The sequence below is a fragment of the Indicator indicator genome, chromosome Z (assembly GCF_027791375.1).
Source record: "Indicator indicator isolate 239-I01 chromosome Z, UM_Iind_1.1, whole genome shotgun sequence".
NCBI lineage: Eukaryota > Metazoa > Chordata > Aves > Piciformes > Indicatoridae > Indicator > Indicator indicator.
This window is the reverse complement of record NC_072053.1, coordinates 47,792,295-47,864,383: the sequence shown is the minus strand read 5'-3', so window position 1 is coordinate 47,864,383 and position 72,089 is coordinate 47,792,295. Positions and strand designations below refer to the sequence as shown.

The 72,089-nt window shown below is 40.9% G+C and overlaps 1 protein-coding gene across 1 annotated transcript; it reads left to right on the top strand.

The window, feature by feature from the left end:
• Nucleotides 1-14,734: 14,734 nt before the first annotated feature.
• On the top strand, nt 14,735-43,798 carry GDA (guanine deaminase). The gene is made up of 14 exons (XM_054397677.1): nt 14,735-14,872; nt 20,439-20,527; nt 22,974-23,145; nt 25,600-25,687; nt 26,912-27,017; nt 29,616-29,643; nt 30,943-31,050; nt 32,069-32,176; nt 34,300-34,397; nt 35,161-35,228; nt 35,691-35,837; nt 41,479-41,597; nt 42,650-42,677; nt 43,728-43,798. The coding sequence occupies exons 1-14, from the start codon at nt 14,750-14,752 to the stop codon at nt 43,796-43,798; spliced, it is 1,353 nt and encodes a 450-aa protein (XP_054253652.1). The 5' UTR covers nt 14,735-14,749.
• The last annotated feature ends 28,291 nt before the right edge of the window (nt 43,799-72,089 follow it).

Here is a 72,089-nt window from a genome sequence, read left to right as displayed (position 1 = left end):
TAGAAGCCTAATGCTGGAGGAAGTGAAAGGGGAAGTGCATGAAGAAAACCCTGTTGGCTTTTAAACACATTGCACTACCCAGATACTCGATGGGTTGTCATTCCATCTGTCTCATTGTGATGGCTTGACAGGTGGCTTCATAGATTTTTTTAACTGATACTGGAAGCATTTCAGATCTGACATTCACTGTTGTGCACCAGCTGATGTACAGAGATGTTTTGGAGTGGAGATCTCATAAGTAGTGAAAGAAGTGATGAAAGAAACCCACAGAAAGCAATCACTCCAGTGTTTTGTATTTTATTTTCTGATTTTTTTTTTTTTGTGGTTTATGTTCTGTTTTCAAAACAGTGAAAATTCAGAATTTTTTTTCATATTGAATGTTTAGTAAATCTATTTTATCAGATAGAACACAAGATAGAATACTATACACAGTATGCTGTTGACCACCTCATCACATGTTATGAGAAAGCAGATGGATTTCTAGGCACACTAACAAAGTACATTATGGTGTGTTTCTAGAATTGTGTAGATACCTCTGCTTGGCTCTACAGCCATTTGGAAGAAAATGCAAAATTATCAATAGGGACATTTGAAAAAACATGGAAGTAGGGAGAGTAGTAAATAATAGAGTGTTCAGTTCTGTGAACAGCTTAATTGCCTTGTTTCAAACAAATAGTATGTATTTCAACACAAAACAAATATAAGGTGTATGCTTACGAATAAAGAATGTAGAGTGTATTTCTTCAGCAGCTTGTTGTGCTATAGGATTGGCTATAATCAATAATCAAGCTAATATAACTTCTCTGTGCAGAAGCACAAGCAAACTGGCAAATACGATGGTTTTAGATGTATAAATAGGGATGTTACATAACCTATGCATTTGGGATTAGCTTGACTGTTTCTGACATATCGTTTCCAATTTTCATGTCCATGGAAGACACTGAAAATAGACAGAATCTAGAAATCAGCCATAAAGAATAATTAAAGCTGGCAAAAGATGCTGTGCTTGGAAAGATAAAAATCACAACTTATTTTGCTTGTCAAAGTGAGACTGAAGAGATCAGCTTGCTCTTGACAAAAGCACAGCATTCATAAGAGGATTTCTGCTCAAAAAAGTATTTGGTAATCCAAGGAAAACTAATTAAAATTATAAATAATGTGCCTATCTCCTTTTCACCTTCTTCCCCCCACAGCCAGGGAAGAGAATTATCAATAAAAATAATTTGACATGTCTTATGTAAAAGTCATAATGTATTTTCCATTGCTAGCAATTTATGCATCAAGATCATCGTAGAGAGATACCCAAACATGCATAACCTGAGGTTTTGACAATAGTGTTTATTGCACAGATGATCAGAATACAGATAACAATTGGTGAAGGGAGTGGTCATGGAACACTCCACAGTTTAACAAATGGCTTCAGTTTAAAATCTGAAATAAAAAGAAACTCTCTTCGTATCACTATTTGAAAAAATTAGAAGTACGTTAAAAAAAAAAACACCAAATCCAAAACAAACAAACAAAAAAGAAAAACCAAAACAAAAAGAAAACCCAACCAACCAACCTGGAAATCTGCACTATCCTTAGGCATAACAAGGACAAGATGGTCATTAGGAGCAGACAACATGGTTTTGCTAAGGGGAAGTTATGTTTGACCAACCTGATAGCCTTTTACGAGCAGTGGATGTGATTTATCTTGGTTTCAGTAAAGTTTTTGACGCTGTTTCCAACAGCATCCTTGCCGCTGAACTGAGGAAGTGTGGTCTGGATGATCAGGTAGTGAGGTGGATTGAGAACTGGTTGAAGGAAAGAAGTCAGAGAGTTTGTGGTCAATAGGATGGAATCTAGTTGGAGGCCTGCATCTAGTGGAGTCCCTCAGGTTTCAGTACTAGGACCAGTACTACTCAATACACTTATCAATGACCTGGATGAGGGAATACAGAGCACTGTCAGCAAGTTTGCTGATGACACAAAACTGGGTGGAGTGGCTGAGACACCAGAGGGTTGTGCTGCCATTCAGTGGGGCTTGGACAGGCTTGAGAGTTGGACAGGGAGAAATTTAATGAAATTCAACAAGGCCAAGTGTAGAGTCTTGCACCTGGGAAAGAACAGCCCCAGATATCAGTATAGATTGGAGACTGACCTGTTGGAGAGCAGTGAAGGGGAAAAGGACCTGAGGGTCCTAGTGGATGGAAGGTTGACCATGAGCCAGCAATGTGCTTTTGTGGCAAGAAGGCCAATGCCATTCTGGGGTGTATTAGAAGGGGTGTGACCAGTAGGTCGAGAGAGGTTCTCCTCCCTCTCTACTCTGCCCTGGTGAGGCCACATTTGGAATATTGTGCCCACTTCTGGGGCCCTCAGTTCAAGAAGGACAGGGAACTGCTTGAAAGAGTCCAGTGCAGAGCCACAAAAATTATTAAGGGAGTGGCACATCTTTCTCACAAGGAGAGACTGAGGAAGCTTGGAGGACACTAAGGGGTGACCTCATTAATGTTTAAAAATATGTAAAGGGTGAATGCTCTTCTCAGTGATGCCTAATGACAGGACAATGGACAATGAGTGGAAGTTGAAGCATAGGAAGCTCCATGGAAACATGAGGAAAAATATTTTCACTGTGAGGGTCATGGAACACTGGAACAGACTTCCCAGGGGGTTGTGGAGTCTCCCTGTCTGGAGATATTCAAAACCTTCCTGGATGTATTCCTGTGTGATCTGGTAAAGGTGATCCTGCTCTGGCTAGGGGTGTTGGACTAGATGATCTTTCTGTAATTCTGTGATTCAAGCTTCAAGGATGTCTGGGGACAACATTGTACAAACCATAGCAACCCCCAAATACTGCAAGATGAGAAACACATCTGAAAATTAATCTGAAGCTGATTGCACTCGTAAGCAGCAGAAAGACTGCAGCATAAGTGGAATCACATAAAAACAGAACTGAAAAAGAGCTGTTAGTTAGAATACTAGTTAATAAACTGAGAAGAAGAAATGAAGAATGACAAGCATGATGAAACCAATACTCCTGGGCAACACTTAGCTGAAAAGAATAACCAATTCAATGACTAATATGTGGCCTCTGCAATGTCACCATGTCATGCTGTTCTGCTTTGTGGCAGCACATTCTCTGTGTGTATGCCTACATAATGTTCCAGTCAGTATGGTTTCTTCACAACCTTTTCAGTGCATTTCCAGCAGGACAATTTTGCCTTTACATTGGTTTTGGAAGAAGCCCTGTGATGCTTTTGTGATTTCTGTCAAGATTTCCTTCTGGAAGTGTTAACAACAGCATGGGTTGTACGACTATGTTTTCCAGATATCAGCTAGAGATTCAATACAAATATCACACTATAAAATTGGGAATGTTGTTAGCTTTGAAAGTAAAGAGACTGGTGTCTTCAACTGCAGATAGATACATAGAACCACAGAATGGGCTTTTTTGACCTTTAAAGATCATCTAGTCAAAACCCCCTGACACAGACTGGGACATCTTACTCTAGATCAGGTTACCCTAAGCCACCTCAATCTGACCTTAGATACTCCTATAGATGTATCATCCACAGATTCTCTAGCGTATCCTCACTCTTACAGTAAAAAATGCCTTTCTTGTGTCCAATTTCAATACACCCTCCTTCAGTTTAAAACTTGTCCTATCACTTAAGGCCCTGTGTCGTGGTGATTAGGTATGGAGGATGATGGTTATTAATTATTAATTATGAAAAGTTAATTATGAAAATTATTATTTATTAATTATTAAAATTATGAATAACGATTAATCACCTTATATATATTGATTTGAATGCACGGTTGTAAAAATATAGTCCATAACTGGTTCAGTATATACATTTGGTCCAATTAGAATATTTACAGAATCCATATCTAATTAAGGGAATGACAGGTACAGTTCCACTGCTTGTCCTCTAGATGGAGACTTGACAAGACGCTGGCGGCTGTAACTATGTACAGAGATAGTTATAATGTTATCACGAGGCAAATTAATCTGGAATATCATGAGGCTACGCGTGGGTGCTTTGAATAGACCCTTACTGAATGTTGCACACATGGAAAGATACATTATGTCTGTCTTTGTAGCGAGGCAAGTTGCTGGGTTACGCTGGCTACTCACTGCTTGTCTGTCTGGGGCTGGTCCCATGCAGGTGGCGACTTTCTTTCTCCTCCCGCCTCTGTGGGTGGGGGCAAGGCTTTCTTTCTCCTCCCATGGCTGCGGAGGGACGAGGCTTTCCTCTGATCGGCGGTTTCCCTTAGCAGGGTTGGAGTGGCTCCCTGAACGCAGGCTTGGCCCAGCAGGACCAGTCTGGAGGAGTGGTCTTATGCGACGACGTGATGGTTCCCGGTGAGTGGGGTCAGCAGCCTCTGAACCCGGAGATGGGTTTCGGGGCAGGGGTGTGGTGAAGCAGCGCTTCCCCCTTGGCTCAGGGTGAGCTGACTATGCCTAATCTCTGGGTGACTTCTTTCCATTAAGGTTACAATGCAGTCCTTGATGTGATCTCAGTGGAGAGGATATTTTTTCTCTCTCTTTCTCTCAGGAAATCCTGGGTGCTTTGCCCTGATGACGCAGGGCTGTGGAGCGGCAACAGTAGGCGACTCCTTTTCTCTCCCGCAGATGGCGGGGGTCATGCAGAATGTGTTTCTGCTTATGGCTGCTTATGATTGCAGCAGATCTGGAGTGCCAGGCTTGGGGCTAGTCCCTCCCTGTCTGGGCTAGAGCTTACCCTCGGGGCTTTTCGTCAGTCCTCTCGACTGGTCTTACGACACCGGCTTCCTGTAGCTTGGGCGAAGCGATCATCCTTTGCTGGTTCCTCGAGCAGCTCGGGGAGATGGCTTCTTTCCGTATCACAGAGGCTTCTAGTATGCTTGCATGTGGGAATGAGAAGACTTAGGGGCTGCGAGCTTCCATAGCTTGGCCAAAGCGAGAGAAAGCAAAAGGAGAGAGCAAGCTGGTAAACAAATGTAGAATACTTATAGATTTCTCAAGGCTGGATCTGGGCAATGGGCACACTTGTCAACAACCTGCTTTAACCTATAGACACGGTGAGGCTAGAATCATGCCTTTAGATGGAAAGAGCATGAGCATGCCAGGCAATGGGTGCATGTAATTGTTTACCCCTTAGGAAACAGGTTGGGACCTGTGCCTTTGTCCTTCTCTCCTGAAAAGAGGGTGGAAAAGGGGGGGCCTTACCAGAACATGTTAGGACAAGTTTGCTGGTATTTGGGGCATAATTCTGGGCATATGGTGCCTTCACCACGCCCTGGTAAGAGTCTTTGACTTTCTTCTATGAAATAAATGTATAAAATTATTGTCGAACGCGAGGGAGATGAGCGGTAATCAATATGATTTGCTGGTGAACGCGAGGAAAGACGAGCAGTAATCAATATGATTGATAAGCAAGCTTCAACTTTATTGTTCAAATACACAGCTTATATAACATCTTCAGCTAAATATGCACAAATGTCATTATTCTATTGGTGCAACTCAGGTAAATATGCACGTGTCATCATTCGATAGGTTTTTGATTAAAAGCTACATTATAATATCCAGCCCAATTGCGGTTAAGTCTACGTGCCATTTCACAAGCTTCTATCTAACTCGTTCTTTGTTTGTTTCATCCTGTAAGCTAACAACACAGCTGCAAGCACAGCCACAAGGGCATGGTGACCTTGCCGTATCAGCATAAAAGCTATCTACAAACGGTAAGCAACAGAATGGAATACGGCCTGCACATTTTGCTCAAATAGTTGTTCCACAGAACCATGTCCCTGGGATTCAAGCCATTCTCCGACATAAAATATACATACAAGAAAGAATATATATTGAAAGACCACAATAAAGCCTACACTAGAGTCTCCTCTAGGCAGAGCAATTCTCCCACTTTCATTCTTTCTTCATAGTAGAGCTGTTTCTGTCCTTTGATGATGTTTGTGGCCCTCCTCTGGATGTGCTTGAACATGTCCATGTCTTTCTTGCACTGATTTAATTTTTCAACATTCAGTACCCCCAAATTCTTCTCTGAAGGGTTGTTTTCAATTCCCTTATCATCCACTTCTCAATGCACTCATCATCCAGCCTTTAGTGATGAAGGTAATTGCCCCAATATAAATGCAGAACCTTGCACTTAGTTTTGTTGCACTTCACAAGGTTCATACTGGATGACATCTTTTCCCTCTGGCATATCAACTACACCACTGAGCTTGGTGTCCTCTGCAAACCTGTTGAGGATGCACTCAACCCCGCTGTTCATGCCATTAATAAAGATATTCAGCAGTACTGGTCCCACCAGTGACCTCTGAGTGAAGCCACTTGGTATTGATCTTCATTTGGACATTGAGACCCTGATTGCAACTCTAGGTAGTCATTCAGCCGAGTTCCTTAACCATATAATATTCCATCCATCAAATGTATTATTTCTCTGTTTTCCTGACAAGGATGTTGTATGGGACTGTGTCCCTAACAGCTTAATGATCCCGTCTTATTTATTGATGTCATTCAAAGGGATACAAGTTTTATTTGATTCTATCTGCTCTGTTTCTGTCAACCAATCATGGAAATAAATTCATTGCCAATTCCAGAGCCAATTCCAGGATAATCCATAAACCTATGTACCTGTGAATAAATAAATTAGTGAATTCTGTTTAAACATATAACTAATATCATTGTAATTCAGTCAGTAAGTGCTTTTTTTTTTAAAAAAAGGAAACTTAATTAAAATAAGACTTGCAAGACTTCTTTTTTTTTTTTTTTCTTTTTAACGGTTTATGAGGATGCCATGATTAGAAATCAACTGATCTCATTCTATTACGTGTGTTGCATTCACTATAAACATAGTTTTCTCAGTGAAAAGACTCAGGTGACTACACCAAATCCCAATTTAATTTGTTTCCTATAAACTTTTGTTAAAAACAGCAGACGCTCCAGTTCTGCTCTGTTCTGATCTCTTAACACGATCAGAGCTAAAGTCTAGCAAATGCACTGATTCATCCTGTGTGTTTTCTGGAAACCGAAAACAAGTTTGCCAAGAAAATCTTGGAAGTTTCACCCATTCATGCTTGTACTTCTAGTGAGAGATAAGTTTAACTGATATTTATGTAGTATGTCCTGGATTAAGAATTTTGGGTTATTTACTACAATTCCAGTTAGGAACAAACCTTGGCAGTAAAACAAAAAATCTGTATCGGTTTTAAAACTAACTTTAGCCAATCGGCACTTCAGGTACTTATGTATCACTGAACTAGTACCATGTATTAACTTCAAATGAGATATTTCATGCCAGTATTGGTATCTATTGGAGGTGGACAGCAACAAAAGGTAGCACTAAGTTTCCTTGTAGGTGTCTGAGCCTTGCATTCATAAGCATTTGTGGACCTGAGAATAGAAGACTGAACACTCTGTCCAGGACCTGCTGAGTAAATATCCATAGTGGTAAATGAAATCGTGATTGTATTAATTCTTACTCTTTTTGGGTGGTGTAGTTTTTAGTTTTAAATGGAGTTGGGGAAAAAAAATGTACTGTAAACAGATATTGATGATACAATTATTTCGGGGAAAATGAAGTGCTTGAGGTGACCTTTGCTGGATTAACGGCAGTGAGTGCTCGAGCCTGGCACTTAATATGGAGGATGTCAGGAAAAACACCTGTGTTAGGTGTGAGCAGATCAAGTATCTGATGAACATGGTGGCCGAACTAAAAGAAGAGGTGGAAAGACTAAGAACTGTAAGAGACTGTGTAAGGGAAATTGACTATTTCCATAATCTCCACTTCTGGTCTTTCAGGTGGGTAGTGATGATGTATCAATGAGAGGATCATAATCAATTAAAAGAGATTTCAGAACCTTAGGGCAACTGCTAAAGAGATCAGGAGCACAAGTTGTGTTCTCCTCTATCACCGTAATGTCAGTGATGGACAAGGGAATATATAGGAAGAGCCAAGAGGGCAGTTCATGGCTTTGGGTTCTACAATCACAGCTCCATTTACAAGGCACCAGAGCTGCAAACAACTAATGGGATGCACTTGTCCCAGAGGGGGAAAAGGATCCTGGGGCAGGAATTGGCAGGGCTCATTGACAGGGCTTTAAACTAGATTTGAAGGGGGAAGAGGTTAATAGTCTCCTGCTGGCCAGTAACAAACAGAGGGGCAGCTCACCAGAGGCAGAGGGATGGAGAGCTAGTGAGGGCTCTCAACTTGCTGCCCTGAGGCAAGCCACAAATGATGCACAGGACATTCTGTGGAAATCAAGGGGAGCTGGCACAAGAGGAGGACAGGGCCAGCCCAGCTGAAGTGCCTCTAGGCAAATGTACACAGCTTGGGCAACAAAGAGGATGAATTAAGGGCCACTGTGCTGCTGGGATGTCATGACATAGTGGCTATTACTGAAACTTGGTGGGATGATACCCATGACTGGAATGTAGAGATAGATGAGTACAAGCTCTTTAGGAAGGATAGGCAGGGAAGGAGAGGAGGAGGTGTTGCCCTCTATGTCAGTGACCAGCTGCAATCAGTGGAACTCCAGCTGGGGAAGGATGAAAAGTTGGTTGAGAGTGTATGGGTTAAAATTAAAGGCAAAACAGGGGAAGGAGATGTTACTGTAGGGGTCTGCTACAGGCCACCTGACCAGCAGAACCAAGCAGATGAGGCCCTCCACAGGCAAATAGAAGCAGCTTCCAGGTCACAAGCCCTGGTCCTCATGGGGGATTTCAACCACCCTGACATCTGCTGGAAGGACAACACAGCAAGGCACCAGCAATCCAGGATGTTCCTGGATTGCATAGATGACAACTTCCTCCTCCAAATGGTAGAGGAACCAACAAGAAAAGGTGCTATGCTGGACCTTGTTCTCACCAACAGGGAAGGGCTGGTAACCAATGTGAGGCTCAGAGACAGCCTTGGCTGCAGTGACCATGAAGCAGTTGAATTTAAGATCCTCAGGGCAGCCAGGAGGATGTATTCTAAGCTTACAACCCTAGACTTTAGGCATGCAGATTTTGATCACTTCAGGGATCTGCTGGCCAAAGTGTTGTGGGACAAAGCCCTAGAGGGAAGAGGGGCCCAGGACAGCTGGTCAGTATTCAAGGACCACCTCCTCTGTGTCCAGGAGCAATGTATAGCAACAAAGAGGAAAGCAGGGAAGAATGCTAGGAGGCCTGCCTGGACGAGCAAGGAGCTGCTGGACACACTGTCACTTAAAAGGAAACTACAAGGAGTGGAGGAAAGGACAGCTGGAATGGGGGTATATAAGGAAGCTGCCCAAGCAGCAAGAGACCTGGTTAGGAAAGCCAAAGCACAGTTTGAATTGAATCTAGCCAGGGAGGTTAAAGGGAACACTAAGAATTTCTATGGGTATATTAATGGTAAAAAGAAGACTAGGGAAGGTGTGGGCCCCCTCAGAAAGGAAACAGGTGAAATGGTCACAAGTGACCTGGAAAAGGCTGAGGTTCTCAATGTCTTCTTTACCTCAGTCTTCACTGCAAGGGCCTCCAGCCACACTCCTGGAATAGTCATGGGAGCTAATGGCAAGAACCAAAAGGAAGAACTGCCCATCATAAGTGAAGATCAGGTTCGTGATCACCTGAAGAACCTGATAGTGTTCAAGTCCATGGGACCCAATGGGATACACCCACAGGTACTGAGAGAACTGGCAGATGAGGTTGCTAAACCCTTCTCTATTATATTCCAAAAGTCCTGGCAGTCTGGGGAAGTCCCCACTGACTGGAAAAGGGGAAACATTACTCCCATTTTCAAAAAGGGCAAGAAGGAAGAACCAGGGAACTACAGGCCAGTCAGTCTCACCTCTCTGCCCGATAAGATCATGGAGCAGATCTTCCTGGAGGCACTACTGAGACAGAAGAATAGTGAAGAGGTGATTGGGTACAGTCAGCATGGCTTCACCAAGAGCAAATCCTGCCTGACAAACCTGGTGGCCTTCTGTGACAAGGTCACAACATTAATAGATGAGGGGAGAGCAACTGATGTCATTTACCTGGACCTGAGCAAAGCCTTTGACACTGTCCCACACCACATCCTGGTCTCCAAACTGGTGACACAGGAGTTTGATGGGTGGACCACGAGATGGATAAAGAACTGGCTTGATGGCCACACCCAAAGAGTGGCTGTCAATGGCTCCATGTCCCTGTGGAGGCCAGGGACAAGTGGAGTCCCTCAGGGGTCAGTCCTGGGACCAGTCTTGTTCAACATCTTTGTCTGTGACATGGACAGTGGCATTGAGTGCACCCTCAGCAAGTTTGCTGATGACACCAAGCTGTGTGGTGCAGCAGACATGCTGGAGGGAAGGGATGGCATCCAGAGGGACCTTGACAGGCTGGAGAGGTGGGCACAAGCCAACCTCATGAGGTTCAGCAACACCAAGTGCAGGGTCCTGCATCTGGGTCAAGGCAATCCCAAGCACACATCCAGGCTGGGCAATGACTGGCTGGAGAGCAGCCCTGAGGAGAGGGACTTGGGGGTGCTGGTGGATGAGAAGCTCAACATGAGCTGTCAATGTGCACTTGCAGCCCAGAAAGCCAACCAGATCCTGGTCTGCATCTGGAGAAGTGTGGCCAGCAGGTCAAGGGAGGTGATTCTCCCCCTCTAGTCTGCTCTGGTGAGACCCCACATGGAGTACTGCATCCAGTTCTGGAGCCCCTATTACAAGAGGGATATGGACATGCTGGAACGTGTCCAGAGAAGGCCACCAGGATGATCAGAGGGCTGGAGCACCTCTCCTATGAGGACAGACTGAAAGAGCTGGGGTTGTTCAGTCTGGAGAAAAGAAGGCTCTGAGGTGACCTTATTGTGGCCTTCCAGTATCTGAAGGGGGCCTACAAGAAAGCTGGGGAGGGACTTTTTAGGCTATCAGGTAGTGACAGGACTAGGGGGAATGGACTAAAGCTGGAAGTGGGGAGATTCAGGCTGGACATGAGGAAGAAGTTCTTCCCCATGAGAGTGGTGAGAGCCTGGAATGGGTTGTCCAGGGAGGTGGTTGAGGCCCCATGCCTGGAGGTGTTTAAGGCCAGGCTGGATGAGGCTCTGGCCAGCCTGATCTAGTGTGAGGTGTCCCTGCCCATGGCAGGGGGGTTGGAACTAGATGATCCTTGTGGTCTCTTCCAACCCTGACTGATTCTATGATTCTATGATTCTAACTCCAGCTCCCAACTTAATTTCACACTTGAGAGTAGGTAAGTATGATGCTTCACTTTCTTTTTCTAGATAATCCCAAGTATTTGCTGCATAAACTGCACTTTCTTTTACAGCAAAAATCATTCAATGGCAGAGATAAATGAGTGATATTTTTCTTTCCATTTACTTAGTTGTTATGCTACAAATAAAATATAAGGTACAATTTTACCATAAAATCTAGTAAGAACATTCATTTACCTCAGCAGAGTCCTGATGATAGGAGCCTTTGTTTCGTGTCATGTGCCCCATCAGCCTTTTTTTGAAAGTGTGGGGAGAGAAACAAGTTAGTTTTTTTCCTATGTTTCTCAGAAGCTGCAGGATCAGCTTAAGTGCCCTAACACTTTGAAAGAAGGCATTGACTTCTTGCTTTGTATAGTATACCAAGTGGAAAAATGTTCATAAAGGCAAAGTAATGAGAGTGAAGACACTCTAATCCTGTTGAAATCTGTCCCTGTTCTCATAGAAGTACATTGACTGATTATTCTTCTACTCCTGAAGCTGTTTGGCTTCAGGACAGCCTGAAGACTCACTCTTGTAACTGACTAGAAGACAATGATTTAGAAGACAAAGAGAGTTTGAAGAGTTACAGAATGCTGAGACAGACTTTCTTTTTAGCAGCAGTAAACCAAAGTACAGTGATTATGTACTTTAATGTAAAGTTGTTAATCCATGTATGAAGACTTCAAGGAGTTTTTCACATTCTGATTTACTTTAAAACGCTATTCAAACAAAAGATTTTGTAATTTGTAAGTTTCTCACTCCAGATCCTCGGTCATTTTGCCAAAAAAAAAAAAAAAAAAAATGTGAACCAGTCACAACAGTAAGTGAATTGCCTAGCCCATTGTATCCTAGTAAAACTAAACATATCTTGATGTAACCCTGCTACAGTATTTTGGAAGAATGACTGATTTTTTTCACAGTTGGCCAGTGCCTCATCTTGAGCCATGTTGTGTATGTGCAACATAACCAAAAAGTGTCTGGGAGAAGGGAATGGGTGTCAACTGTTCTTCCACAAGTCCTCTTCTGGGTCTCCCATGCTCTCCCATATGACAACTAGAAAAAGCAGAAGACAACTCTAGTTATTTTAACAGTGAAATTATACAACCTCAGAGTGCTTGGAACCCATTTATGGCAATTTATTTTACTTACGGTGTTTATCATTAAGACTGCATGTTACTGACATCACTTCCTAAATGGGCTAAATGGAGAAACTCAGTGGTTTTGGTTTTCTTGTGAAGTATAAATACTGACTGGATTAATTATTACCTCCTATGGAAAGGTAACTGGAGAAAATCCCTGAAATGTTTAACTGATAACCAGGGTTTAAGCAACAGATGCCCACATCCCCACCAAATCCAACCAAGGGGTTTCTCAGAAATTACTGCACAGCTCTGCTAAGTATTACTTGGCACAGCAGTGTATGTGTATCTGGGTAGCAGCCAGTAAAAAATTTCAGAATTTGAAGTCAAAAGCTATGTAGCCTGATTTAAATAATGCCACAGATACCTAGGCCAGTATACTGGTGAGGGAAGCATACAGTGGAAAATTCAGGTAGCTGCTGCCAGGAGCGCAGAGACAAGTGTTGTAGCTATGACTGGGGGAAGTGAGTTTCACTCCTCTGTTCACAGGAGTAAGAGAGCTTACCTCTGCAGGGCTTGGTCTCTCAGTTTCTCAGTTCTACTCCCTCATCCCTTAACCTTCATACAGTAGAAGAAAGATTTCCTGACCTGAGGTCACAGCTTGGAATACAGCTCATTTCAACTGCAGTCCTAGTAAGCACAGTAGTACCCTGAGAAACACCTTTATGAGAATCACCTTTATAAGAAAACTATTGCAAGTACTGATCTAAAAGACTTCCAACACTATTTAAAAATACTTTTAACACTCCAGTTCAAGAAAGTCAGAAGTGTTACACAGTTGTAAGCAAACTGAACTTCATGAAAGATCTTCATGCCAGTTTCTTCTCCCAACTTCATTAATCTGCGAGACCATTTTACTTTTTTTGGTTTTTTTTTTTTTTTTCTTTTGCTAGCCTCTCATATCAAAGATGTTAGAAATACAGTAAAAACTTTCAATGTGTCTTTAAAAAAGCCATTTTATCTCATTGAAAGTATTCTTAAACTACACAAACATCTCACAAGAAACTGCATATATCAGCATTTAAGAGTCACTTTCACATATTGATTTTATTTTGGACACTATGACTTAACCTGATAGCAAAATTCAGTTAAGATAATTCAGTTGGCAGCAGAAAGTCCACTAGTTTTTAAACATCCTTCACAGCAAGCTGAAGCATTCTTATGCAAAGCAGGCAGGATAAAGGCTGGTGACCTGCCTATCAGGCTAAAATGAAATTAATTCTGTGCTTTTCCACCATATCTTTCTCTCCTCTCAACACTGGAGTGTTTGTGGGTAAGATAATCTGCTACACATTTTTATAGTATCAGCACAGTGAGAAGTACAAAGGTCTTTTAAAGGTAAACTATGAAATGACAAATTTTGCAATCCAGCTTTGAGAATGACTGTGTCAGTGCTCTTGGTGCCAAGTTCATTCATCACGTGGCAACTCTGACAAAGAAAGGCGTCTTCAATTGGAAAGTCAGAAGACACTCCTGGTGTTATCCTTGATGGACATCATTCTGGCCCCATGAAGTCCTATCCCAGTATCTCACTAGTAATCCTCTTAGTACGTGACTTAGGTTGTTGGAGCAGAATATAGTCCTGGAAGTGCAGTTCTCTGGGTCAGCAAAATTAATTTTTTCTCTCCCCTTCATTTTCTGATGCTGTTGTAGCTTTTGCCATCCCACTGAATGAGGCATTTGGCTTCTTTCTTCTGGTAGATCTAGTACTTTGGCTGGCATCTATTTTCTCTTCCTATACACTATTAATTTTCAGTACAAAGGCTGGGGATTGAGGAGACGGCACAGGCAATTCATCTTGGAGCACTGAGTACCACAGAAAAGGGGGAATGAAGCAGTAACTGCCATCTTAAAATTAAAGCTTATAATATTTCAAAATCAGATCTATTCCTCTGAAAACGTCCAGTAAGTTTCCTAGCGCTCCAGGCACAGAGCTTACAAACTCAGCCTGTAAATTAAACTTTGTAAGTGGTTACAACCTGCACGCTGGGTGCAAAAGTTATTTGCCAGATCTCTCACCGCTTACCAGACAGTTAACTGGGTCCTCAAAACCCATCGGCCTTTGTTCCAGGCTGTTACACCTCTAAGACAGCGGAAAACCCATCCCTGAATGGGTAGAGAGGGTCCAGGTTGTGGGGGAGGCTGAGGTTTGGGACAGAGGGGTACCCCGCGCACCTCAGTTACGTCCGGGCCGCCCGCGGACACTTACCGCTCTGTGGCGTCGGGGGAGGGGGCAGCCCAGCCTTCGTCGAAACCACTCCCCGAAGACAAATGACCAGGGGGTGGAGAAATGGTGACAGCTCCAGGAAGCCGCCTCCGGCAGCGGGAGACACCGAGGGGCGGCAGCCCGCAGGGTGACAGCGCCCAGCCACCTCCATCGCGGCAAAGCGAGCACCGTCGGCGGCCGCCAGCCCGCCCGCCGCCGCCATGGGCTCCCCACAGCGCCCGCCGCTCGCCTACGTCTTCAGGGGAACCTTCGTACACTCCAGCTCCTCCGCGCCCATGGAGGTCCTCCACGGACACCTGCTGGGGGTGGACGACAGCGGGGTGGTGAGCATGGGGGGCGAGGGAAGGGCTGTTGCAGGGGCGGCTGGTTCGGACTGTTGGGGAAGTGTGTGAGGGAGGCGCGGGGAGTGCCCGAGCTACCGTCCCGAGCCGCTCCCCTCTTGCCACAGGCACGGTGGTCTACAGGTGTCCGGCTCGCCCCCAGTGCACCCCTGGCTCAGGGCGAAAATGATTCTTTTCGGTCCCGATCTCCGACCGGCAGTGGCAAGGGGCAGAGCCGTCCTCGGGGGTCTCTAAGGAAGAAATTGGAAAATTTTCTGACTCGAAGTACACGGTGTCTGTCGACAAAAGGAAGGAGCCTAGGAGAAGGGATTTCATGCTTGCAGGATAATGGCGATAACTGGGATGGCTCTGGAGATAATGATTGACACGAGTGGACAGGGGACCCTAAATCTGTTCTTGAAGCGTGCTAAATGTTTCCAAACAAGCAGCGCACGGGGACCAGCCATGCTTTCAGTTTCCTTTCAGTTTCGCAAACCGGTTTTTAATTCTCTGTGTATCAAAATAATGATTGTGAGAAATTGCAGTACTCAATCACAGCCTTCTGAGTGCAGCATTTTTATCTCGTGTCACAAGAGAAAACATGGCATATATCCATACAGAGTTAGAAAGGTGATGGTGTTGGCATATTAGTGGTACAAGCCAAGCTCAAAATGAGCATGGCACTTAACCAATAGTGCAGGACCAGTTCTGGCAAGGAAGCTGAATCATTCCCTTAGTATTGCAGCTGAAACTCTGTTTCACAGTGCATGTTATGTAAGTAGAGTGGCAATTTCTTACAGTCTCAATAACATACATAGATACCCTGTATATAATTTTAAAACGTAGTTCTCTTGCTGCTGAACAACTGGCTTCAGTGTGAGGGGTCTGGAGCACTGTGATGGTTTGAAACTGTCTTTTTAATTTTTCCTTGCAAAGTTCAGAACAGAGAAAGTGAAAGAATGTAAATAAGTCACTATTGGGTGTAAGAAAGCAAAATAACGATTGTTCTAAACACTTCCATTGGAGAGATAGAAATGTTTAAGAACTATTACCCAAAACAAAGTGGGCACTCTGCACATTCTGCGTTCGGCAGTGGGGGCAGTTGCTGGGCTGTCTGGCTGCTGTTTCTTCTTCTTCTCTTCTGGCTGAAGATAACACGTACTGACGTTGGCAGCTAAGTTAACAGCTTTCTGCTCTAACTAACTCTGCTTCTCTGTCCAGGGGGGTCTGGGGGAGAAGCTTCTGGGAGATGGAGGCCCCTTTGGGAGGGTCCCCTTGGGGGGAAGCAAAGGGAGATCGTTTGTGCTTTTTTGTTGATTGTATTTATTTGTAAATGTTGTGAATTTTATATATTTGTACATATTCATTGCATTTCTCTGCTTATAAATACAGCCTTCATTTGCTTCCAGACTGGGCTAGCCTGGTTATTGTCGGTTGGGGGGGGGGGGGGGGCGGAATTTCAGCTCACACCGACACAAGCACAAGCCCTATGGGGAGCAGTTGAGGGAGCTGGGGTTGTTTAGCCTGGAGAAGAGGAGCCTCAGGGATGACCTTGTTGCTTTCTACAACTACCTGAAGGATGGTTGTAGCCAGGTGTGGGTTGGTCTCTTCTCCCAGGCAACCAGTGACGAGAGGACACAGATTCAAGCTGCACCAGGGGAGGTTAGGCTGGCTGTTAGGAAGAAATCTTCACAGAAAGAGTGATTGGCCATTGGAATGGGCTGCCCAGGGAGGTGGTGAAGTCACCGAAGTCACCGTCCCTGGCAGTGTTAAAATAAGGCTGGATGAGGCACTTAGTGCCATGGTTTAGTTGATTAGATGGTGTGGGGTGATAGGTTGGACTTGATGATCTCAAAGGTCTTTTCCAACCTGGTTCATTCTGTGATTTTGTATCAGATTTCAGTAGCATTTGAAATCTGCAAAGCATGCTCTGAGCTACTTGCAGTGTTTATTTTCTCTGTTCCTATACGTCCATGAGGGTCTGTTTCAAGCCCTCTTACAGCTCTTGAGTCTGGTGCAAGGCATGGCAAAGTCAACAAGAAATTGTATTGTGGTGTATGAACTTACACAACTGTGTACTGGTTGGTGTCAACTGAAAAACAATGAAGCCAAACAAAAAAAGAGTTTTGTTTATGTAACTCAGGTGCAGGAGGCTGAAACTCATATCCCATTCCAATTTCTTGTGGCAGGTTCTGGATCATCAGCATCCCGACCTTTCTTGAAGAATAGGTATCTTATTAAACTATTTGTAAGGATGTGTGCTTTTGTGATGGGTTGAAAATCCGCCCCCCCACCCCTTCCCCCCCCAACATTAACTTTACCAGACTAGCTCATTTTGGAAGCAAATGAAGCTGTATTTACGAGCAAAACTACAATCTACAATGGAATGCAATGAATATGTACAACTATACAGTATTTACAATATTTACAGGTATTTACAATTAATAAAACAGCACACGGAACCCTCCCTGGCCAAAAGACCAGGGAAGCTACCTCCCTGCCTTCCCCTTACCCCCCCTGTACAAAAGGGAAAACAGAGAAGCAGAGAAAGTTAATACTAGACAAAATGATGAAGTCAAGGTCAGCAAAGCCTGTTAGTATCTCCTCCGTCTTGCGAAGAAGCAAGAAGAGAAGAGAAAATCATTTTGGGAACCAAATCTTATGGGAGATATCCCTCCAATGGAAATTTTTAGAATAATAATTATTTTCCTTTTTACACCCAATAGTGTTATTTACATTTTTACTAATTTCTGCTCAAAATCTTTGAAAAATTTTAAAGGCATAGTCTAAAACTACGACATCTTTCAGTCACTCTCTTCCCTTCTCCTAGTGCCAATGATTCACTGGATATTGTTTTCCTTGCACATATTGGCACAACCCCATTAACTTGTTTTTTAAAAAGTATATTTTCAAGTAAAATACTGTCATCCAAAAATAAAATCTCCACCAGATTATAGTAACAAGGACTTGACTTTTTTTCTCTTTTTTATACAAATTCCCAGTATTTTTATATTCTAGGGTTTGATACAGTTAGTTTTGGTAACATTTAGCCTATTACTTGCAATTTAACCTCACACAGAACTTCCACTAGAGTCATGGAAGACTTGAATTTTCAAAAAGGACATGGTAGTTAGAAAACTGCTCACCTTTATTGTCTCAGTTTATATCCAAACTGTTTGAATATTATCCCAAAGAATTAAGTTTGAGTAAATAGATATCTTTCTCTTTCCTAATGTTACTGCCTCCGTAATGGGGAAATCTTGTTTGGTCTCTGACAAGGTGAACACATCGGCTTTTGTGAATAGCTAGGTCCTGTTCTCCAGTGTGAGTCCATGCTGGGTCCATGTTCTCCAATGGATAGGAGGAGCATGCAACCTACATTGCAGAAACACTCCCCAGAGCCCCACTGAATATCTCAGTACTTGGCTGGTAAAAGCCACTGGTAGAATGTCAACGCTGTTCTTTGCCTGTAGATGAAAAGGAAGCTTTAGCAAGGAAAATGCTGCTGTCATGTGTGAAGACCCAACCAGTGCACCAGATTGGTTACTTTGACTGTACAAGCAAATACTCAAGCAAATGTCCAAGCATGGCACCTTGAAGACCTTAGAGCATTCAGCGTTAGAAAGATGGCCAGAGCAAATGTATCCTAAAGCAACAGGGAACACCTCTTGGATGACCAAGGAGTTCTGTTGAAAATTTTGTTTGAGAAGGATATAGATGTCTTGCTGATTCATCCACAGCTGCATTGGACAATAATAGACCAGGTTAATGTTTAAGCTTGATTTCCTGTGTCTAGGTCCCTTGAAACATATTTTCTTAATTCTTCTGTAATAGAAGTGTTTTATTTGTCTGCACCCTAAGAGTATATAATAGCCACTTCTTTTCCATGGCAACGCCTGTTTCCAGAATTTACCATCTGGTGTTGCATAATGTTTCTCTCTCTTTCCTTTTTTTTTTTCCCCTCCAGCAGTTCTAACATTACTCATTCTGCATCCATTTTGACTTCAGCATTTGAGAGACATTTTGTTTATTGCTCATGAGAAATTTCAGTAGTTTTCTATTCTAAGCCCTCTGCAGATATATATAGAGCTAATTAGGCTGGCTATATTTGTCTTTAAAAAGAGAGAGATACTTCATGTGAAGTATTAATGGACTCCAGTATTCTTGCAGGTTTTGCTGGTGTGGTTTTTATTTATATAGTATGATTTTAGAAGGCTTCTTCATGACTAAAATTTGTAAACATCTGCTCTCTAGACATTGTAAATCATATAAGCCATATCTACTTTTAAACGAATAGGCAGCCACAAACATCTTGTCTACAATTTAGCTGCCTTGGCTTATTTTAGTCTGTATAAATTAGAAAATGCCAAAGGTAACGTCATACACATGCTCTTTTAGTCCTCTTGATCTTCCCTTTAACTTCCTTCCTATTGCTTTTTTTATAAGTCTGATCCTACCTTTACATATTTTTAAATTGCTGCGTTAGAAACCGCTGTCTTGAGGTTGATACAGACCCTCAATGTGTGAATCTTCATGTGAGTAGAAGGATGCTGAAAGCAGTAAAATTACTTCCTTAAACTTAGAGGAGTGAGCTCTTATACCAAGGAAATTAGAAGACCATGGCCTGGCTTTCGGCAGAAACTGTGTTTTGGAAAGAATTCCCGAAAGCCCAAGATAGGTAGTCCTTAGCCTGGGAAGGTGGCACTTTTTCATGTCTTGCAGAAACCTAGATTCCACCTGGAACCTGTGGCAGGCATCACAGTTTCAATATTCCCCACTCTGTTTGTTGCCGAGTTATTGTGCCTGTAATTGCCAGATTGGAGAATTAAAGAGTTGAGAATTCAGCTACCAAGAGTAAAACTGGAGAATAAAATACGATGGAATATAAAGATAAAAAAGTGTGCTGAAACTCTGACTTGACAACAGAAATTCAGCAGTGGTAAAGTCAGTGTCCTCAGTCAGATAGGACTGAGTTAGGCTCCAGGTTGTAGTTTATTCGAAATATTTGAAATAAACAAAGATCTTAGGCATGCTTTTAGTTTCTTTTGGAAAATGAAAAGATAATTCGCGTTTCCTCCTCAATTTCTTTTCTCAGGCACTTAAAAAATAAAAAAAGCCCCCAACATTAATGACACAAGCAGAAAATCAGAAAGTACTTAGCTCAGTGCCAGTTAGTCCTAAGCAAAGCAATTAATTTGGCCCGTTATGTTTTGAGTACTGTAACTGCATTCCCATAAGGCTGTTGCACACCTCCACAATGAACAGCTGTACTGCCAGCAGTACTGGTGCTATGTGACAGGAATGTCAGTGGATCTGTGAGGTTCTGCTCATGTATTACTTCAGAGCAAACTAATTGCTTTCTTACAAGTTGCAAAGGGGGTCTGGTTATTCATTGGATTGTGAGTATGTCTTTCAAAGTCATGCTTCATGGTCAGGAAGAACAAGCATTCCAATGCAAATCTATCGCCTCATAGTATGTGTGTAAAATCTGTTTTAAGGTATGACTCATCTTGCCTTCATAAAAAGGAATCCAGGTTTAAAGTGTCTAACTATGTTTTCTTTCCTTTAGATTGTGTTTTTGGAACAAACTGAGCAGCAAGAGGAATTAGCTAAGAAATGGGGGTTCAAAACGTCTGACATAAGAGAACTGAGTAACCAGTACGTGTTTTGTTTAGATTAATTTCAACAAACGCAGTTTATTCTCTGAGTTAAGTAATGCAAGTCTCTGTGAATACGTTTTGGCAGGGAGCACATTAAACCCAGTCTCGTGTGTTAAATTCCCTTTCAGCTCTGTGAGGGCTTTTGACCCAAGAGCTGCCTGTGTCCTGGATGGCACTTGGAGGGTAGACAGTCTGTGTGCTTTTTCCATTCCTTGGTTTGGAACTGCAGCTATGGCTGAATTATGCTCAGTGATTTACACTGCAGGGGAAAACAATGCTGTGTTTAGTTTTCATACGTGACCTGTTCTGTGCTTACAGAAGTAAATGGCTTTTTTTTTTTTTTTTTTTTTTGAGATTACGTTGTGTATGCATTTTGCTGTGCCTGACTCTAAACTCTAGTCTTAGTAACTGTAAGTAATGCTGCAGATGTAAGGGGCTGTGCTGGCCACTAAGTGAGTGACAGATGCACTCCATTAACCCCTCTCCCTTCTCAAAGGGAAGAGAAAGGGAATAAGGAAAAAAGACAAATTAGAAAACTAAAACTACTTTAATGAAAATAATAACAATAAACTGAAATATATGCAAAATTCAATATATTGCATCATATATGCAATATGCATATATATGCAATATATATATTGCATATATATATTGATATATATTGATATTCAATATATATGCATATATATGCATATATGCAATATATTGAATCCAACCCTCCTGATAAAATTATCTCAACACTGATGCCGTGGGGCAGGCATTGGGGATGTCCCAGACGGGTCTCAGTGGCAGATGAGAACCAAATTCAGAAACTCGATTCCTTAACTGGACTTGGGAATCCACAGACTGGGATTGAAGGCAGAATGCACAGAGCCCTGCTTGAAGGCTGGCCATTGAATAAGAGAGCTTGACCCTTGTGATCACTCAGCCTTATACTGAATACGATGTACATAGAATGGAGTACCTTGTTGGTCAGTTGAAGGTCATCTGTCCTGTCTTCTCTCTGCAAGTGTGATCTTTTACTGTACTCACTCAATATAGTACTTAAGACTTAGCAGTCACCTTGGTGTGCATACCAGCAAACCTTGGTACTAATTAGAAACATCAAGCTTTATCATTACCAGAAGCAGACATTGTCTGTGAAAATAATGCTGTAAGTTCAGAAAGTGCTGTCACTTAGAAGAGACTGAGCTGAAAAGTATAAAATCGCTGAACAGAATTCCTTCTGTTCTGGCTCAAACCAGAACACACAGACACAGACACACTCCCTAATGAAAAAACTAACAACATTAAGAGATTCAAACCTTCAAAACACAGTGTTAGATTTGTAACTGTGTTGCAGCCAGAGTATTTATTTTCCCTTTAGCCAGTGACTACTTTCAGGTGAAGTGAAACAGTTTTAGATTACACCAGCTATGTGCTCCATGTAGTAGCACAACCGTAAACAACTTGTGGCTTACAGTCTAGAGCTGCAGCATTGTTTCAGTGTTCAGCTTTAAAAAAACCTGTGATATGTTGGAAGCTAATCATGCAGAATATATGAGTCATCAGATGTTTTCTTTACTTGAAACAGCCTGAGGAAAATGGAAGGTGCTGGGAATATGGATCAGATTAAGATCTCTGAGCATATCTAACATGCAGGAAAACAGGAAGAAGGGTAACTACGGAGAAACAAACTCACTGTTCATCCAGTAGTGAGGGAGAAGGGGAAAGGAGTGAGAGTAGTTTTATACTGTATTGAATTCCTGCACAAAATGAAATAATTATAGCAATGTTCTGATAAGGTTGATATATGCATCCCTGTGATTGCATGAACATTACATGACAACCATTAATATTACAGTTCCATTATAAATATGCCTTTCCTGTCAAGAGATTGTGCAGAGGTTTGGGGTTTTTTCACTATTTTCTGTGCCTGCATTTGTAGTCACAGTGGCTGGTCCTCCATTAAACATTGAAAGTGATCGATTGAATCTCTCATGTAGTGAAAATGTAGGCTGTAGAAAGTTACAATTTTGTAAATACAGTGGTCTGGAAGCTAAAGGCACTCCAAATACATCTATACTAGAAGGAAGACTGACCACATGGATTCACTTTTTCAGGTGCATTCTATGGTGGAATAATTTTAGTTATTGTGTAGTTTGACTTTATTTGTTGGAATTTAATCAGGCTAAATATTAAATAGATTAATCTTGCTTTTAAATTGCATTTCTCTCAGTTTTATATAAATCTGGGTAAAAGTTATTATTCAACTGTTTTATACCATAAAAGGAATATGGGTAGAGGTACAGTAGGAGTTGATAGGCTGATAATGAAAAAGGAAGATTAATCTGTACTTGCCATTTATTCTGGTGGATCTTGCTCAAATATACTGTTTAAAGCAAAGCCACTTACTGTGAAGTGTTTTGTGACAATTTTGACTCTCATAATTTTTTTTTCCTTAGTGAATTCTTCATCCCAGGAATGGTTGATACACACATTCATGCTCCTCAGTATTCATTTGCTGGTACAAGAGTAGATCTACCTCTTTTGCAATGGCTGACTACCTACACATTCCCAACGGAAGCCAAATACAAAGACAGTGATTTTGCAGAAGAGGTGTATACCAGAGTTGTTGTAAGTCCTGTAAATGTCATTTACCTACATGACAACATTCATATTTGTGAAATACATGTGTTTTTAGAAGATCAGTAAAAATAGTAGAATGTGTTTCAATGTCATGAAAACCGGGTAGCCACCATATAGCCACTGTTTTAATTGTCAGCCAAATTTTTCCATACTAGTTCTAGTCTTGTTGTGTTGTTGCTGGTAAGACTGTACATTTGATCATATGGTTAACCACGAACTTGTTTATCATCTTTTCTGATATCTGAGTACAGTGACCAACACTTAAGAACACTCTCAGCTGGGATAGCCAGCACGTGCTGACAACCTTCATGCAGAAATAACCAAGCATGGTAAAAAAACAAAAACCGCCCCCCCCCCCCCCCCAAAACCAAAACAAGAACCACACCCCCCCCCCCCTCCAAACCCCAACCAGAATACATTTTCTTTTCTGCAAAGAAAGGCAACGAATTTGGGGTGGTTTTGAGTACTTCAGGAAGATATTTCTACAGGTGAAGTCCTTGTAGCACTAATGTTTTCAGTGGGTTTTTAGATCAAATCTATCAGTGGTATTGTGGCACAAAGAGCAAGACTGTATTCGAGCTAGACTGGTTCTGAGCAATATAAAATCCACTTGATGAACCATAAGCAGCTAGGTCACATTGCAGAGTACTGATGCTGTCTTATAACTGAAATGTATCATTTGATATGTGGACTGAAATATCTGCACAAATTAAATAGTTTGACTACCATAAGTTGCCTTGCATTTGTCTAAAACTGTGGCAACGTGTTGTCAAAATAACAGCATAGTGACTGATATAAATAACTATTCTGTCCTTGCTACACAAATTGAAAGAAAAAAAATACTTTCTGCCATCTGCTTAATGAAAAAAATATAGCAACACCTTTGTCATAAACTTCAGTGATGAGCACATAAGCCTTTAGCTAATAAAAATGTAAAAGTGATCTCACCTTCCAACTGTGTGCATAAATACACTGTTACTGTCTCCATCAGTTTACATTGAGTGGCATCAGCACAGCAGAAATGCTTACTGTGCAAGATGTTTAATAACATCACCTGGAGACGAACTGCCAGTGAGAGGTGGAAGGCATTTTTAGGAGCTTCAACACAAAGGTTAGGCTTTCCCCTCGTGTATCAAATAGAACAAGATCAGGAAAATGTCCTTACCCCCAGATTCTGTAGAATGAGAGTTACTCTGCACTGTGTGTTGGGGCTGATAATAACCTTCAATTGTTAGGACTAAAACTGCATGGAACAGACATTGTTTCATGTTTATCTTTGCACTTGTAATGAAAATAGTTTTTTTTTTTTTTAAAAAAAATATTTCAAATAAATCCTTTTGATACTTGGCAAATGAAATGAGTCATTTGAAATTTGCCACATTTTAGCTGGAACATTTAGCTTGAGTTTTAGAAAGGTAAATTATTCACATTGATGTTTTTGAAACAGAATGTTTTTAGAAATCTAGAATTAAAGAATACTGGGTTTTAAAAGCTAATAAAGACAAATGGCGTTGTTATTTGTGAGACTCATTTTAGGAATGATTTAATACTTCTAAAATATTGGCCCTAATTTGAATATTGTATGGAAAAGACAGAGATTGGCTTCACCACCTGTAAAGTTGTGTTGCATGTCCTGCCTTTGATCTCATTGAAAAAAAAAATTCTCAAATTACATTATAGCCGGAGTCCAAAAATGTAACTTATACCTGTATGTTTGATGTGTTGTCAATGTAACATGTAAAATTAATCTCAAGATAAGTGAAGCTACAAATTTCATCATGACTTAATGCAACTTTAAATGTCATTTATTTACTGTTATGTCCTCCAAATGTACAACGAACAGGTACCAGCCTCCCTGTAATTTGAAATAGTATAATTAAATAAATAATTAAAAGACCCTCTGAGAAGTTGTTCTCGGTTTACTTTTGTCTTGAAGTTTGTTAGCTTGTATTCAGGGATAACTCAGAATTGTCACATGAAGGCTTGGGTATTTTTCCCGGTCACATCAGGTGGCCAAATGAAAACCACTACTTTTTTCCAAAAACCTTGCTTTGCTAACCTTAGGTAAACCGTGCTTCACTGTGAAAATTGGAAAGCCTTTCAAAACTAGGGAATAGCATAAATGACTGGTTGGTTATATTTCTAAATAGAAACCAGAATTTATTTCCAGTTTGAGTGAAGGAAATACAGAATGGTTTCTATGTGTTTAGCCATTGCTAAAACCCTATATGGATTTGGAAGAGGAATTTTGATATTTATTAACACTCAAACTTAAAAAAAAAATTATGAAATGAGAAATCTATGTTTTTACCTTCCCATTTTATTGAACAATTTCACAATAACTAAATGTTCTTGCAGTTTGAAATCAGACTGCCTGTTCTGCATTTTGGCAGCTTGACTATATTTTTTTCCCAGACAGCTGAAATAGATTTCTTTTTATAGAGACGCACTCTAAAGAATGGCACGACTACAGCTTGCTACTTTGCAACAATTTACACAGATACTTCTCTTCTACTTGCTGACATTATAGGTAAGACTAACAGTTTGGAAAGACACTGACTGTGCAGACTATATTAGTGGAAGGAAACAGAGTTTAGGACATTTAGACTAGCTAGGCATCTGTCTTTCTAATAATATGCTTTCATTCATTATATCTGTGTCTGTCATACTGTGTCTCATAATTCTACCTTAGTTACCCTTGTACACTTAACTGCCTCTCCCCTACTGTTGTTTCTGCGAGTCTCTTCATTCCCAAATCAGCTGCTGATTGAGCTTGAATTAGGTCTGCTGGAGTTGCTCTTCAGCTCCCTATTGTTTCTGGTTTTTTTTTTGCTATTTGAGGATTAAATGGAGTCAGTGCATTCATTTCCTGATACTCTAAAGTTTCAGCTTAGAATGGACATAAGAGGTCTCCACACACACTCCAAAACCAGAACAGTGGCAGTTATGTCAGGATCTTATCCTTCCCTTCTCTTCACTGTTCAAAATGCTTGCTATTCGAAACTGTGATTCTTGCGGGATTGCTCAAGGCTCAGCCAGCTCCCAAAGCAGAACAGTTTAATCAGAATCTCAGTTTCCACCAAAAATCACTTAGTCTGTCTGATTTAGTCAAAAAAACTAAACCCTTTAAGCTATTGTATTCAATAACTCAGACGTATAAGTAGACAAAAGAGGTAAAGCTTAGAATTTACTATTATATGCATTCCTTTTAAGTCTTACACATGAGTTCGGAGTCCTAACATGAATTAATCTCAAGAAGAGGCTAGAAGTAGCTCTCGTTAATTTTCTCCATCCAGCTGCATGTAGAAGGCATGTTAGGAACCTCATGACTTTCTCTTACGGAGAGAAGATTCACTGAGACCTTTGTGCCTTTTCTCAGCTCAGAGTAATTATCTAATACAGCTATTCTGTTTTGATGCTTTTTTTTCTCATCCTCTACTTCACAGTCTTGTTCATATAGTACCATGAAGAGTTCAGGTTGTGGTTAAACTACAGTGATCTAGTCCTCAGTTATAACATTTATAAAGTTGGATACTACTGTAAAAGAAGAGATCTCCTATTTAATTCTTTATTTCCCCTCTCTTTCCTTAAAGGTCACATGGATGGTCCCAACTTAGAGACAAGAGCGTAAATTCTCTTCATCTTAAATGAAGGTGGCTGTGGTAGACTTTGGTGTTTTGATTTCAGTACAGGCTTTGATAGCAGTTTTGAGAACTGGTGATTATGAGTTTTATACTTTTATGCTTCTCAACAGATAAATTTGGTCAACGAGCATTTGTTGGAAAAGTCTGCATGGATATGAATGACAGTGTGCCACAATACAAAGAGATTACTGATGACTCTGTTCAAGAGACAGAAAGGTAAGGTGATTAAACTGATGGTGCAACCTTTAGAAATAAGACCTTTTGATACATCTGGAAAGTGAACATGAAATTGTCTAAGAACTGCAGGCATAATTTTATTAGAAACAGGTTTTTTTTCTTTTGACAATATTGTTTCATACAGTTCTGGCAATTCCTGTATAGCCAGTTGCTCTGCACCCCAGGCCTTTTTCTCTATAGCTCTTCCAAAGAAAGAGAGAAGTTACAGTTCTAGGGTTTGAAAAACATATGTGTGTACTATAGGCTTGTTTCTGCCTCTTCTTTTCACCTTACAGCTCCATGTGTGGAGGTGATGTGACCAGACATGATCTGGTGGGATGGCAATCAGTTCCTGTGCCGCCATTAACTACAGAGCTATTTTCTTCCTCCATTTAGGATAAAATTGTGTTCAGGTTGTAGGAGTTAGCTTTCATTTACCTAATTTTAAACATGCTATGGTTCTTCTCTCCTCTGGTGAAATTTCTCACTTGCAGATGAGAGAATGAAGGAGAATCATATCAAGGCAATGGGAGGGGACCTGAGACTGAAGTATGACAGCCTGCTCTCTTAGGGTTCTGTTGTCTTTCACATCTGTGCTCAGATAACGCTCAAGCAGATATGCAACTTTTCTTACAGGGCTATTTATTTACATGTATAAATGTTTCAGTTACCATGCTGAAAGAGACAATGCATAACACTAATATGGCATTTAGGTGAAGTTGTCAGATTATGTTTGCAAGTCATGCAAGAAAAGTAACAGTAAAAGTTAGAAATTATCACGAATTTCTAATGGTGTTTATATTCAAGGACATTTTAAAAACATGCACTAGCATGTTTTAGTCACTGGCACTCTACTAACATTAGTTTTCCTTCATGTAAATGTCCATTTTTTTTGTAATAAAGTGTGAGCCTTGATGAATAGGCCTGAAAATGGCAGAATTTCTAATTCTGATATTTTCTAAATTTCACAATGATCTAAACAGCTTTACTTTAAATACTGTCTCATGCCTTCTACTCTTTTCTCATGCACTTGTGTTATTAACAAACGTTTCTCAGCTTTGGGTGAGAGTGTGCTACAAGTGTTTTGAGAAGAGAGCTCTGTCCTTGTTAGCATGGATCAGGAGCACTTCCTCATCAGGCCTCTTTTGCAGCAGTACAGTCGAAGAAGAGTGAAAAAGCAGTTTCCTGAGGAGGGCAACCATCTTTTTTTTATTATTATTTTCTTTTAAAGAACCTGAGAAATGTGATTTGTCACACTGTCACAGAAAGTATTACACTGATTTGCAGTTCATTGCAGTTAACCTCAAGAAATGTTTATATTGTATGCAAGGATGTAATATACAGTTTCAAGTGTTTCTTATATTAAATTTAGATTCAAGTCAAGAATTTGAATCTACCCTTCTGCAAAGATGTTTGAATAAAAAGTTGGGGAACTGAAATCTAGGACACATTGTGTGATACTGGTAGTTGTCATCTGGAAAGAGGAAGACTCATGTTCAAATCGGTTCTTCTACAGATGACAGTGGTTTGGGCCTGAGCTTCCTTCCTCATAGAGAAGTACACAAACCAACAAAGCACAGGGAATTTTGAGAAGGATATTTCAGTTCGAAAAATAATGCTGGTGCTTTGCAAAGAATGTGAAACAGCTGTCTGGGGACAACAGTGAGCGGAAATTTCTTTGGTCATTTTGGAAGTTGAGCTTAAGCCTTTTAATTCCAGACAGTGATCTAACACCAGCCTCAGTGTTGTGAATCTACCCTCCAGCATTATTTTCCCTTCCATCTGAGGATATTTGTCACATTTTATTCAACATCTGTTACAATTAAAGGTTTTTCAGAATACAAACTATAACATAAAAATTCACAGAGATTCTGTTCAGAACCCATCTCAAACTGGCTTTTGGAAATTATTTTCATACACTGTGCATATGACTTTTTCAAATATTTTTTTCCCTGCAAAATCAGGGGAAGTTTTATTTGCTCATCTGCATTATCCATATCAAATGCTTAGTGGTTTTTTTATTTTGTGGAGGTACCTGAGGTAACTTCTTTAATTTGACAAAGCAAGTAAATCTATACTGATTTTTCCATAAGGTAGGTTGTCTATACGCTAACATTAATATAAGCATTTCCAGAAAATCAAGGGTCCATTAAGTGAATGAGGACATATGCAACTGCTGTGGGGTATGAAATATTGCATCTTTTAAAAATAGGATTTTGAATAATGGAAGGTATTTTATGCTGTAATTCAAATTCATAGACAGGCAAATTTAAATGTGTTCCAGCTGGATTTTATAATTATGTTTTCTGTTAATTTAATGTGTATTTGGTTTTCAATGAGAACTCAGAATAAGTACAGCATATCTGATGTTAGCTATTCCAAATGAAAAAATTCTGCATATTCAAGGTCAAATTCCCAACCAGCATAATTTGTTGTAACTTTCCTGACTTCATTGTGTTGCTGCTTTTTATTTCATCTGAGAATCCAGCCTAACTTTGTGTAAAAATTTGGTCTATGTCTGAAATGCTTAGTATAGAATCTAAGTAGATGTGTTTTTGATGACAGATTTATAACAGATTTTCTCCACATTTTTTTCAGGTTTGTTAAAGAACTACTGGAACGGAAAGTAAGTAGAGTTCTCCTTTGCATTCTATTCAGAAGGTGCTATGTGAATATATGAAATAGTTAATCCCACTGACAAACTCTGATGGTTTAGTGACAAATCAACAAAAATACACATCTTTCTGTGTAAGAGAAAGATACCATCAATCTGAAAAATGTTCTGCCATGTTGTTGAGAAATGGACTTGTACCAGTGCAAATTTAGTTTTGTGTGGTCAGAGTGCAGCAGAGTAGTGTTCTCTGTATATCCTCTAGTGACTTTAAAATATTCTGCTTCCTAGAAAGGACAATTCTCTGTGAAAGAAAGGGGGAAGTCAGTTAATCACTCTGTAGTACATAAATAGGCTAGTAGTACAGTTACTAACCTATTACAAAATCAGTATTTTGGGTCAGCACGTATCGTTAAGTGTAGTTTTAAAGAAATTCAAGTTTACAGTCCTGAGGTAAAGATAGAAGTTTACACTCTAATATTACAAGTTGGGATACTTCCCTTCTCAGCCTTTTGTTTTCAATGGCTTCTCAAAATATTCAAGAATAGACGTCTACAATTTAATGCCTAAATCATATACACTAGTAGAGTCAATCGGCTAATCAGCAAAGTCCTGAGAAACTTTTATGTGGGAGATGGTATAAGAAATGGCAAATCAGGTTATCATATACTGTCTCATACTGGTGTCACATGCACAATTATGGCCTGTGACTGAAAACAGAGTAGCAATGTCATTGTCTGTTTTTAATGAAAACGTTAATCCAGAAGTGCAAGGTGTAGTCTTGATGTCTTCTCCACTGTTTCCTACTGTGCAGCATATCTGGTGCTATCGTTAATCTTCCTGTCTAGGAAGGATAGAAACAGTTGCAATCAGAAGTGAAGAAGATTGAACAACAAGAAGGTTTTATGGAACTCTTCAGTTTTTCATCATTACATCTTTGATATTCAGAGAAGCAGGACTCAGAGAAGTGTCTCATCATTCAGCTGACTTATTTCTTGTAGTGCATACTGCAAAGCATCCAGTGCTTCTCCTGAAATCTTGTAAAATCTGTGAATTCATGAAAGAGTTCTAATAAAAATAATTTGTTTACTAAGATTCATGAAAACTGTTTTCAGAAAAAAAAAAACAATTCTCAATTTCTGTAGTGAACTTTCTAATAAAAGTAAGGAAATTACTATATACTTTAAGGTGGCAAGGATGCAGTAAGTAATAAGCAATGGAGACAAAATTTGATTGCTGTGTAAATGCTTGTCTTAATTATCATTACTGATATATAGATGTGGAATGCCAAGCATGTCTTTTTAATATTTTCAGTATCCAAGGGTACAGCCTGTAATAACTCCCCGCTTTGGCCCTTCCTGCACAGAGGATTTGCTCTGTGCACTTGGCGATTTAGCACAAGCTCATGATCTCCACGTGCAGGTAAGCTCTGAGACCTCTGTATAGAATTTAAACAGTTTGGATAGATAATGTACAGACTGGTGAGTTTTCAGAATTTCAGCAAAACACTCAGATCATATTCTTACCTTGGAGCCTGTCATTTAATTTCCTCTGAAATTACTAATGGTACTCAGCAAAAACACTATGACCTGCACAGGAAATGAGAAAGCTCATAGCTGGAGGGATGCACAACTCAGCAGGTCCCGGTCACTAGAAGACTGGTACCCAGTATCGTAGGTTAGAGCAACCTTTGCATTGCTAAAGGTTGGTCTCAGCGCAAGGTTGTTATGTTTGTCTCTCTGCCTTCTGCTTCTGTACAGAGAAGATTTCAGTAGATAGAAGAATTACTCATCTTTGTATCTTATTTAACATGGCTAACATAGCTGTAGAATTTCCAGTGTGCTGAACTATCTGTGTTTAAAAAAGACATATTTTAAATCTTACAGGTCTGTTGCAACTTGGGGATGTTTCTTTTTCAGTTACATCATTCTCAGCATATATTTCCTTAAAGCTATCCTATGTTGGGTTTTTTTCTCATGATAAAGTGAGAATTTTGAAAATAAATGCTCCAGTGTGAGCACAGGAGGACCAGATTTTTATCTGAGACCAGTAATTAATCAGGCTGCCTGAAGATCCATGGAGCAACTACCTGTATGTTGCCCTGACCTGTGACCCTTTTTCCTCACAGTAATATGTATTATTTTATTTATTATTTTAACATTTACCAAGTACCAAGTGGGACATTTTATCACCAAACTACTGGAATGGACTATCCAGGAATATAATTTTTTATCACTTTTAAAGGAACAAATGGAGCTACCGTTTTGGATCCCAAGGACCTCTTGGAGGAAAAGGGACCTGAGAACTGGATCTAATTACAGGCTTTACAAATACTCATTTCTGTCATCATATGTTTAGCACTAATAGGCTTCTCAGAACATTATAATGTCAGGCTTAATGGTATTTAAAGCACTCTTTGATATATATTTTCTTACTGCAGAGTCACATAAGTGAGAATGAAGAAGAACTCAAACTTGTGGAGAACATGTTTCCTGCATACCAGAATTACACTGAGTTGTATGATAAAAACAAGCTGCTAACCAGCAAGGTAGATGCATAACAATTTCTGCAATATAGCTTAGAGTTTTCCATGAGAAGGTTGTGATGGTTAACTACTTACCTGAAAAGTTTGTATTATTTTGTCAAGGTCAGTGACATTTTGGAGAAAGTACTGATTTTACATTCTCTGTTGCACAAGTATTGTTCAAGCTATTGGAGCAAGCCCACGTTTTTCCTAAGTATGCTAGTGGAGATGAAAAATTTAATTATTTTATGATCCCTGATCCATTTTCTGAGGGCTCCAAAGAGAGCTGGAGCAGTGGACTCAGAAGGAGACTAGGTAAAGCTGTAACTGTAAGAGATGGTAATTCTTGGGCAGTTCTGCACTACCTTTGTATTGCAGTGTTCTTACATTCTGGTTTTGCCTGAAGATTTGTTCTGTCAATTTCCTACAGAAAAGCAGCTTGTCCTGTAGTGTTCTATGGGTGAACCTCACATACAGACAGGAATGCTTTACTGTTCTAACTGTCCAAAACCACTCTCATCTTATAGTTGATTTCACCAAGTACTGAGAGGCACTGTGGCCTGAAAAGTTGAAATTCATTGAAGCTTTATGATGGCAAGATAAATCCAAGCAGATATCAGTATAGGTTGGAGTGCCAGGCACACATCACACTTTATTAGATAGTGGAGAGCCTAGGTAAGAGTGAATATGAACAGTCTAATTATAGTTGGAATGCTTAAACATCGATTAAATGTATGTAAAATTTTAGGAGACAATTTCTAGAGGCAAAAGGGCAGTGTGGAACTCTTTGGGGAATGAGGTATTGAACTGTAATTTATGTCTTCAAAAATGTACCCCAGTAAACAATATATTTACAGTCCTTTGAGACATCAATATGGAGTACTTAAGTAGGTACACAGTTTTAATGTTTGTTCACTTCCACAGTGATATGCAGGCTGCTTTACTATGTCAGTATACTAAAGAGAATATTAGTACTGCAAAAATCATAGGTCTTAATTCTGTCACAATTTTATAAGCACAGCACTGAAAATGGTCATTGGTTTCTAATACTTTCTGGTTCCAGGCTTTTGGTTATTTAAGGAAGCACTCTATTAAACAACAAAACTGCAGATATTCACCTTGCCAGAATCACCAGAACTAAAGTACCAAATTAATGTAATTTTTAAATATTTTAAACATGCATTTTTCATAACTTTGGCTGACATTTATTTCTTTTTAAAAATAAATGATCAGCAGAGATACGGTTCAGCATCCAGCATGTGTATATCCTTATAAGATGTGGCTATTCTCAGTTACATTTGATCTTGAAAAGTAGAGATGGCAAGAGTATAGTGCTATTAGGAGATGCTCTGTGGAAACAGTCCCTGTGCCATTCTCATTTTAACCAGATTGCAAGGCCTAATACAGCTCTTGCACTCATGTTTGAGTAGGCTTTTGGCATATGAGGTAACTTCAATTAGATTTGCCTGGGAAAAATAGATTTGCCTGTCATATGCCCTATGAGTTTATATTATCCTATACATCTGTGTTTTCTGTATACTGCTTGTGAATCTATTTTCAAAATCAGCTAGGCAGGCCAAGAAAGAAAAGTCATTAATAAGCTGCAGAACAAATACGATTATTTTTATTAAAGAATATTCCAGATACATGTATATCTACTTGGTGCAATCCTTTAGAGAGACAATTCGTCCTCTGTATCTTTATGTATCTGATTGTATCAGATATCTTGTATCTGATGTACTCCTAGTCTCCCTACTTAATCTCTGTGTTAGCTACAAAATATAAATTACAAGGTTACTACCAGTGCTAAATCAACTAGGAAATTCTTGCTTTTGTTCCTTGAAGCTCTTAGATCACAGCAGTGAGTGCAAGAAGAAGCACTCTCTCTCCTTACACTAATAAATGAAAAAAAAACCCAACAAAACAAACCAAAACCAAAAACCCAGCCAAAACCAGAGAGAATATATTAAGTGTAATGAAGTTAATGAGAATCTCTTCCCTTATGATTTCAAGAGCTTCATTCAAGAAGAGCGATAATTTGCCTTGATGTCAAGAGGTGTCTTGGCTATTAAAAGCAGTGCAGCAAAAATCACAGACACTGAAGTAAATGCGACATTGTGTAAACTGGTGATTCTGTTTTTCTTTAGACAGTGATGGCTCATGCTTGTTATCTTTCTGAAGAGGAGCTGAAACTTTTTAGTCTCCGTGGAGCTGCAATTTCACATTGCCCCAATTCTAATTTTTCGTAAGTTCAAAAGAAAGAAAACGAACAGTGTACGGTTAAAGCTATTGTTCACATAATACCTTGAGTCCAGCCTACCCTTGCAAAGTTTTGTGCATGACACCCCATCCCACTAGAAGTGACATGCTTATTGAGCATGACCATTTATGCTCCTCTTCAGTGTGGTATATTCTGGACTGACTTGTGATCTTTTGGTATAGTCATATATGTATCTTTCATTTTTTTAAAAAACTTTGTTTCTTTGGACTGTTCTGTCAATGGCAGATGCAGACCATCTCCTTTCACCACTACATATGTGTATCTTTTGGGGAAGTGGGAGTGGAATATATATTCTCCTTTCCATTAAGCAGAAGTTAGAAACTGTGTGGTATCCAACCAGAATACTGAAAGTTAACAGTAATTTTTTTTCTTTAATATAATCAATATCTTTCTTTTGTGATGACTTACTGGAGCTCATGAATTGACCTCCCACCTCCTGGAATATACTTTACATCATATTTAGATTATTTCACATTTATACCGAAATTTCAATCTGCTTGATTTCAGCAGATACCTATAAAACTCTGGGATTTTTTAAATTATAAAAACTGCCTTTATTTTTAGTGATTAAAACCTTATCTTTTAGATGTATGGATGAAAATGCTTCATCCCAGTTTAATAAACCCAAATTATTGCACACATTCTGAGTGCCTTTGTCATCAAACAGCTTTTTAGCCCTATGCTTCCTAAATTTTCTATGTATCACACGTTTCTCCTTCCAATACAGGTTACGCAGTGGTGTCTTAAATGTGCAAAAGGTCCTGAAACACAATGTGAAGCTTGGCCTTGGCACAGGTTAGTAGTTTGCTGTAAACACAATTTTTTGGGGAAACCATTGGGAGATACAAAAACATGGATATTTCTTCATATTTAAAAGTCACCATGTCCTCTAACTTACGGACCTGCTTTTTTAACTAGTACTCTTGAGTAATGAAGTCTAGAATACTGAAAACTAAAGCTGGTCCAAAAGTGCTTAAAAAGAAAACCAAAAATTAATGAAGAAAGTTTTGCTTCTGTTGTGAGACTAAACAGGTTTTGAACAATTTTTCAGGGTTCTGATAGTCTGTTACGTTCTGTTTACCTGACTTTGAATGCCATAGCTTCTTCATTAAGAGTTGTGCATTCAGAAACAGTGCTTACAAGTAAAACTTTTTGTTTACCACATCAGCCACTTTGCAACATTTAACTAAAGCTCACAGAAATTTAACACAGAGAATTATTCCCAAAGCATGCTTCTAAGAGTCTGATGCTTTCTAGATGTTGCTGGTGGATATTCAGCTTCAATGCTTGATGCTATCAGGAAAACGATGATGGCATCTAATAGCCTTCAGATCAATAAAGTGAATGAGACAGGACTAACCCTTGAAGAAGCTTTTCGACTAGCCACTCTAGGAGGAAGCCAAGGTAAGAAGAAATTTATTTAGGGTGCACACAGAGACCTGCAGCTCTTTGTCTATAAGAAGTGGCTGAATTCACAGGATTTCTTGTGCAAGACTGAAGTCTAAAATGATATCTGATGATCAGAGATACCCTCCAGTCTCTCATATTCAAACTAGGCTCATTATGGAAGACTGTTCATATTGATGTGGAGAGTTTAATAACAGAATCTTAATGATTTTTCAGAGTTGTAAATTTTCTTCACAAAGATCCTCATTAGTGCTTTTATGTTAATCAAACCAATTAGAAAGAACCACAGAATCACAGAATTGTCAGGGTTGGAAGGGACTTCAAGGATCATCTAGTTCCAAACCCCCTGCCATGGGCAGGGACATTTTCCACTAGATTGGTTGCCCAGAGCCACATCCAGCCTGGCCTGAAAAACTTCCAGGGACGGGGCTTCCACCACCTCCCCGGGCAACCTGTTCCAGTGTCTCACCACCCTCATGGTTAAGAATTTCTTCCTAATATCTAATCTAAATCCACCCTCCTCTAGCTTGGATCCATTTCGCATAGTCCTATCACTACCCGACACCCTAAAAAGTCCCTCCCCAGCTTTCTTGTAGGCCCCATTCAGATACTGGAAGGCCACAATAAGGTCTCCTTGGAGCCTTGTCTTCTCCAAACTGAACAACCCCAGCTCTTTCAGGAGCTCCAGCCCTCTGATCATCCTGGTGGCCCTTCTCTGGACATGTCCAGCACATCCATATCTTTCCTGTAATAGGGGTTCCAGATGAGAGTGGTGTAGAGTGGGAGAATCACTTCCCTCAACCTGCTGGCCACACTTCTCTTGATGCAGCCCAACATGTGATTGGCTTTCTGGACTGCAAGTGCACACTGATGGCTCACGTTGAGCTTCTCATCCACCAGTACCCCCAGGTCATTTTCTTCAGAGCTGCTCTCAAGCCAGTCACTGCCCAGCCTATATTGGTGCTTGTGATTGCCTTGACCCAGATGCAGGACCTTGCATTTAGTCTCGTTGAACCTCTTGACATTGGCATTGGCCCACCTCTCCAGCCTGTCATGGTCGCAGTGGATGCCATCCCTTCCCTCCAGCATGTCAGCCACACCACACAGCTTGGTGTCATCGGAGAACTTGCTGAGGGTGCACTCAATGCCTCTGTCCATGTTGCCAGCAAAGATGTTAAACAAGGCTGTTCCCAGTAGTGAGGGACTCCACTTGTCACTGGCCTCCACTTGGACATGGACCCATTGACAGCCACTTTTTGGGTGCAGCCATCAAGCCAGTTCTTTATTCACTGAGTGGTCCATCCATCAAACCCATATTTTATGAGCTTAGAGACCAGGATGTCTTGTGGGACAGTGTCAAAGGCTTTGCTCTCAGGTCCAGGTAAGTGGTGTCAGTTGCACTCCCTTTGTCAATTGATGTTGTGACCTTGTCATCGAAGGCTACCAGGTTTGTCAGGCAGGATTTGCCCTTGGTGAAGCCATGTTGATTGTACCAAAGTACCTCTTCTGCCTCAACAGTACCTTCAGGAGGTTCTGCCCTGTGATCTTGCTGGGCACAGAGGTGAGACTGGCTTATAGTTCCCTGGATTATACTTCTTCCCCTTTTTGAAAATGAAGGTTGTTTCCCCTTTTCCAGTCAGTGGGGACTTCACCAGACTGCCATGACTTTTGGAATACAATAGAGAGAGGTTTAGTGACCTCATCCACTGGTGTGTCTAGGACCATCCAGGCAGGTCTCCTAACATTCTTTCCTGCCTTCCTTTTTGTCAGTATACTTTGTGCCTGGGCATAGAGAAGGTGATCTTTGAATGCGGACCAGCTATCCTGGGCCCCGCCTTCCCTCTAGGACTTTGTCCCATGATACTTTGGCCAGCAGATCCCTGAAGCAATCAAAGTCCGTGTGCCTGAAGTCTGCATGCCTAAGCTCCAGGGCTGTAAGCTTGGGATACATCCTCCTAGTTGCCCTGAGGATCTTAAATTCTATTGCATCATGGTCACTGTAGCCAAGGCTGTGTCTGAGCTTCATATTGGTCACCAGCCCTTCCCTGTTAGTGAGAACAAGGTCCAGTATAGCACCTTTTCTTGGTGGTTCCTCCACCATTTGGAGGAGAAAGTTGTCATCTATGCAATCCAGGAACATCCTGGATTGCTGGTGCCTTGCTGTGTTGTCCCTCTAGCAGATGTCAGGGTGGTTGAAATTGCCCATGAGGACCAGGGCCTGTGAACACAAAGACACTTCTATCTGCTTATGTAGGGCATCCTCTGCCTATTTCTACAAGTTTCTACTGTAACATCACCTTCCCCTGTCTTCCCTTTATTCTTAAACTGTACTCTCTCAACCAGCTCATCATCCTTCCCCAGATGGAGCTCCATTGATTCCAGCTGCTCACTGATACAGAGAGCAACACCTCCTCCCCTCCTACCCTGCCTGTCCTTCCAAAAGAGCCTGTATCCATCTATCCCTGCATTCCAGTCATGGGAATCATCCCACCAAGTTTCAGTAACGGCCACTATGTCAGGGCATCCCAGCAGCACAGTCGCCCTTAATTCGTCCTGTTTATTGGCCCAGCTGTGTGCATTAGCATAGAGGCACTTCAGCTGGGCTGGCTGTGTCACGCTCTTGTGCCAATCCCCCTTGATTCCCTTGGGGAGTTTTGGTGCATTGTGTCTGAGAACCCCTACAAGTACTCCATCCCTCTTCATTTTCTCAGCAACCAGCATTTAGAGGATAAGCATGATCCTGTTTGTAATTTTGATTCTGCTTTTTGAGATCTCAGCGAGGTATTTTTTCACTGTCTTTCCAGCAAATCAAGACAGCATGCAAATCACTCCTCAGTCAGAAAAAAAGCATGAATTTTAAACAGGATACCTACATGGTTATTTAAGGTATTATTGCATCTATGGTATACAGTCACATAGTATGTTGATTTTTTCTGGTCCACTGGCATGTTTTCTTATGATAAGTATGCATATACTGATTTATATAATTAGCACAGCTTTAGTAGAACTTGCATGATTTAGCAGAGAGGAAATTTGCACCTAAGAAAAACAAAAACCAAACCAAACCAAAACAAAATGAAACATAGTCACAGAATCACAGAAACGTTCAGGTTGGAAAAGACCCTCAGGATCACCAAGTCCAACTGATCACCTTACTCTACAAAGTTCACCCCTAAACCATATCCCCAAGCACCACATCCAAATGGCCTTTAAACATATCCAGGGTTGGTGACTCAAGCACCTCCCTGGGCAGCACATTCCAATGCCTGACCATTCTTTCTGTGATTTTTTTTCCTGATGTCCAGTCTAAACCTACCCAGTTGTAGCTTGAGGCCATTCCCTTTTCTTCTATCAGAACACTGGAACAGGCTGCTCAGGGGGGGCTGTGGAGTCTCCCTCTCTGGAGATATTCAAGACCTGCCTGGATGAGTTCCTGTGTGACCTGGTATAGGTGATCCTGCTCTGGCAGGGGGAATGGACTAGATGATCTCTTGAGGTCCCTTCCAGCCCTCAACATTCTGTGACTTTCTAATTACTTATGGAAGAAATTAGCACCAGCCTCTCTACAACATCACAGAATCACAGAATCAACAGGTTGGAAAAGACCTCAGAGATCATCAAGTCCAACCTATTACCTAATACCTAACACTTCATGACAACTAAACCATGGCTCCAAGTGCCACATCCAGTCTTTTTTTTTAACACCTCCAGGGACGGTGACTCCACCACCTCCCTGGGCAGCCCATTCCACTGGCAAATTACTCTTTCAGTGAAAAACTTTCTTTTCACCTTGAGCCTAAACTTTCCTTGGCACAGCTTGAGACTGTGTCCTCTTGTTCTGTCACTGGTTGCCTGGGGGAAGAGACCAACCACCTGTCTACAACCTCCTTTAAGGTAGTTGTAAAGAGCAATAAGGTCTTCCCTGGGCCTCCTCTTCTCCAGGCTAAACAGCCCCAGGTAAACAAAACCAAACCAAATCAAACCAAAGCAACTTCAGTTAGCAGTAATGAGCTTACTATATGCCAAAGAATCGGTCCCCAGTCTTTTTGGCCTCTTTTGCAGCTGTTAGAAAACTTCATTGGGAAATATTAATAGAAGTTTGAATGGAAATGTCATTGAACAGGTCTTCTCAGGATTGTACTTGAATTTCTGGAGGGTATAATGGGGAAATGAAGAAAACAGAAAATGGGCAGGAGATAAAAATACAGAGATTTATTTTTTCCCCACATTATTGTTCTTATAAAAGATGAGAATAAATTAGCTGATGTATAGACAGGAAAACTTGTAAAAATACCAATCTTATATGTGGCGTCCCTTTCCAGCCAACTTCTGCTTGTTTTATATAAGTCCTGAGGTTTATTTAGTAATGTGCTTTGAGCAATAATTTTGAGTTGTTTTTACTTCATTGAATCACTTTCATGGATTGAATATATTTTTTTATACAGGCTTCCAGTAGCCTGGACAAGTACAATTTGCCAAAATATCAATTTCTGCGTTGCTGAGACTCGCAAGCATTTGTCACCCTCTTGTGTATAATGTAAAAATTGCAGTCTGCTCTCAAATCTGAAGGAATGTGAGCTCATATTTAACTGAAACTTGTAGGTAATCAAAATATTTCACCATTTGAAGGAGTTTAAATGTCTCTAAAGTATTGTGAAATACCTGCTACTCAGATGTTTCACAGGTATTTACCTGCCACTTCACTGAAACCTGAACAGGTGAGAACAGGTGAACAAATTATTTGCAGATAGTTTAGATAACTTAGTTTTAACTCCAAGGTATTGATTTAATGCACAGATACTTTGCACAACTTAAGACTATTGTAAATCACTTCTAAGGAGACACAAAGGCTTATTTTTTGGTATTCTAAGTGCTTGCACATACCCAGTCACTCAATATCAAACTAGATTTTCAGTGTTTGTAGACCTGATTATCAGAGGTTGTAATCAAGCTTTTAAATAATAAAACTAAATAACAGTCTGCAAGACAAGCCTTACAGGTGGATAAGCCTTCATATCTGGCTGTGATTGTTTTTTCACACCATACTGTTCTTTGTTCTTGTTAATTACTTTTAGTTATCCTCTCTGCACATTTCTTTTTTAAATAGTATTATGATATGTTACTAAGGTAATAAGTCTATCCAACGTGTCAAAATAGCCTAACTGTTTAAACAATTAAATCTCATATTGGCTTAGCAGGGAGAGTATTCTTAATATGTTTTACTGTTTCTCTGACTTCATTTCATTGCTCCTTGGGGACGTTTTACATTTTAAGTGATTGTTATTTCACTCTAAACAGCTAGTGGCCTATACATCACATCTGCAGTGATACAAAACCAGTGGAAAACATTTAAAGAACAAAAATCTAAAGAAGGATTCAAATGTTTTTTTCAGGTTACTTTTACCCTTATGAGATGCCCTTCAGAAATTCACCTAAGTATACATGTCTTTACGGAGAAGTTGCTTACAAACTTAAATGCTGACATATTGTTGAATTTACTTTAATGTTTTTTCTTGTAATCATCTAAATTATTGTAATTTTGGTTTTTTTTTATGAGCTTCTCAGGTAAGTTGCCAGGTGATATGGTGGAAAGAGTCTTGTGTTGAAGACAAATTTATGAGCTTGTTTTCTTCCTCAGCTTTAGGACTAGATGACATGATTGGAAACTTTGAGGTTGGCAAAGAATTTGATGCACTGCTAATCAACACAAAAGCTTCAGACAGCCCTTTTGACTTGTTCTCTGCTGATAATTTTGAGGTAATCAGAACATGATTCACAATCTCAAAATTTCTGGAAATGAAGTGGGGAAGGTCTATGATACATCCAGAACTCTTGAGAGTAACTGCAGTAACAGCAGCACTACGCCACTACTGTATTGTGTTTTATCCCAAAATGTTCAGTGGTTGGTCGTTCTGGATCTTGCTGTCCTCAGTGACAGTTCTACATCCTCATGGGCAAAAATGCTTGCAACATTTTCTATTTTTATTAGCCCCAGATAACAAATAGAGTTAGCTATTTGCAGCGACAAATGGCAGCCAAGAAAAAGCAGATTAGTTTTAATTAACACTTTGAGTTCAATCTCAAAAATGTTCCCAGATAAAGGCTAGGTTTCCTTAACTCCACCGCTATTGTAAATTTAAGCAAGAGCTCAAGACAGCTGATCCAAATTGAAAGCACAGTTTTAATGCAAACATATACACAGTACTGGCACTATGCAACAGGCATCCCTCCTCATCCAATCTTTTATGATTAAAAATGGTAATAAACTCAGCTCACTTTACTGTTGGGATGGACTATTGCCAAATCTAATTTGAATGTTACCATTTATTTAGAAATGCAGGCATTAAGTGGTGAGGCAACTGTTCCTTAATCTATTTCAGACACAATAATCTGAATTGGATCAAATTCTTTAAAATAAAAATCTTCTTCCTAATTCAAGGAATTCTGGAAAAATCCCACATTTTCCAGTGCAAACCTTTTCAGTTAAGCTTACAATTCTGAGAACTATAATTGCATAAAATTTTGTCTTACTTTTCAATATATAAATTAATTTGAGAACTCTAAAAAAGAAGTGGAAGTGTTGTGTTTCAGGCATGTATTTATTTATACTGTTAGACTTTTGCAGTGTTTTTTCCTGAGACATACAACATCCTTACCAAAAGAAAAAATACAAATAAAGTTTTGATTTTACCATTAGGAGGAATATTTGGGAAAATTATTTTTATCAGTTCTTTCAAGCTTCAAATAATTATAATCTGAGATAGCAGATACCGCTTTCTGAATTTGGTTTTCTCACATTTTTTTTATAGGACACTCTCCAGAAGTTCCTATATCTAGGTATGTTCTGATTCCCAGCCCACATAAAGTATTCTTGTTTTGTCATATATCAAAAATTGCCTAAGTTAATGTGGTGGTTAATAATAAATTTATTTATACACGATTAAATAAATATTTGTTTAAACTAATTAAATATATTCACATTTTATATAAACATGAAGATGCTAGTGTTTATTAATATTAATTTTATTTACATTAAATATGCATTTACCTACATTTATTAACACTTGCCTATGAACACTGAGTAAGAATTAAGTAATTTAACTTTTGTTCTTTGGGACATAGTTGAAGAGTTTGTTTAACATGATCAGATGCAACAAGATTGTTAGATTTATCACCACACCTGCCTTTATCTACAGTATCATCTAAATCATATTTCACAGTAAAGTAACACTGACATGCTGATCACCAGCTTAGAAACAGTTCAGCTCAGAGCACTTCTGCAGAACAGTTGCGATTTTGGATTTTTTTTTCTCCCAGACAAAAAAGATGGCCTTTAAAACAAACAAATCCCAAGACAGACAATCCCAGCCCCTGAAGAGAATATATGTTCTTTGTAGGGCATTGTCTGGGGACTAAGAACTGCACTGCCTATTTTGTTGCTTTGTAGTGGTAACTAGTGTTAGCTCTGGCCATATCTGAGCCATTTTTTATTTAGGCTTTTGCCTTCTTGAGAAGCTGGCTGAGACAAGTCAGCTTTACTGCTGCCTGGTACCTGACTTAGTTTAGATACCATTTAACAGTGCATTTAACAGTACCAATATGTAACATTTTCAGGGTTTGAATCTACAAGACATATAGAAAACCTATGGCATCACTGCAGTGCTTGAATGGCATGTTTATTTCTTTAGAAAAGCATGAGTAGTTTGATCATCCAGTGGTCTTTGTGGTAGCATGGCTATTTCTCTCTAAATAAACTTTTTTAGTCCTATGAAATGGTCACTACAAATTATATATTCCAAAACTGATTTCGTAGATTGCATGATTTTTATCACTTAAATCAGTGCATAGCTTTACATGCAAATCTCTGTTTTGGCCATGTTATTTCAGGTGATGATCGGAATATTTCTGAAGTATATGTGGCTGGAAAGCAAGTGGTTCCTTTTTCAAGTTCAGTATAAGTCTGTTTCTTTTTGCAAAATACTCTGCTGATCATTTGGCATCTGATTTGAAAAATATTGATTAAATGCAGTGCCTGATCATCAGGAATGACACCTCGGTTTTGTTTAATGTTTTAAAACTTGCAAACATTGGAAAATTTGTCAGACCTTTCAAGAATTACTTTACCAAAATTGCCACGGTCCTAGACAAAATGGATATTTAAATTTTTCAGTGAAAAGAGCATGTGTGCATTGATAAAGGGTTTGGTAAACACCTTAATTGAAGAGGACACCCACTGGTCCTTATAATAATAGCATGGGAAGCATCAACAGGAGCAACAAAACTCTCATCGTCTTTAATGCAACTAAATTTTTAAAAAGCCAGTGAAGTAAATTGATTTTGCAGGTAATGAATATCATGGAAGAATGCAATTTCTGTAATACCAAGTACTGAAAAATCAGTGATATTTTGGGGCATTTAGAATTTTTTTTCAGTTTTCTTTAGGAGCTCTTTTTTTTTTTTTTAAGTAATAGTTTCATTTAAAACATTTTTGAAAGAGAAATTAGGTAAGAATAGTGTATTTGTAAATAAACAACAGTCCTTATTATCAAAGAATTCAGATTTGTCATTCCTGTCCGGTCAGACAGTAAAGGACTGGTGGAAGAGCCAAATAAGAAACTTTGGTATCACAGTGTGATGGGCTAGGAGAGCAGAATTGCTGCATTGTTCTCTGATGCTGTCAGCTGAAATTGTATTTCCTGAGATTTTCTCCCTAAGTCTATAAGTGGTTAGCCTGATCTACCTACTCAATGACAAAAAAGGGAAGAGGTCTTTTCTGGACTGGAGGGAGTGCTTCATTTAGTTCAGCCTCCTGCAGAACCTTCCCAAGCTTATTTACTCCCAATTGTTCAGACAGGATGAGATCTTGTCCGTTCTCCTTTCTGAGAGGGGAGCAAGTGGGTTTAAGATAAAGATCCAAAAGAAATGGGCTATTTCTGGACATTAACACCGTTGGCTTGAGGTAGAAATTGTCACTGGAAAAAGCAGCTCAACTCCAACGTGCTCTTTTGTGTCTTTCAACATGGCAACCATAATTACAGCCCTATACAATTCCAGGTAAAAAAAAGTGTGCCCTTTTGCTAAAGCACATTGCTTTTTCATCAGAGATTTCTGCCCTTTTTCGTCTTTTTTTTTTTTTTTTAGATAGTTTGAAGAGGGGATTTTTCTTGTTTCTTTATTATGTTTTGCAACACAAAGAATGTAAGACAAATGTAAGCTCTAATTTCAGTGTTATTAGAGACAATATTGTATAAAGTTAGTACAAATGTGTTGAATATGGTTTTAAGATCTGCCTCAAACTTCTTTGATTACACTGAGTTTTGTTTCACACTTGTATCTGACTGCCTGGTGATATAAAGGCACAGGACTTGCCTCAGTTAACAAAACAAGGGTGTCACTGCACCAAAGGCTTACTTTGTGTCTGCTTCCAAAACAGTGCTTGGCTCAACTCTCTGATTTTAAAAGTGTTTTCAGAGCTTATGTATTTTTAAGGTTACATGCATGTGAGACAGTATATCATCAAGTAGAAATGTATAAGCTAGCTCCAACACTTAAAGCGGTACAGTCTTTTAGTTAGTGTTTTTTTGTTGTTCATTTTTTCATTAAAAAAATGAACAGCAGGGGATATTGGCATGCAGACACCACCCAAGTGCATCTATGTGGCTTGCTCATTGAGAGCTAACTCAGGTGTCTTCACAGGCACTGCACTGTGCCAAGTGTTTGTCAAGGTACAGCTTTCGTATCTGTTATATTCAGTAACTCTTTAGGCTTTAGGAGTCAAGATTTAAAGATTAAGATTTCTACATTCCATCAGTGTGGAATATAACCATTTTGTTTAGCATGTGTCCCAATCACCCACACAGCAGCACCATTGCTTGGCAAATAGTCCTCAGCTCTTAAGCCTGGTTTCCTGACTAAGGGAGCATTTTTCATCATGAATTTAATCGTCCAAATTTTGCATCCTCAAACCAAAGATCCACATGTGAGACACATGTTTTAATCCTCCCAGTTACTATTTGAAATTATTTTAAAAGTATTGCATGGTTTTCAGCTTTGGCTTTCCTGCAAGAATTGTTTTTGGGGTGGAGAAAGATTATACAGCCTTGTGTAGAGTGTATTTTTGTGCCCTGCTTCATCACTTTCAAAGCTATGAATGAAATCAACACTTTAGTGATAGTCTGAACTGCTTCTTCATTGTTTTCCTGTGATTTTGAAATATTGTAAAAAATGAGATTCAGCATTACTTCTTAAAAGATTTGTACAGGAAGAGGGGTTGCTTATTTGCAAACTGAAAATAAAGAAAAGCTTTTGAGAAGTTCAACACTATAATACAAAAGGACTCCCTATGATAACTGCTCCAAGGGAACTTTGTATCTGAATATTGGCTGCATCATTGGCAGTTGAATCCCTGTTTTATTCAGGCACAAGGTAGGAACACAACTTTTTGATTGTAAGCTTTACTAGTGTCTAATACTTAGACACTATCCAGAATTAGAAATGGAGAATCAGCTTTTTAGGAATCTCAGCTGGAGGAAGAGCTTCGCCTGCATGTAGTGCTGTGAGCTGCCTGCAGTGCCTAAGACTGGAAGGAGCAAGGACCAAGATGGAAAGCATTATACAAAATGCTAAGGTGTAAGGTAAATGCTTTCCTTAGGGGTAAAGGAAAGAGGCCTGAATTTGATGTGAGAGTAAGCTAGTGGAGGAATTAATATAACAACTAAACTGGGAGGTACTTTCAATACCGGCATCTTAAACAGAATTGAATGGAGAAAGATTAATGCCAGGAAAAATTTGAAGTCTTCTGAATTAGTCCCAGATCTTGTTCAGTGGACAATGATAATTTCAAGGTTTTAAAAAATACAGAGAATGTAGAAGCCAACCTTCTCTGAAGCAGTTTTTGGAAAGTCACTGATGATTCCCCTGTGAAGCTTTGGTCCTTGGGACTCTGTCTGTGTATAGATTGCCAAGATACTTGGTAGAGTAGGGGAGAATCAGTAGATAAAAGGAGTTGTTGTTGAGACTTCATCACTGTTTGCAGCTTAAGACTACATGTAGTCTGTTTCTTTGGATAAATGTCCCCACTGCAAATGCAGTTTGAAGCAGGCCAAATAGTTGATTTAGACTCTTAATGTCACTTTAAGAGGCTAGAGTATATGTGGCATGTAGCTGAGCCTCTGGTGCAGTTTCCTCTGAAGTAAGTTTAATCCTTGTAAAAAGGATTAAACCATTCTACAAACTGAACAAAGGTTCAATAAGGGAGGGTGATTGGGAATTTGCTTTGGAATAGCACTACAGACTCAGACCAAAATGCTGATGGAAACTAGGATTTGTAGTATTCCAAATCCATCCTTTCTGTCACAGAACTTAGTATCTAAAGACAAATTAAAGCAACAAGCAACCTCTGTCCCATTTCTTCCCTCTTCTGGGAAAAAAGAAAGGAAAAGAAAAAAAATGAAATGAAAAGGAAAAGAAAAGGAAAAGAAAAAAGAAAAGAAAAGAAAAGAAAAGAAAAGAAAAGAAAAGAAAAGAAAAGAAAAGAAAAGAAAAGAAAAGAAAAGAAAAGAAAAGAAAAGAAAAGAAAAGAAAAGAAAAGAAAAGAAAAGAGAAAAGAAAAGAAAAGAAAAGAAAAGAAAAGAAAAGAAAAGAAAAGAAAAGAAAAGAAAAGAAAAGAAAAGAAAAGAAAAGAAAAGAAAAGAAAGAAAAGAAAACAAAAAAGAAAAGAGAAAAGAAGAAAGGAAAAGAGAAAAGAAAAGAAAAGAAAAGAAAAGAAAAGAAAAGAAAAGAAAAGAAAAGAAAAGAAAAGAAAAGAAAAGAAAAGAAAAGAAAAGAAAAGAAAAGAAAAGAAAAGAGAAAAGAAGAAAGGAAAAGAAAAGAAAAGAAAAGAAAAGAAAAGAAAAGAAAAGAAAAGAAAAGAAAGAAAAGAAAAGAAAAGAAAAGAAAAGAAAAAAGAAAAGAAAAGAAAAGAAAAGAAAAGAAAAGAAAAAAGAAAAGAAGAAAAGAAAAGAGAAAAGAAGAAAGGAAAAGAAAAGAAGAAAGGAAAAGAAAAGAAAAGAAAAGAAAAGAAAAGAAAAGAAAAGAAAAGAAAAGAAAAGAAAAGAAAAGAAAAGAAAAGAAAAGAAAAGAAAAGAAAAGAGAAAAGAAGAAAGGAAAAGAAAAGAAAAGAAAAGAAAAGAAAAGAAAAGAAAAGAAAAGAAAAGAAAAGAAAAGAAAAGAAAAGAAAAGAAAAGAAAAGAAAAGAAAAGAAAAGAAAAGAAAAGAAAAGAAAAGAAAAGAAAAGAAAAGGAAAAGAAAAGAAAAGAAAAGAGAAAAGAAAAGAAAAGAAAAGAAAAGAAAAGAAAAGAAAAGAAAAGAAAAGAAAAGAAAAGAAAAGAAAAGAAAAGAAAAAGAAAAGAAAAGAAAAGAAAGAAAAGAAAAGAAAAGAAAAGAAAAGAAAAGAAAAGAAAAGAAAAGAAAAGAAAAGAAAGAAAAGAAAAGAAAAGAAAAGAAAAGAAAAGAAAAGAAAAGAAAAAAAGAAAAGAAAAGAAAAGAAAAAAAGAAAAGAAAAGAAAAGAAAAAAAGAAAAGAAAAGAAAAGAAAAGAAAAGAAAAGAAAAGAAAAGAAAAGAAAAGAAAAGAAAAGAAAAGAAAAGAAAAGAAAAGAAAAGAAAAGAAAAGAAAAGAAAAGAAAAAGAAAAGATAAAAGAAAAGAAAAGAAAAAAGGTAAAAATCAGGCAACAAACGCTAACATAAAACCTCTGTTCCCAGACATCACTCTGCATTAGCACTCTTGCCAGATTGTGGATGGGATATTTGCTTCTTAATGTGCCTTTGTGTTGAATGTTAGCGCACTGTTGAGACAAAGAAAAGATAAAGGTATTTTTGTGGAAAGCTTACTGGTTGGATAAATATGCTTAATGTAGTCTGCGTCGAGATGAGCAGTTATTTATTATAATATATTCAAATTACTGTTATATTTTGATGTCTGTGCCACTTTAGATTTTGATTACTAATGAAATGCTAGTAAGTATTGTCTATGCATTGTGCAGCATTATTTCAATTATTCATATTTGCAAGTAAACTTCTGCGCCTTAAAATATTGCCTTGGCCTAATGTTTATATTTATTCTGTGGGTTTTGTTCAATCAGAAAGCCTTACAGAGGGGAAACAAAATGTGTATTTGTTAACTGTACTGAAAATGTTCATTTAAGTGAATTTTGGCAAGGAAGTTGGGACTGATGATCTCTAGAGGTCCCTTCCAGTCCCTAACACTCTGTTATTCTGTGACATCTTGTTAAAAGAAAAACATGTCAAAATGACCGTATTTAAAAGTCTGTCCCTAATTATGCATTCATAAATGAAAACATTAAAATGTTGTTGTGAAAACTGATATGAATAGTAGTGGTTTAATTTTAAAATATTTGCAAATATGTATTTTTAAACTTTAATTATGATTATGCAATACAGATTAGCAAAAATATTTCCTGCTAAATGTTACACTTTTTTTCTTGCTGTTATAGTGAGCAAACAAAATTGTAACTATTCTTGTTTATACATTTAAAAATAATACACAAGTCTTAAAAATTAAAAAGCCAAATTTCTTTCAAAGAGTATCCTAGTTTAAAAAGGTAAAGATATTAACAACAATGCTCAGACAAGCTGTTCTAAAATATTTTTTTTAACATTCCCGTGAAAAAAAATAACCCAAACACATAATAATTGGCAGCTTTTAAAATATGGGTTTTGTATCAATAAATGGTGCTGCTTTATCTGCAGCCCTGTATCAATGGTCAATTCATCTCTAAAATGATAATGTGCAAGTAGAATGTATTTTTTTTAAGAGTCAAGAGATTTTGAAAATTTGGGAAAGGACTGGAAAAAATAATTTGAGAAGAGATTTTTAAAAGGTAGTAGCAGAACGTGGTGTAAAAAGAAGCTAGATCAGAGGAATGCATGAAAACAAAGATGTCAGAGAAATTTAGTAAGGAAGTGCTCAGAAAAGATCTTTTCAGGCAATGTTCTGTTGAATGAAGGACCTCATCCCTTCTGTAAGCAGATACTAAAGCAGTTACTTACACGCTTAACACTATAAGCCAAATTAATTGTATCTAATCATAGCATAATTACATAACACTTTTCAATCTCTCAACCTCTACTTCGAGACTTAAATAAAAGTTACCTGTAACAATTCCAGAAGAAACCTAACATAGGGGCACGTTTTGCTTTATCTCCATGTGTCTTATGAAACATTTGGTATTAACTAGGCCCCTGCCAGAAGGGAATCTCGGCTCCTTCATTCCCCAAACATCATCTGCTGTCATCTTCCTAGTGCTGTAGTGATGACTGAGTCTGACACAGGAAGACAGCATCTGGTGTGACTAGAGTAACTGAAAAGAAGCTGTTTCAAAATTTTGTTTTGAAGTGATGCACACTGCAGAGAGCACAGCACATGTTAAATTACATGATCCTATACCTAATACTGAACTTCTAGGTATGGGGAACTTTGGCTTAAAGTTGGGCTTTTAAGCCCTGGTACTATATGTGCAACAACTTGTGCTTGTCTGGACACAGAAGCAAGGAAATTAATTTGCAATGCTTGCTGTAATAAAACCAGTCGCAGGAACAACAAAAACCGTTCTTGAGAAGCCAAAGGACATCAACGATATTGATAATGATCTATTGTGTAAAATCAATAGAACTGGTAGTTTTTCTCAAAAGGCTGAACAATGTTTTTGGAGGTCAGTTTCCTGAAACTCCAGTGGAAATTCTTTCCTGGGAAATGTCCTGAATCAGCGTGCTCCAACCAATGAGGCCCCATGTAGCTTCTGCAGAGGCAGTTGTGTAGAAGTGAATACAACAGTCATGCCTAGACTCACGCTTCCTCCCCCAATCAGGACATGGAAGTGTTTATTTGCTTTGATTGTGAATCTAGATTGTGGTCTCTCATCCTGCTGGTTTTAATTTGAAAATTACTATGCTGAACGAGTGGAGTTGGGAGAAGAGAAAGGATAAAAGACAATCTTACATGCACCCACCCACCTATTACTTCCACTCAAAATACTTGTCCCATCAGTTAGATGTTGTATTTGAACTCAGTGATTTGGCTTAATACCTTGAGTGAGCTGGTAACAAATAAACCCATCCAAGATCAGGATGTAAACTGTGAGCAGCTGACAAAAACATAAAAATGTTTTACTTTGACCAGCGCTTAAGTCACCAAAGCCTTGCCTAGCCAAGTTCTGCTGGGCATATTTAGGTATAAAATCTCCCTGGAAAGAAGCCTTCAGTAAAAGCGACCAGTGTTAGAGAAAACTGAAGGCTTTGATCCCTGCGTTCTGTCTGGCCTTGTGACTTTGAAGCCGGATTATGTGTTCCTTTAGCGGCTGTTGCTGATGAAGCTTTTAAAAAGTGGTTGCATGTACTCCATAGCTGAGTAAGTCTGCAGCCTTTGCTTCAAGATTAACTTTCTTTTCCTAAAGGAGAGCTCTCATCTCACTGGAGTAAACTTTTCTGAGTCTGATCTTTGATTTTGTTTGCTCATCACCTGTTGTGCATAGGCTCTGGTTCTTCTGTTTGTGAAAAAAAAGCCTAACTGGAGTTACTGTTGTTGAATTTATCTTTCCTGTTGTAGTTGTGTAGTTTCAAGGAAGGACAATGTATGAGGAAAAATGGTATGTGTGATTTCCACTGTTCTGCTTGAGTTTGATAGTGCTAAATGGGAAGTCATGTATTGTCAAAACAAAATAAAGAGGCCTTGTGTTTACACCAGCCCTCATCTGTTTCTGTGTTTGACTTTGAAGAAGAAAGACAGCAAGCTCCTACGCTTGGTAACAGAACTCCAAGAGCAGTTGAGCAAGCTGAGAAGCATCAGGGAGTGTGAGTGAGAGATAGACTGGTAGAGTCATGCCCTGGTTTCCCCAAAACATACTCAAACCATAAGTCAGAACTCATAATGGATAAGGCCTTGAGCAATCAAGCCTAGAGGAGAGGCATCCCTCCTCATGGCACTGAGGTTGAAGTAGATGATCTCTAAGGTCCCTTCCAGCGTAAGCCATTCTGTGATTCTGTAATGAGGGTGAATGGAAACAGGTCCCTGTTCAGCACAGCAGGTGACTCCCACCATGGCCTCCCACACATTCTCAGTTGCCCTGTACCATACATAAAAGGTATGGAACTCTGGAGTCTGAAAGACAGTCAAACAATGACAAAGATGGAAATGCTCCCAGGGAGCTAGGAAAGGTAAGGCGGTCAGCACCACATATCAAAACTGTCTCTACCAAGAACAAAAGAAGGGTGATTGGTGGTGGTGATTCCTTTCTGAGAGGGACAGAAGAACTGATTTGCCATCCTGACCCATCCTACAAGGAAGTCTGCTATCTCCCTGGGGCCCAAGTTAAGGATGTGGTGAGAGAGCTCCCCACCCTGGTGTGGACCACAGATTATTACCTATTATTTACCTTCCAGGTAGGTAATGATGAACTAGAAAAAGAAAACTGAGGGCTATCAAGAGGGACACAAGGAAGACCCACAACATGAATTCTAGGACTAGTAAGAGATGTAAAGGTTGGTGGCTGTCTTGGACAAAGTGCCCATGAGATGGTGTTTTCGATTCTTAGTGAATCGCAGCATCACAGAATCACAGAATCAATAAGGTTGGAAAAGACCTCAAGGAAGGGAGTTAGTAGACCTAAATGCTTGGACTTCTGGACTTTGATTTGTTTACGAGCCTGGTTAGTGGCATCCCCTGGGAGACAGCCCTGAAGGAAAAGGAGTTCCAGGAAGGCTGGACATTCCTCAGGAGCAAAATCTTCAAGGCACAGGAACAAGCTGTCCCCGTACATCAGAAAATGAGCCAGCAGGGCAGAGGACTGTCTTAGGTGAGTAGAGAGATTTGAGTAGAACTCAGGAAGAAAAGGAAAGTCTACTGGCTGTGGAAGTAGGGGCAGGCAACTCAGGAAGAATGCAAGGATCTTAAAACCATCACACTCTTGCAAGGATATGTAGGGAGAAAAATAGAAAGCCAAAGTTCAGCTCAATCTGGTCAGTGTCATTAAAGATAACAAAAAGTGCTTTTATAAATAACAGTAAAAGAAGAAGCTAGGGAGAATGTCTATCCACTACTGGGTGCAGGAGGGAACCCGGTGAGCAAAGACAAGGAAAAGGCTGAGCTGCTGAATAATTACTTTGCCTCTGACATCAGTTGCTCCTTGAGGGTTCAGCTGCTGGAAGACAGGGATGGAGAGCAGAAAGCAATCCCCCCAGTCCAGGGGGAAATGATCAACAGCCTATTGTGCCACTTAGATGTGCACAAGTCTATGGGACCACTGTGTCAGTGTGAGCATCTGTTGCGTGATGTGGTGAAGAACCTTTGCCTTTGAACATCCGATTCAGAACTGGCAATCTAGGAGCTAGAAGAAGTTGTGACTCAGTTCCAATCACTTCAGAAGCAGCTTTCACTCCTTCATAAGCAGCTAAAATCTCTGTTGGGGTGTAGTTAGCTTCTGAACCTCTGTAGCCACAACCCTCGAAACCAAGAGGACGTCCACGTGTCTCACCTGGAGCTCTTTGCCATAAGCACCAGGTTGGACCATTGTCACTCGCGGCTGTGTACAGAATGTTCTTAATGTCTGGACCAGTTCGGACAGGTCCCAGACCCATCGCTTGGACTACCTCTCGCTTGATCTGGTCAAAGGCTGCTTGTTGCTCAGGACCCCATTGGAAACTGTTTCTCTTTCGAGTCACATCATATAGAGGTTTCACAATCTGACTGTATCCAGGAATGTGCAGTCTCCAAAATCCCACTGTGCCTAAGAAACGCAGAGTTTCTTTCTTGTTGATGGGATTTGCCATGGTGGAGACTCTGTTTATCACATCCATTGGGATGTGATGGCGACCGTCTTGCCACCGCACTCCCAGAAACTGGATTTCTCTGGCAGGTCCTTTCACCTTGTCTCGCTTGATAGCGAAACCGGCTTGCAAGAGAATGTCAATGATTTTGTTACCTTTCTCGAAGACTTCTTCAGCAGTTTCACCCAACATGATGATGTCATCGATGAACAGAATGTGTTCTGGAGCTCCATCTTTCTCCAAAGCATCATGGATCACTGCATGGCAGATGGTTGAACTGTGAATCCACCCCTGGGGCAAACGATTGAATGTGTACTGAATGCCTCTCCAGGTGCAGGTAAACTGAGGCCTGCATTCCTCTGCTATGGGAATAGAGAAGAAAGCACTAGCAATGTCTATGGTAGCATACCATTTGGCCTGCTTGGATTCCAGCTCATATTGGAGTTCCATCATGTCTGGCACAGCTGCACTCATGGGTGGAGTTACTTCATTCAAGGCACGGAAATCAACTGTCAGACGCCACTCTCCATTCTGCTTTCTCACAGGCCAGATTGGACTGTTGAAAGGTGAATGAGTTTTGCTGATGACTTTATGATTCTCCAACTGACGAATCAAGTTGTGAATGGGCACCAAAGAGTCACGGTTAGTTCTGTATTGTCTGTGATGCACAGTTTGAGGAGCAACCGGCAGCTTTACATCCTCTATCTCATGTTGTCCCACAACTGCAGATTCATCTGAAAGCTCAGGTCTAATGGACAACTTCAATTTTCCTCCATCAATTTCTACAGTTGCTATTCCAAAAGCCCATTTGTAACCCTTAGGGTCTTAGAAATGCCCTTCTCTCAGAATATCAATTCCCAAAATACAAGGTGCATTAGGACCTGTTACAATAGTATGTTTCTTCCACTGCTTCCCAGTTAAACTTATATCAACCTCTATCTTAAACAACTCTTGAGATCCACCAGTGACTCCCTGAATAGTTATAGATTCTCCCCCTTGATAATTTGATGGTATTATGGTGCAGTGAGTTCCTGTGTCAACTAAGGCCCTGTACTTCTGAAATTTTGAAGTGCCAGGCCACTGGATGTACACATCCCAATAGATTCTGTTATCTCCATTATCCCTTACCTCCCCCTGGAGGAAGGCAGGGCACCCCTAATGGTGGGGATTACATCCACATGTACAGCTGGCACAACGTCCAGCATCAGAATTAGGATCACTGTTGGAGCTATCAGAGTTGTTCTGGGAAACTGAGGAAATGACAGCTACCCTTTTGGTATTGTTACCTTGGGATCTGCCCCTCTGCAGCTCCCATAACCTCTTGAAAAGGTCAGAAGTTGGTTGACCATCCCATCTGTTCATGTTCTCACCAAACTGATCACGCAGAGTTATCCAGATACTGCCACGTGATTGCCTCTGCTGTCTGTTTTGGTTTGACCTATTCTGGAATGGCCTTCTTGGAGCACGTCTGTTCCTAACAGCTGAAACTTGTATCCATCTGGAACAAAAGGAATCATCATCATCCTCCTTCATCAAGTTGGATATGAAGGTTTTAAGTTCCTCCTTCAGCTCTTTCATGCAATTCTCCATCTTTCCAGACAAAGTTTCAATGGCTGAAACCAAAGAAGTACGTGCAAGACTATCCTCCAACTGCCTCATTTGGTCAGTGAAATAGCCAACAGCGGGAGGTGCTCCACCATAATTTCTTGCCACAATTCTGCTTGCCAGAATAGTAGCATAATTAGGAGGAGCAAGCTTAATGAGCTTTTTGGCAAGGCCTGTTCCAACAGGAATTTCATCAGGATTCAGAGTCTTGTGATCTCCATACATTACTTCTCTCACAGCAAACTCTCTCAGATGCTTGATTCCCTCATCTATTGTGGTCCAAGGCTTAGGGTTCCATGGTAAATCATCTCTGCTGGGGTACCTCAGCAGGACCACCAGTAGGAGGTATGCCCACAGAGAAACTTTACCAATGCACTTGCCTAGATGCCTGTCTATGCCTGTATCCTTTGAGAGCATCCCCAACTGAGAGGCCGACTTGTCGCCTACCACCAATGCTGGAGCTCCCATATCAAAACACCTGGCTAGCCAAGACAGGACTGGCTCAGTGTCTCCTTTGATGTAATCCTTCCTCACATGTCTAATTTCCTGTCTGTGTGCATTAGCTGACTGTATGTCATCCTCATCCTCATCCTCATCATCTTGAGGTCACTGTTCCCATACTCCTACTGTAATCCTCCATGCAATTTCCTGGAGTTCAGAGGCACTTCCAGCAGTTGCTAATTTACCAGGGTCCACATCCTGACCTACATCTCCATCATCCATGTGTGGTCTCAAGAGGTCTGCCAGAGTTTTAAGGCTAACCTTCTCTTCCTCACCAGAAGGATCTTTCTTAACAGAAGGACCCTGAATATAAGGACCCTCACCTCCATCTGCACCATCTGCACCATCTCCTGCACCATCTGCATCTCCTCCTGTGGCTCCTTTGCACTTTCTGGTGATAGTGGCCACCAAATTTACTGGATTGGCTTTCACATTCACGGCAGAGTTGGAAGAAGCAGAGGAATCCTGTGCAGGGTTAGCAGGAGCAGAGGGATTCTGTGCAGGGCCAGCAGGTGCAGAGGGATACTGTGCAGAATCAGCAGGAACAGAAGGATCCTGTGCAGAGTCAGCAGGTACGCTTTGAGACCCTGGAGCTGCTGCTGCATCCGACTGGGCAGCAGAGGGAGGAGGAGGGGACTGTGCCTCCGTAATGTCGCCCGCCTGCGCAGCTGTGTCTGCCTGTGCCGAGTCTGCCTGTGATGAGTCTGCCTGTGCCGAGTCTGTCTGTGCCTCATTAATGGCGTCTGCCTAAGTAGTCACAGTTGTTATCTCAGATTCTGGCATGCTTCCCGGACTTTCTGGCAAAGATCCCACAGCTACTGCTGCTGGCTCTGAGTCAAGGCTATCGGCAGCTTTCTCACAAACCTTAACTGTGATCTCCTGGACACTGTACTCAGAACCGAATTCAGAATCCCTCTGAGCTTTTCTATGCTTCCTCTTACGCCTACGCAGGTTGCAAGAGCAAGTAGCCTTATGTCTTTCTTGATACAGTGCTACCAATAGCCAAACGTTTACTGCCACAAGCACCAGAATCAAGATTAGTGTAAAAATCGATTTAGGATCCCACTGGTTCACATAATTCTGTGCAAGAGGAATATCAAACTCAAATGCTTCTGCTGGCAGATTTATAGTTGAGTTACCATATCTCTCTAGCCCAATAAGACCACAAGAGAAATCAACAACTTGTTCTTAACCCAAAGAAACTACTTATATGCCACATATCTCACAATCTTGTCTATCATGGAGGAAATGGCCATTAGACATGTGAGGAAGGATTACACCAAAGGAGACACTGAGCCAGTCCTGTCTTGGCTAGCCAGGTGTTTTGATATGGAAATGGTTACAAGCTGTATCAGGGGAGGTTTAGGCTAGATATTAGGAAATACTTCCACTGAAAGGGTTATCAAACATTGGAATTGCCTGCCCAGGGCAGTGGTGAGGTCACCATCCCTGGGGGTGTTCGCTGTGTGGACTTGGTTTAGTGTTGACCCTTCAGTGCTGGGTTGAGTGTTGGACTGGATGATCTTTGGGGTCTCTTTCAAGGAGATATATATTCCATGATATTCTGTGACTAATGAAGAAGTACAGTGAGGACCAAAATACATGGAAATTTGTTGGAGATGTACAGAACTCACCTCTTCCCTGGGGAACTTAGGCACACTCATCACAGGGGTTTGCAAACTCTGCTTAAAATGCATGATGCTATTTTAGGCAATCTTTTTCTAGAATCAAAACTTACAGATTTTGATGCGTCTTTGTTACCAGATTCAGTGCCATGATGTATAAAAGACATTACTTCAGTAATCTTTGTATTATTTTGCGTTCAAGTAGACTATCCTGAAATGCTTTCTTCTTATGCTTGGCAGCAAGCATACAGAGTTACATCTTTAATGTATTTTTCTTCACTTTCTTACCTTTAAAACTTTCAAGCCTAAGCAGCTCTTAAACTCACCAGGAATACACTTCCTTCAAAGAAATTACACACTGAAGAACCATATGCTGTATACTGAAATTTTGTGTTGTTGCTGACTTATGCAAAATTATGTGCAAAATAGGTAAAGCTATTCTGAATTTTCACCAACCAATTTATCATGCAAATTACAGAGAAAATACAAGTGAAAGAAAACTTCCTTGTAAATTACTGTTCTAAGCAAAAGGGCCCATTTAGATTTTCAGCATAAGAATTCTGCTATTTAACATTTTCTTTTTGAAAACAGAAGTAAGAAATGCTTTTAGTGACTTTTCTAAAATACTGTGCTGAGATGTACCTATTTAAAACAGCAAATACACCAGATACGAGCACATTTGTTATGGTATAGGGGATTTGTGAACCACTTTGAAATTTTTAGAGCCTTTGGGTATGCCAAGGCTTAGGGCTGGGTGGCGTAGTAGAGGAATGACAGGCACTTTATTAATTCCTCTCATTTCCCAGAGGTGAAGTGAAAGGGAAAAAGGGAGAGAGATTTATGGATTGGAAAAGACAATGAAATAGTCTTTAATGAAAATAATAACAATAAAATTAAATATATACAAATATATACACAAAACCAGTATTGAGCCAAGCTCCCCTGATGACAATCATGTCATTGTAACCACTGATGCTGTGGACAGGCACTAGGGAAATCCCAGACTAGACTCAGTTACAGATGGGAAATGGATTCAGGAGCTGGATGCTGGAACTGAATTATGGAACTCATGGATTAGGCTTGAAGGCAGAATAAATAAGAGTCCTGCTCAGACACTGGCCATTGAAGAAGAGAGCTTAACCTTTCTGGTCCCCCAGGTTTAAAGTCACCTGTCATGTCTGCTCTTCCCCGTAAGTATGACATTTTACTTGCTGCATCTGAAATATTGCACACAATATTTAGCAGTGATCCTGGTTTCTATAGGAGTGAGTATAAGCAAGAGCCTTTCTGCACACCAGTCCTTGGTAGAAGCTGTAAACATCAAGCATTATTGCTTCTAGAGGCAGACGCTGTCTGCAAAAAGAGGCCCTTAATTTTGGCAAGTGCAGTCACTTAGAAGAGACTTAGCTGGAAAGTAAAATCACTGAACAGAATTAGTTCTAACTCAAATCAGGACAGGGTGTGTTAGTAAATCTCAGGGTATAGTTTTGCTATAGTGAGTTGATGTAGGCAGAATGTGCATAAACAAACACAGAATCTGCAAGTTTTATAAAAAGCCATTGAGTAGCCATGAACACAGAACCAGTGTAACTTTCATTAGTCTTCTCCAATGGTTCTTAGGAAGAATACAAAGACTCTTCTCAGTTTGGGATCAGATACTGAATCATTTAAAAAGGAGCTGAACAGGTTTATAGTTCCTGAGTTAAGAGCATTGTTAAAATGCAAAATGAAGGTTTTCACTCTGCAATTAGCTATCTTTCTTTCAAAGTAATGAGGCATTCTTGCCTCAATTCTGATTAAAACTGTTCTTTATGAACTAAACAAAAAATATGGCCAAAAAACCAAAAAATATGGCCAAAAATGCCACAAAACCCAAATAAAACATGAGCAGTGTATTTCTTTTCAAATTTTGCTCTAGAAGCACTGTCTCAAAATATAAAAGGTATTTTCCTTCTTAGAACCTGGAATTATTAAATTGCAAGCTGCAGATTAATCTCAGCCCTACTTAAATCTCAAACTCCCAGCATACTGGTGAAAGTTCATAGATGTACAAAACCCAGTTCCTCTGACAATTCATACAGAGTATCAATTCCAGCTAGCTGTGGTCAGTGATAATTTTTGTCGTATTAAATCAGTGACATAAAATTTATTCCCCAAACTTTTACTTTTGAGGAATCACTACTGTTGTATTTTTATGACTCGTGAAACAGCAAACAGATGTGCCAAATGAGAAGTGCTGTACTGCACTTCTTGTCAGCCAGTGCTGAGCAATCCTCCCTGCCCCACTGAGGGGCTGCATATACCTGGGGCATTTCCAGCATAATTACATGAAGATTCACATGCTCTGAGGAATAATTGGTGGAAAAGAGTTTGAACTATGTTCAGAAAATGATGTTACAGAAAGAGATTCACGGATTTCAAACACTGGAACAGAGTCCCCAGGAACGTGGTTGAATCACCATCCCTGGAGGCATTTAAAAGATGCATAGACGTGGTGGTAAGGGACATGGTTTAGCAACAGACTTGGTAGAATTAGATAATGGTTGGACTTGATCTTAAAGCTCTTTTCCAACTGAAACGACTCTATGATTCTGTCTTTAATTCTAAACCTTCTGATACACAAGCCACCTCAAAGTGGTTCAGGTGCACAGACAGCTCTCAGCTGCACTTCTGCCTGGTTTGGAAGCTACATTTGCCCTGTAGCAGCTGCCACATCTGTCTGTAGGTTGATGTGGCACTGAGACAAGGTGAGGCAGTGTGAGATGGAATGCAGCATGAGCAACCTTGATAGACCCCTGCATTTCATGGTTTTTTTTCTCTTTAAAAAGAATAGTAGTTGGTAATATTACAGAGTCACAGAAACACAGAATAGGCAGCCTGTTCCAGTGGTCTGTCATCCTCAAGAGAAAGAAGGATGGAACTTCCTGTGTTCCAGTTCGTGTGCTCTGTCCCTTGTCTACCACTTGAAAAGTGTCTGGCCCCGTCCTCAAGACACTAGTCCTTCAGTTACTGGCAAGCTCCGCTCTTGTTCTTCTCCAGGTGAAATAGCCCCAGCTCTCTCAGCCTATCCTTGCAAGTGATGCTCTAGTCCACTCGCTGGAGGACTCTCTCTGGTAGCTGCCTATCTCTTTTGAACTAGGGAGCCCAGAATTGAACACAATGTTCCAGATGTCGCCTCACTAGGGCACAGTAGAAGGGAATGCGTAATTTCAAGAAGACAGTGCAAACCACTGGCATAGTGGGGTCTAGGGCACCATTCCTGCTCCTTGCCTGGGTACAGGGTAGACTTGAGGTCATTTGAAATGAAGGTGGGTGTTTGCAGAGGAAGTGCCCTGCACTTCTGCACTCCAGAAATTGATCAGTTCTCCATCAAAGGTGGTCACCTACCCTTTGTTACCCTAAATACAAAGAACAAAGATGCAGAATGATTCTTCTCACAGTCAGCAACATCAGCTCAGTTTTTTTCCCTGCAAAAAGGACCAGGCATTTTTTTTTCTGCAACATTTAACATAGAACTACTTGCAAAATTTAATGTGAAACACTTTTTGGTGGAAAAATGTCTTATGACTAAAGGGTTGTTTCCAATATTCCATCAGTTCCAGTGGAATTTAACCATCACTGAGAGAAAATGCTCTTCAGTAGAAATATTTGCAACTGGAAAGATGTTTCCAGGAAGGGCTTCAAGTGAAACTCTTCATTATCTCTGAGCAACTGAGTGAGGTAAGTGCTCATCATGGAAACAGTGGTTTTCTGTATCTGTGTAATTTTTCTGGGATGCTGTAACACAGCTGCTCATATAATTACTTAATGAATTTTCACTTCTAAGGTTATCCACTAAATCCAGTTTAGGGCATCACCAGCAGAAAGCTGCTGCAAGATAATGGTCATTTAGTGGCCTCTGCTAACAAAAATGTAATGGAACAACAAGAAAAATACAGGGGAAAACAGAATAAAACTAACATTTCAGCCACTGAAAATATTGTTTGTAAATCCTGTTGGGCATACTAAACTCTTGTGGGCTTGAGTAACTCTCATTTGTACACGATACCTCTTCTGTAAATCTGCAGAAGTCTTCAGATGCACACCAGCCACTGCTTGCCACATCTGTCCTTCTGCACGGATACTCATGCTCTTCCTTACACATGCATGTAAAAGGGGTTGAGCTGGGTCAGACCAAAGGTTTATCTAGCAGAACTCTCCTGTTTCTAGTAAAGGTCAATGGATATACAGGAGAACACAGGGCACAGCACAACACTCATCGCCTTCCCTGCTTCCAGACAATAAGCCAAAGAAGTTTAAAGACAGCATTGCAGCATGAAAGTGTGTTTTAGCTCCTTAGTTTGACTAAGCCCTTTCTGAAACATTTATACTTCTGCTGTCTGTAATATCCAGTAACCTTGAGTTGTACTTGTCCATTATGTGTTGGGTGGAACAATCATCACTTCAGTTTGTTTTAAACTGGCTATCTAAACACATCTCTGCCTCCCAGACTGCAAGCTATGGTGCATATTATATCACCTTTTTGATTAGCATCGCTGTCCTTAAAATCAGGAGTATTTTGTGTTTATCATTTTTTACTTGGATTAATCAAAATGGTGTTTTCATGTATTTATTTTGCATTATCACTCAACAGAGAAAGCTTAGTGTTGGACACTAAAATACATGAAGTAGACTGGGCTGGTGATCACTATTTGTACTCATTTCTGCTATTCACATGAGCACTCAGAAGAGTTACATGTTTTTTTCTCAATTATCCTCCAAATACAATTACGTAAACATTCAGCAGAGACTAATCCATGATGGTTGTATGAACTGCATGACACTAGTATGTGTCAAGGACGTTTGTAACTTGTTTTCTAAACCAAAGATTACCATGTAACTCCAACATTCTCACAGATGCAAAGACAATGAAAATTTCAGTTGGCCTTTTCTTGTGGAAGATTACAAACCAAGGTCCTACACATTACCAAGACTGACTTTGTAATAACCACAACAGTCTTAATAAGAATTACTCCTTGTTTTACATTAGAGAGCAAGAAAATCAGCATGGGCCCATTAGTTTTTCTGTCTTTGGCAGAGCCCAGGACAGAACAGCTGGATGCTGCTGCTTCTCTGCCAAGAGCTGGAATATAATGATGTGCATCTTCCCTGGCCTCGAGGATTCCCCTCTGTCCCTCTCTAGAGAAAAGAAAGCCATTGCTGAGTGCCCGAAAAATTCTAGGCAACCTGCTCCAAGACACAGTGAGAAGTTGCATCCTACTGCTCCTCTTTGTAATGTCCATGCTGTTTTTTTCTGCAGGCATTATTTTAGGAACTACTTTCAGTCTCACCAGCATGGGAGGATGCTTATGAGGGAGACTTTTACCTTTTCCGCAAAGAACACTTCAGCCTAGCATGGCAAGTACAGCTACCCTGAGAAACACAAAAGCCTGACAGACACCTGACAAAGGGCTGAGGCTTTCTCAGAGCTAGTGAAGACTGGCTTGGAACCTCACAGTCATTAATTGGTGCTTCTGGGCCCAAAAACTTCCATCCTGCTTTGGTGTGGTTCTGTGGGTTCAGCCCTCAAATTTATTGGAAATCACCATAGCAAACCCTCTTAGGGTATAAACGGAGTCCTGTTATGGAGACGTTCTGAGTTAGTCTCCAGGCAGCAGTGGCCTGGCCGTTGGATCCTCTCCCTTTATAATGGGACAGCATCTAAGAAGTTCTCACCCCCACTTCAGTGAGTGTATAATTTGGGTACCTTTGAGTGAAAGGCTTCCCCTTTATGAGTGAGGGCACAATTTGGTTCATCTTTCTAGACAGAATATTCCTCGAAGCTTGAAGGTTAAAGCTTAACTGGTTGTTCAGTTGGATATTCCCAACTGATATGCAAATTTGTGATTTAATTGTATTGGAAGGAATGCCAAGTAATTCTGGCTACAACAAATCCACATTTTCTGATGCTGTTGCTGTCTGTTTTGTGGGTGCCTCTGTGACACCTAGTTATTACTATTACCTACATAATTGCTTTGGAGGATTCTGTTATTTAGCCAGGTTTCTGAAGTGTTAATTGTATATGTGATATTAGTGCTAAATGCACTGATTTGTTTTCTGCATTTGCTGAGATGGTGACTCACTGAGTTCACTAAACCTCTACATGCTTAACTACAAAATATGGAGGCTGAGGTTATGGATTTTAAAGAAGTATTCAACAGCCAGCTTCCTCCACTGCCCACACAAAAGCATACTAATAATCACTCAGAATTAAACCTGGGCAAAATTCATGTGGAGGCCCTATATTGACCTCTAGAAAGTACAATCTCATATCACAGAAATTCAACCTTCATTGCATTTAAAATAACAATCCACACAGCCACTTGCAAGACTTTATGTGGACTTTGCTCACACAAATATTTATGCCTTACCCTTGTGCAAATGTAAAAGCAAGGTCAGCATATCTTGTGGAAATTCAATCTTCCATGACACTTGTAGTGAGTATGGGAATAAGAGAATGTTTGTACTAGAGTAATGCCGGTGGAGGGGATGCTGTCCTGCCTGCAGGCTCAGCTCTCCCTGGCTGACCTCAAACATTGTCTCCATCACCAGTCATCTGAAGACTGGCAGAGCCAGTGTGATGCATGTAAATGCTCACCCACTTTGTGGTAGACCTTGAAGGGACTGAGTTGGTCTAGGAATGGCTGAGTTGGTCTAGGAAGGGCCTGGCAGTTGACTGTGTCCATATGCTGCCAAAACTCCACATCCAGCATCATAGTGGTGTGGCATAGGCAGCCCCTAAGTCGCCATGAATAATCCTGCCTTTTGGCTAACCTTTTGGGCTACTCTAAGTCCCTCTGAGCTCTGCTACACAGGAGGATGTGGTCAAAGACATCTGATTTCATGGTGTTGGAGCCTGGCACTATCAGTGCAGATAAAATAAACATACCTGCCAAAAATATTTACTTGGCCCTGAAACCTTATTCTGGGACAAGCTCTTATGACGGATGATTTCTTTCATTAAAAGAAAATGAGCCCATTTTGTCCTTTGCTTGTAAATGTAATGAAATTTGCAAATACAAAGGTGGAGGGAGAAAAAGGCTACTATTCAGGTGCTGAATCAGTGAAGGAAAAGGCTTTCTGTGGCAGATGGAAGCACTGTTGGGACAGAATGGGCTGGGAGAGACACCGTAGAGGGTATGGCCAAGAGTCCCACAGTCCAGCCCAGGACTGCTGGAAGGACACAGGCAGCCCAAGACAAGCTTTTAAGAAGGATGGCAAATAGGATCCCTGCCTGCACAAGGAAAGTAGTACCAGGGCTCAACCTGCATGAGAAAAACTACTGAGTTGTCCTGGCCACCCTTTCTCTCCAGCAGATTTTGAGAAGTTCCAGGACCTACACAGTAGTGATGTGTCAGTGGGGAGCTGAGGCTCAGGAAAGATTGTGGTTAGCCACAAGTTATTTTAAGCTGAATCACACTCCCACTCTGGTTGTGCTACTACCTTTGTGGGCTGATAATGATTAATTTCTTGAAGTAAAGGAAACAAAGGCTATTCACTATGCCAATTGCTGTAACCCTGACTACCTGCAAGGTTTCTAAAAAGCAAAAGCATGCATCTGATCTCTGAAAACTCACAAGGCATCTTTACGCACAGGACTCAGACAACTCAGGTGGAAAAGCAAGGGGCAGGATTTTCAGATCCAGATCTCATCTAGAATAGAGCTGTGCATCAACGAGGTGTGATTGAATAACAGACTGAAAAAAACCCCAACAAAACACACCACAATTACCAGGCTTGGGAAAACACAGGCATTTCATTCCATTTCCTTGCCTGTATGCCATCAGACTAAATTGTATTTGTCTGAAAAACAGATAGATGTCAGTAAATCAATGGAGACTAGTAAGACATGCCCTAGAAAGAGGCATTTGGCAGAAATAAAGTGGATGTTACCATGACTGCTTAGGACTTACAGTCAATAGTGACATTCTTATGTCAGTTTTTTTAAAAAATAGCCCTCTATTTGTGGCATAAACCAGCATATTAATATCCAGAAGCAGGCTGTGCATATATTAACTTTCTCCAGTACTAATAAGCTCTGCAAAAATATGTTCTTGGAATAACTTTCTACCACAATTGGTTAAAAAAATAACACCCCGCCTACCCAGCAGTTTTTCAAATTATGCAAACTGCTTTAAAAGAATCATAGACAGGTTTGTTTCGGACTGTTAAAGAGCTACCCAGGAGAAGGATGACATGAAAGAGGAAAGCAAAGGCCAGCTGAAGCTGTTGCAGGAGTTAGTTACGGAGTACAGTGCAGCTGAAGTCTGAGAGCAGAGTAACAGTGTAAGGGTATTCTTGCTGTTGCTGATTTTTTGTTTGCCATGGCTGGAGCACAATTGTTTTCTGAGTTGAAACACCAGCACTGAGGGATAATATGTGGTGGTGGGTGGATGTTAGCTTCCACAGAAGCATGCTGGATTAGAGTGGGACAGATCTTCTATTGCCCTGAGAGGGGCAAAGGAATGACACTCACACAAATGGACAGGATACTGATGGAAAGTTTAAATGGAAAAGTAATTGATATTTTACAGAAACTGCAAAGCGTAGTGGCAGAGATATTCCAAAGTGTAGAGTCCCTTATACCACACCCCAAAAGCCCCCAACATTTCCCTTTTCCCCACCTGAGGGTGCACCCAAAACCCCCAGGGCTCTTTCTTCCTCCCCTGCCACTGCCAGGCTAGTCTCAGGCTGGCCACATCTGTGACTGCCCCCCACTTCTTATCTTGGCATTAGGACTAAACAGGCCTAAATATGGCCTGAGATATTCCTCCACCATTACCTGATAGGGAAGTATCTCCCATGGGAGCAAAGAGGGAAGAAAGAGAAAGTGAATGACTTTGCAGACGCATTTATAGGGTGCAGGATTTATGGGTAGAAATACATTATTTCCTGTGTCCACTGGACATGTATACACTGGACATGTGACCAGGAGGCACCTAGCTCAAATTGCCACATTCCACCCCTTGTTTCATACCATAATTCCTTCACCGAACCTGTCATCAAATTAGAAGCAATCTTTAGATGATACATATATATATAGCAAAACCCAAATAGATCAGTCTTCACCTGGGCATCCTTCTGAACAATCTCTCACTCATGCTTAGGTAGCAGCTCTTTCCAGTTCTTTCCCTCATCTGATGGAACCTCCCCAGCAATGCAGAGTCCGTTCTTCTGCACTGTGAGCTCTTCACGGTTCCAGTGGATGTCCTGGTCATCTGGAAAAAGCCTCATAACTTCTCAACAAGATCTCTATCTCCATCTGCATCTGTTCAAGCAGCATGTTTCCACCCCCTTCAGGCAATTGAGCCAGAACAATTAAGTTCATCAACTCATAGAATCATAGAATCAGTCAGGTTTGGAAGGGACCACAAGGATCATCTAGTTCCAACCCCCCTGCCATGGGCAGGAACACCTCACACTAGATCAGGCTGGCCAGAGCCTCATCCAGCCTGGCCTTAAACACCTCCAGGGATGGGGCCTCAACCACCTCCCTGGACAACCCATTCCAGGCTCTCACCACTCTCATGGTGAAGAACTTCTTCCTCATGTCCAGTGTGAATCTCCCCACTTCCAGCTTTATTCCATTCCCCCTAGTCCTATCACTACCTGATATCCTGGAGGCCCTTGCAGGGGACACTGAAGTAAAGAAGTCATTGAGAACCTCAGCCTTTTCTAGGTCACTTGTGACCATTTCACCTGTTTCCCTTCTGAGGGTGCCCACACCTTCCCTATTCTTCCTTTTACCATTAATATACCTGTAGAAATTCTTAGTGTTCCCTTTAACCTCCCTGGCTAGATTCAATTCAAACTGTGCTTTGGCTTTCCTAACCAGGTCTCTTGCTGCTCGGGCAGCTTCCTTATATACCCCCATTCCAGCTGTCCTTTCCTCCACTCCTTGTAGAGCTTCCTTTTAATTGATAGTGTGTCCAGCAGCTCCTTGCTCATCCAGGCAGGCCTCCTAGCATTCTTCCCTGCTTTTCTCTTTGTTGGTACACATTGCTCCTGGACACAGAGGAGGTGGTCCTTGAATACTGACCAGCTGTCCTGGGCCCCTCTTCCCTCTAGGACTTTGTCCCACGACACTTTGGCCAGCAGATCCCTGAAGTGATCAAAGTCTGCACGCCTGAAGTCTAGGGTCGTAAGCTTAGAATATGTCCTCCTGGCTGCCCTGAGGATCTTAAATTCAACTGCTTCATGGTCACTGCAGCCAAGGCTGTCTCTGAGCCTCACATTGGTTACCAGCCCTTCCCTGTTGGTGAGAACAAGGTCCAGCATAGCACCTTTTCTTGTTGGTTCCTCTACCATTTGGAGGAGGAAGTTGTCATCTATACAATCCAGGAACATCCTGGACAGCTGGTGCCTTGCTGTGTTGTCCCTCCAGCAGATGTCAGGGTGGTTGAAATCACCCATGAGGACAGGGCTTGTGCTTTGGAAGCTGCTTCTATTTGCCTGTGGAGGGCCTCATCTGCTTGGCTCTGCTGGTCAGGTGGCCTGTAGCAGACCCCTACAGTAACATCTCCTTCCTCTGTCTTGCCTTTAATTTTAACCCATACACTCTCAACCAGCTCTTCATCCTTCCCCAGGGTGGAGCTCCACTGATTCCAGCTGGTCACTGACATAGAGGGCAACACCTCCTCCTCTCCTTCCCTGCCTATCCTTCCTAGAGAGCTTGTACCCATCTATCCCTACATTCCAGTCATGGAAATCATCCCACCAGGTTACAGTAATAACCACTATGTCATGGCATCCCAGCAGCACAGTGGCCCTTAATTCATTCTGTTTGTTGCCCAAGCTGTGTGCATTTGCCTAGAGGCACTTCAGCTTGGCTGGCCCTGTCCTCCTCTTGTGCCAGCTCCCCTTGATTTCCTCAGAGTGTCCTGGTGCATCATTCGTGGCTTGCCTCAGGGCAGCAAGTTGAGAGCCCTCACTAGCTCTCCATCCCTCTGCCTCTGGTGAGCTGCCCCACTGTTTGTCACTGGCCAGCAGGAGACTATTAACCCTTTCCCCCTTCAAATCTAGTTTAAAGCCCTGTCAATGAGCCCTGCTAATTTCTGCCCCAGGATCCTTTTCCCCCTCTGGGACAAGTGCATCCCATTAGTTGTTTGCAGCTCTGGTGCCTTGTAAATGGAGCTGTGATTGTAGAACCCAAAGCCCTGTCAATGACACCAGCCCTTGAGCCATGAATTGACCTCTTGGCTCTTCATAAAGGTTCCCTCGTCCATTGCTGACGTTAGAGGGATATAGAACACAACTTGAGCTCCTGATCCCTTTAGCAGTTGCCCTAAGGTCCTGAAGTCCCTTTTAATTGATTGTGAGTCTCTCATCTTTGCATTGTCACTACCCACCTGAAAGACCAGAAGTGGGTAGTAGTCTGAAGGACTCACAAGGTTGGGAGCTTTACCTACAAAGTCCCTTACCTGGGCACCAGGGAGGCAGCAGACCTCTCTATGAAATGGGTTTGGTCTGCATATTGGGCCCTCTGCTCCCTTCAGTAGGGAGTCTCCTATAACAATGACCCTTTGAGGTTTCTTTTCAGGATTAGTTTTGATGGCTGGACTGTGGCAACTTGTCATTGGTGCAGCTTCTGACCTTCTTGAGTCCTCATCTTCACCAACGACCTGTTCCTCCTGCAGAGCCTCATACCTATTCTGTAAGTGCACTGTAGGCTCCATTTGCATTTCTTCCATCTGCAGAGACCTGTTCCCATTGGTCCTGCTCATGTGGATTACTGCATGGAGGCTGAGAGGCTTGCTGATGGGAGGGTATCAAACTCCCTGCTCCACTAAGAGTTACGCCCTGTTCTGATTTTGTAGAGGTTGGATTATGGAAATAGTCAATTTCCCTTTCGCAGTCTCTTATAGTTCTTAGCCTTTCCACCTCTTCTTTTAGTTCGGCCACCATGTTCATCAGATTCCTGATCTGTTCACACCTAACACAGGTGTTGTCCCTGCCATCCTCCATATCAAGTGCCAGGCTCCAGCACTCACTGCAGCCACCTGCCTGAACACCTGCATGCTTGTGTGTGGTCTCTGTTTGCGTGCCCACTGTTTTTCTATTAGCCTTTGTTCGAATAGTAACCATCTTTCAGTAACCACTCTCTCCACCTTGCCTTTTTCTTTTTTTTTTTTTTTCTCCACTCCAGTGAGAAGGCTGAGCTGAGCTGGTGACCACTGCCTCCTCTCCTTGCAGCCTTTCCTTCCACCCCTCCAGGAGACAGCACGCTGGAACTTCATTCTGGTGCTTCTGAGTGTAATTACCAGAGCCCTCCGCTAAACAGACAGAGTCTCCTCGGGACATTCTGGGTAGCACTACCCCTCAAAACTTCCCAACCTGCAAGGACCTTTTCAAGCCCAATGCTGACCACTTCCAGCTGCAGCCCCAGCCTACACAGACATTTTCAAGCCCAGTGCTGACTGATTACAGATGTGGGTCCAACCTACACGGGCCTTCTCAAGCACAATGCTGAGCACTTCCAGCTGTGGTCCCACCACGCACATGCACACCATGTGCAGATGAATCCACCAAGAAGAGAGGTGGAGTCAGATGCTAGGTGCCATTTTTGGAACGTGTCCAAAAATCAGGAGACGGGTAACAACCGCTGCTGCCTGATATACAGGAATGACAGAAGCTGCCATCACCTCTGCCACCACAATACAGACCAAAGCCACTGCCACCACTTGGGCTATGGGAATGGCTTTTCCAGCCAAAGACACCACTCACTCCCTGGGCTGTGGGAGCGGCTTTTCCAGATAAAGCCACTGCTCACCCCTTGGGTTCTGGGAGTAGCTTTTCCAGCTAAAGCTACTGCTCGCCTTTCTGCTGTGGCTGTCCCCCACTGCCGTGGGACAAGCTGACTCTGGTCCGCCTACAACTGCTGCGTTCCCTGACTGGAAGAAGGAACTGCCCATTGTGAGTGAAGATGAGGTTCGTGAACATCTGAAGAACCTGAAAGTGTTCAAGTCCATGGCACACAATAAGATACACCCACGGGTGCTGAAGGAACTGGCCGATGAGGTTGCTAAACTGCTCTCTATTATATTGCAAAAGTCATGGCAGTCCGGGGAGGTCCCCAGTGACTGGAAAAGGGGAAATATAAACCCCATTTTCAAAAAGGGAAACAAGGATGATCCAGTGAACTATAGGCCAGTCAGTCTCACCTCTGTGCCCCATAAGATCATGGAGCAGATCCTTCTGGAGTCAATGCTGAGACAGAAAAATAGTGAAGAGGTGACTGGGTACAATCAGCACGACTTCACCAAGGGAAATCTTGCCTGACAAACCTGGTGCCCTTCTGTGACAAGGTCACAACATTAATAGATGAAGGCTGAGCAACTGATGTCATTTACCTGGACCTGAGCAAAGCCTTCGACATTGTCCCACACCACATCCTGGTCTCCAAGCTGGTACAGTCTGGGTTTGATGGAGGGACCATTCCGTGGATAGAGAACTGGCTTGATGGCCACACTCAAAGAGTGGTTGTCAATGGGTCCATGTCCTGCAAGTGGAGGCCAGTGACAAGTGGAGTCCCTCAGGGATCAGTACTGGGACCAGTCTTGTTTAACATCTTTGTCTGTGACATGGACAGTGGCATGGAGTGCACCCTCAGCAAGTTTGCTGATGACACCAAGATGTGTGGTGCAGCAGACACGCTGGAGGGAAGGGATGGCATCCAGAGGGACTTTGACAGGCTGGAGAGGTGGGCCCATGACAACCTCATGAGATTCTACAAGAACAAATGCAAGGTCCTACGTCTGGGTTGGGGCAATCCCAAGCACCAATACAGGCTGGGCAGTGACTGGCTTGAGAGCAGCCCTGAAGAAAGGGACTTGGTGGTGCTGGTGGATGAGAAGCTCAACATGAGCCAGCAGTGTGCACTTGCAGCCTGGAAAGCCAATCACATCCTGGGCTGCATCAAGAATAGCACAGGCTGAGAGGGATCTGGGGGTACTGATTGACATGAGCCAGCAGTGTGCCCAGGAGGCCAAGAAGGACAATGGCATCCTGGCCTGCATAAGAAATAGTGTGTCCAGCAGGAGCAGGGAAGTCATTCTGCCCCTGTAGTTAGGCCACACCTTGAGTACTGTGTCCACTTCTGGGCCCCTCAATTTAAGAAGGACATTGAGATACTTGAACATGTCCAGAAAAGGGCAACAAGCCTGGTGAGAAGTCTCAAGTACAAGCCCTATGAGAAGAGGTTGAGGGAGCTGGGGTTGTTTAGCCTGGAGAAGAGGCTCAGGGGAGATCTCATTGCCCTTATAACTACCTGAAAGGAGGTTGTAGACAGGTGGAGGTTGGTCTCTACTCCCAGGCAACCAGTGACAGAACAAGAGGAGACAGTCTTGAGCTGTGCCAGGGGAAGTTTAGGCTTGAGGTGAGGAGAAAGGTCTTCACAGAAAGAGTGATTGGCCAGTGGAATGGGCTGCCCAGGGAGGTGGTGGAGTCACTGGAGGAGTTGAAAAAAAGAATGGATGTGGCACTTGGAGCCATGGTTTAGTTGTCATGAGGTGTTAGGTAATAGGTTGGACTTGATGATCTCTGAGGTCTTTTCCAACATGGTTGATTCTGTGTGATTCTGTGAAAATTTTCTAGGCACAGCCTAAAACTACCACAGGTCCCTGCCAGGCAGCAAGGTGAAAAGGAAGGAGAGCTTGTGGGAC

Excerpts from the sequence above, each read along its gene's own strand:
- GDA (XM_054397677.1), top strand. The coding sequence starts at position 14,750 with ATGGGCTCCCCACAGCGCCCGCCGCTCGCCTACGTCTTCAGGGGAACC. Across the intron at positions 41,598-42,649 it reads TCTCTGCTGATAATTTTGAG|GACACTCTCCAGAAGTTCCT; the intron begins GTAATCAGAACA and ends TTTTTTTTATAG. Across the intron at positions 42,678-43,727 it reads CCAGAAGTTCCTATATCTAG|GTGATGATCGGAATATTTCT; the intron begins GTATGTTCTGAT and ends ATGTTATTTCAG.